General features: G+C 45.7%; 1 protein-coding gene and 1 long non-coding RNA gene across 2 annotated transcripts; one reads left to right on the forward strand and one right to left on the reverse strand.

The window, feature by feature from the left end:
* The first annotated feature begins 23,606 nt into the window (after positions 1-23,606).
* LOC106998280 (large ribosomal subunit protein eL39-like) lies at positions 23,607-23,996 on the forward strand. The gene has a single exon (XM_078002556.1). The coding sequence runs from the start codon at positions 23,658-23,660 to the stop codon at positions 23,811-23,813; it is 156 nt and encodes a 51-aa protein (XP_077858682.1). The 5' UTR covers positions 23,607-23,657; the 3' UTR covers positions 23,814-23,996.
* Positions 23,997-33,451: 9,455 nt separating this feature from the next.
* Positions 33,452-59,689, reverse strand: LOC144341135 (uncharacterized). Its single transcript, XR_013417801.1, has 3 exons — positions 59,541-59,689; positions 37,698-37,968; positions 33,452-34,838 (listed from the first exon to the last, which is right to left on the reverse strand). It is a non-coding gene; the product is annotated as an uncharacterized LOC144341135 (long non-coding RNA).
* Positions 59,690-72,089: the final 12,400 nt, after the last annotated feature.

Genomic DNA, 72,089 nt, shown 5'->3' on the forward strand with positions numbered 1-72,089 from the left:
TAAGCCATTGTTTTTTTAGTATCTCTGTTGCTTGCAACCCAAAGTATCCCAACTGATACAGCACAAAGAAAGTGGAGAAGAAGCCTCAGAGGCAAAATTGGTCTTCTGCACAGAAGTGTCCAGGAGTGGTCTTGACACTCAGAACCAACCAGAATTGCCCTGGAGAGCCCAGCAGAAGGAGCTGTCAGGAAGACAGATGTTGAATGGATTCTGATAGCCACGACTCACCCTGATTTGCGTCACTGCACCCTCTGCCAGGCCTGCTATTTTTGTGGCATTATTAGGAGCCACCTGTGATGACATTACAGCTCCATGCCAGCACCCACTGTCTGTCCTCTTCTGAGTCGAAAGAAATGGCACATCACCAAAACTATCACGGGGCAATCTTGTAAGCACTGGCTTCTCTTCTTGTGAGCATGAGGAAGAAATACCTTCTGTTCTGCTTCTCTGAGCTTGGCCCATTGGCCGTGCAAGAACAACACATGTTGGTCTCTTCAACAGTGATCCACAAGGCAGGGCACAGAGCCTTCGAACTTGCTAGAAATCTAAAATTTTCATTCTCCCAGGCTGCTGGAGGAAGAGCAGGATTTGACTCCCCTGCACATTCGGGCCAGGCTTGGGAGATCGGAGGAAATGGCAGTATTTGGCCAGGAGTTTTGAGACTTCTTCCATGAAGATCCCAACAGACGTGTCCTCTGCTGGGTCTGCATCTGCCTCTGCTACTGGGTGCCCACTCCTGGCATCTGGCTGCCTTTTGCAATGTCCTTGTTTCGTTATATACTTTGCTATGTGATTTTGGACACAATGTTCCTCACCTGCAAGATGGAATTTATGACAGTTTCTATTCCAAAAGGCTGTTACAAAGACTAAATGAGATATTTCAAGTGAAGATTTTAGATACCTGGCACATAGTAAGGGCTCAATAAATATTGCCTGTTATTGTTATGGAGTAATAATAATACAACAGAGTTCCTTATGTGTGCTAGACACTGTACTAAATACTTTACATACATAAACTTTAAAAAAAAATTTCTGCCGGGCGCGGTGGCTCATGCCTGTAATCCCAGCACTTTGGGAGGCCGAGGTGGGCGGATCACGAGGTCAGCAGATGGAGACTATCCTGGCCAACATGGTGAAACCCCGTCTCTACTAAAATTACAAAAAATTAGCCGGGCGTGGTGGCAGGTGCCTGTAGTTCCAGCTACTCGGGAGGCTGAGGCAGGAGAATGGTGTGAGCCCGGGAAGCAGAGCTTACAGTGAGCCGAGATCACGCCACTGCACTTCAGCCTGGGAGACAGTGAGACTCCGTCTCAAAAAAAAAAAAAAATTTTTTTTGAAACAGTCTCGCTCGGTTGCCCAGGCTGGAGTGCAGTTGTGCGATCTTGGCTCGCTGCAACCTCCACCTCCTGGGTTCAAATGATTCTCCCGCCTCAGCCTCCCAAGTAGTTGGGATTATCGGTGTGCGCCACCTTGCCCGGCTAATTTTTGTAGTTTTAATAGAGACGGGGTTTCACCATGTTGGCCAGGCTGGTCTCAAACCCCTGACCTCAAGTAATCCAACTGCCTCGGCTTCCCAAACTGCTGGGATTACAGGTGTGAGCCACTGCGCCTGGCCCATATAAACTCTTTTCATCCTGACAATGACTCCATGAGGACTACTATTACTACCACCACAACCCCCATTTTATAGATAAGAAAACTGCAGCATAGCTAGGGCGTATCTTAGTCCATTTTCTTCTGCTACGACAGAGTACCACAGTGTGAGTAATTTATTGAAAAAAAGGGTTTATTTGGCTCATGGTTCTGGACGCTGAGAAGTCCAAGTTTGAGAAGCCTGTATCTGGTGAGGGCCACCCCATGGTGGAAGGTGAAAGGGGAAAATGGAAGCTAGCACACACCATGCTGGAAAAGGAGCAGGAAGGAGGAGATCCTCCCTCCTTACATGACTGCAGGCATTTTGATTCCCAGCACACCTGGCTCCTTCTCTGCTCAGGCCTTTTAAATGCTGCTGCTTCCGCCTACCTTTTTTCTCTCCCTGACCTGCCTCCACTGTCTCTTGGGCACCTTCTCAACCCTGGCCTGACCCTCTGTTTCTCTCGCACACGGCTCCTGCTCTATTTGCTCTGTTTTCACTCCGGGTTCCGATGGTAGGGGATTCTTTACTCCATGGTCCCTTGTCCTCTGTCCTTCTGCAGGTTAGACTGTAAGCTTCAGGAGGGCAGGGGAAACGCTGGCTTTACTCCTTGCTGTGTTACACCCCGCACGCAGGTGATGCTGGTGCACAATGGACATATAGTAATTTTTTTTTTTTTTTTGAGACGGAGTTTCGCTCTCTCTGTCTCCCAGGCCAGAGTGCAATGGCACAATCTCAGCTCACTGCAGCCTCCGCCTCACAGGTTCAAGCGATCCTCCTGCCTCAGCCTCCTGATTAGCTGGGATTACAGGCACACACCACCACGCTCGGCTAATTTTGTATTTTTAGTAGAGACAGGGTTTTGCCATGTTGGCCAGGCTGGGTCTCAAACTCCTGATCTCAGGTGATCCACCTGCCCTTGACCTCCCAAAGTGCTAGGATTACAGGCATGAGCCATCATACCCGGCCTGCAGTAAATATTGAATGTGTCATTGGGTCTGAATAGAACTAAGAGCAGCATGTCTCCGCTGATCCCTGCAAGAATCAGGCTCTCACTTGTGATAAGAGGCTGCTACGTGTTAGGCACTTGCTGTATACCTGGCCTATTCCAAGCACCTCACTTGCATCTTCTCATTTAACACTCATAACCGCCTAGTGGGGTGTGTGGTCCACTGAGGTTGCTATCACAAAGGACCACAGCCTGGCTGGCTTCCACAAAAGAAATTTATTTTCTCACAGTTCTAGAAGTCCAACCTGAAGGTGTCAACAGGGTGGGTTTCTCCTGAGGCCTCTCTCCTTGGCGTGTAGATGACCCTCTTCTCCCTGCACCCTCACATGGTCTTCCCAATCTATCAGCGTCCTAATGTCCTCTTCTTATAAAGACAACAGTCATACTGGATTAGGGCCCACCCTAATGACCTCTTTTAACTTCCCCTCTTTAAATACAGTCACACCGTGATGTACCAGGAGTTAGGACTTCAACATATGAATTGGGAGTAGGGGCAGGAGATAGAATTCAGCCCGTAACAGGGTGGTAGCTGTTATTGCCCCATTTCAGCTGAGGAAACTGAGGCACAGAGAGACTGGATACCTTACCTAAGTCCACAGCTGACAAAGGGTAGAGTCAGGATTTGAGCCAGAATAGCCTGACTCCAAGGCCAAGGCGGGCAGATCACTTGAGGCCAGGAGTTCAAGACCAGCCTGGCCAACATGGTGAAACCCCGTCTCTACTAAAAATACAAAAATTAACCGGGTGTGGTGGTGTGTCCCTTAATTCCAGCTACTCAGGAGGCTGAGGCACAAGAGTCGCTTGAACCCGGGAGGCGGGGAGAGGGCACCACTGACCTCCAGCCTGGGCAACAGAGCAAGACTCTGTCTCAAAAAAAAAAAAAAAAAAGAAAGCCTGACTCCATAGCCTGAGCACAGAAGCGCTGCCTGGACCCCACGGCAGCCTACAGAGGAAGATCTCAGACCAGCTGAGGACTTCGATTCTCAGAGGTCACACCTCTTGCCCAAGGACATTGATGGGACAGATGGCAGAGCAAGAACTCCAAACCAAGTGTTCTGGCTCCCAGCCCAACCCCAGCCCGACCTCCTTCCATCGAAAAGGGAGCGGCAAAAGCTTCCAGGAAGGGAAAGGGTTTGAGAATAAGAAGCAATTTGACTTTCCCATGACATTACTGGGAGATTAATGAAAAAATGGTTCCCTCTAAGAGCCTCTGACACACGCCTTATAGGCAGGGCACCTGTGGTTCAGAACAACCCCAGACAAAGCTGGAGAAGAAAGCGGCAAGCTCGCCACCCCCCACAAAGATTCTCACTCTCCCCTGAATTCCCCTCTCTGCATCCCTCAGCTCCCTTCCCTTGCAACAACAAAACAGCCTTAATAAGACTCACACTTACCAAGTGACTACTGTGCTAGGCCCTATTCTAAGTGCTGGTTTCTTTGTTTTTGTTTTTGTTTTTGACAGAGGCTTGCTCTGTTGCCCAGGCTGGAATGCAATGGTACAATCTCGGCTCACCACAACTTCTGCCTGCTGGGTTCAAGTGATTCTCCTGCCTCAGCCTCCCGAGTAGCTGGGATTACAGGTGCCTGCCACCACACCTGGCTAATTTTTGTATTTTTAGTAGAGATGGGGTTTCACCATCTTGGCCAGGCTGGTCTTGAACTCCTGGCCTCAAGTGATCTGCCCGCCTTGGCCTCCCAAAGTGCTGAGATTGCAGGCATAAGCCACTGTGCCTGGCCCTAAGTGCTTTTATGTACTGATTTATTTAATCCTCTCAGCAACCTGTGGGCAGAGCATGGCATTATGACCCTTTCTATTTTATATATAAAGAAGTGAATGCACAGAAATTTGCCAGAAGTCACCTGGGAAATACTTGCTGCAGGCTGAATTTGAACTGAGGCAGCCCACCTCCCAACCAACCCGTCATCCGTTCTTCACACTGTGGAGTGGGTGGCTGGTAGGGAGTTCATGGGTTAGCTCTCCTCAGCTACCCCTTCACTTGTTCATTTGCTCATCCACCCAAGGAGAATTTAACACACTTATTTTGCTGACTCTGCCCCAGCCCCACACGGGATTCCCCCATCTAGGGCCTCCAGTCTTGGAAGGCAGGGAGACCCTTAGAAATGACAGGGACCCTATATAATAGGATTGTGTCCAAGAGGCTCCGAGGCAAAGAATAGGGGGATTCACAGCGTAAGACAGTCAAGGTTGGCTTGATAAAGGCAGTGGTGGATATGCAGGGTCTTGAAGGGTAGGTAGGTGTTTCCCAGGCAGATAAAGGGATGTTGCCTTTGGAACACAAGACAGAGCTATGGTGGGTATATGTGGAGATGAGAGTGGGGTGGTGAGGCAGGAGGAGAGCGCAGAGGAGAAGCTGGCTGGCTGGGTGCCATGCTGAGGAAGTGTTTCATCCTAGAGGCCATGGCATTTTAAAGCCCCTTTGGGGCTGGAAACAACATGGTCTTCAAACTCCATAGTGGCTTCCCATCATACATAGTCCAAAACCCAAAGTCCCTACTGTGGCCTAGAAGGCTGTACACGGTGTGGCCTCCCAGCCCAGGCTCCCATCTTTGCTCTCATCTCCCCGCCACTCTGCCCCTCAGTGTCTGCCCTCCAGCTATTCCTATCTTCCTGCTTTTCCTCAAACAGGCCAAACCTATGACCTAGACATTGGACTTGCTGCTCCCTCTGCCTGGAACTCTCTTTAGCGCAGTTTGGCTTAATCGGCTAATTACATTCAGCAGAGCTTTAGCATGGCTCTCAATAAATGCTTACTTGTTAAATGAATGAATGAGGTCTATTTTATGATATTTCGGTTCATTGAAAGTAAATATACAGACAGCTCTCAGCCATCTAACTGGGCTGAATAATGAACCAGGACACACTGTCGCCCTTCGGGCTGGCCTGATGGCCCTGTTAGGTCTGGACTGTCCCTGGGTTGCTAGCAAAGCCTTCTGAGCGGGTCTGGGCTGCAGTCAAAGCAAGGCTGCTTAGCAATTTGGCTCCTCAGCCTGAGGCTGCAGCTAACAACCCTGCTGCCACAAACATATCTCAGCAGCAGAAAAGAAGCCGTGAAATTGCCTGAATTGAGGAGCTGACGGGAAAATAAAAGGGGCCTGTCAAAATCCAACTAAACTAAAAGGCAATTCCTCCTTGCCACTGATGCACTTTTGATGCTTGGAAAAAGGGGAGAGAAAAGTCTCTTCCGCTTCCCGTCCAACCTATACCCTCCTTTCCTCTGTCGTCTCCCTGCACTCATAACAGAGAGGGACAGGGAGTCCTACAAGCTGATGGGTGACCGTGGCCCTAAGGCGAAATGAAATCACTGGCTGCGTTATTAGGGAAACATGTTCTTGACAATTCTGATCAAAATAGCAATAAAGTCTTTGAGGGGAAAGACAAAAAGCACTCTACTTCTCTCCCGGGTAGCAGAGTGTCAAATAAATTGTTTCAATAATTAGGAATTCATTCATGTCCATCCTGTGCTTGCCTCCTGTCTTTGTTCTTGGTTATTTCAGAACAAAACATAACTAAGGTGGGCTCCCAAATTTTGCCCCCTAATTCAGTGCTCAAGTTTATTTCTCATGTTATTAGTCTTTCCTGTCAATGATAACATCAGCTGGTTACAAATAAATCAAGGTCCTTTTCTAGCAGTTACTGCTGAAAGTTAATGTCTCAGGATAGGGCCTATTTCAGTACGTCTTAAACATGGAATGGAACAGCCAAGCCATTTACGCTCAGAATGCTGGTGAAGAAATTAGGGCTTAATGAATCCTGAAACAACCAGCTTCTTCTCTCCTATAGGGGGAAAAGAAAACATGGCTCGCAATTTTAAATGTGAACCAACAACTGGTTTACAAATTGTTATTTAGAGAGAGTGGCAGTGGGGGACTCTGGAAAGCAGATGCCTTCACACCTCAGGAGAGAGACTGTTTTCTTAGGAAAGGCAACAGTCGCCCCTGAGAGATTCTGATGATAAAATTTGGAGCCCATGTTTCCTACAATTCTGTGCATGAGAATGGCAGGTTTTAAATGCCCAGAATGTCCAATTTGCCAGGGGCCTCTTGGGGGTTAGGTAATTGCCTGGCAGCCTCTGCGGGTTCTACTGGCAATGGGCTCAGTAGATTTACTCCTTGAAGATCGCAAGGCAAAGTGATTTCCCAATATTTGCAAATTGGCAAGCTATGAAGGTTCTGAAAAAAGCAGATGGAGGTTGGAGAGCTCGGAGCAGGCGTCGGAAATCTCAGTTCAGAGAATGCGCGGGAGCCAGTTCTCCATCGGAGCGCTAGATGGCGCAAGCAGCTTGCCCTGGCTGAACCGCCTTCTCCCTCCCCATTCTCAGGGCGAGGCTGGCCCGTAAAGTGGCTGTGGAAAACACACACACACACACACACACACACACACACACACACACACACACACACACACACACACACACACACACCCTCACACACACACACCCAGAAAAGGCTTCCCGTTGTTTTAGGAGCACCGAGGGTGAATGTGGAAGGTGATTGGTGACACCTCTAGCTCTGGACGGCAGCACGTGGGCTGGCCGACAGGTTAGGAACCACGCTGTGTGCTGTGTTGCATTGCTCTCCAGGTGCTTTTGCGACGAAGGGCTGGTTTCCTCACTGAGACCTTTTTACCCTGCGTCAGCCTCAGCAGCACAGCCTACTCTCCGTCAGCTACCCGAGAGCTTCCCAAAAGATGGCACTCTGTTTTGGCAGAAACTACTTGTTGTCCCCTAATATCTGCTTTCTGCTACCTTAGTAATAGAACCTCCCTTCGTCTGGGAGCTCTGGGCAGCCAGGGACCACATAGCAGAGGACATCCGGGGATGGAAGTCATCACCACAGGACAGGGAGAGGCACTGAGGGGCTCTGTGGGAGGCTCAGATGGGACACTTGCCCACTTCCCAGCTTTGCGCATCCTTACGTGTGATATGAATGCTGGGCCTGAAGTCAGATATTATCACCCAAACTTGGGCGTCTCTGTGAACAAAGGGACATAAAGAAATAAGTGTATGGAACCTCAGGTTCATATTGTGGTTATTTCATGTTTTCATTCTTGATCAGTACCGGGACTTTCTGATGACAGAGTCTCACTCTGTCACCCAGGCTGAAGTGCAGTGGTGTGATCTCAGCTCACTGCGTCCTCCGCCTTCTGTGTTAAAGTGATTCTTCTGCCTCAGCCTTCCAAGTAGCTGGGATTACAGGCTTGTGCCACCACGCCTGGCTGATTTTTGTATTTTTAGTTGAGACGAGATTTCACCATGTAGGCCAGGCTGGTCTTGAACTCCTGACCTCAGGTGATTCCCTGGTCTTGGCCTCCCAATTAGCTGGGATTACAGGCGTGAGCCACTGCGCCTGGCTTCTGATTGTCTTTTTACTCTTTTTTGACCCTGTTCTGTACTCCAAAGGCAGCTGCTTTAATGTGATTCATACATATCTTTGAATTCATATTATCCATAGAAAAAAATCTGTGATCTTGAGCACACATGCATGCATGCCTGCACACACACACAGACACAAACACAAACACACATATTCAAAAAGTTTGAGTAAGAATGCACTTTTTAAAAAAAGCACCTAATCCAACATTAACGTTGCAAATTAGAAATCCAAAATCTAGGCTGGGTATGGTAGCTCATGTCTGGAATCCCAGCATTTTGAGAGGCTGAGGCGGGAAGATTGCTTGAGACCAAGAGTTTGAGACCAGCCTGGGGAACACAGCAAGACCCCATCTCTACAAAACAAATCAAAACATTAGCCAGGTGTGGTGGCGTGCACCTGTAGTCCCAGCTACTCGGGAGACTGAGGTCAGGGCTGCAGTAAGCAATGATCATACCTCTGTACTCCTCCCTGGAAACATAGCAAGACCCGATCTCTATAAAGTTAAAAAAAAAAAAAAGTTTTCATAAAAAAGAGAAACATCCAAAGTCTAAGAAGGACAGACAAAGAGCTTGAAGTTTCACACTGGGTTGGGACAGCACTTGCCTCCATCCCAGGCATCTTGATTCACAGGTCAGTACATCTTCCACCAGAGCAAGCATAGATTTTTAATTCACACAAATGAGTTATTAGTCTGGATCTAGCAAGAAAATTAGACACCACTCTAGGTCTTTCAAACAGAGGAAATTTAATATAGGGAATTGGTTACACAAGTTGATAGGCAAACTGAGAAGATAAATAGATGAACCACAGATTATCAACCTCAGGAAGCCACCTAGGGCTGGAGGAGCAATAGGAAGGATGATGCTAGTGCTTTATGACTGGGACTCCAATGTAGGGACCGCTGGCAGGATCTGAAACAATGGAGGAGGGGCCATCTGGCAGAAGGCAGAGCCAAGGAAGAGAAGCAGGGTTGTAGGAGCTACCAGAGGAAACAGACACAGAGGAACACCCTGGCTCTCCCGTCTCCCCCTCTCTAATCTTCTACCAGTTTCCCATTCCCTAAACCAACCCACAAGTCAGAGCCACGAGAGCTGGCAATTGTAGTTCCCTGGGATACAAGGAAGAGCAGAGGAAAGGCAGAGATTTATTGAGAACAAACTGGCAGTTTGGCATAGGCAGAATGGTGGTGTGCTGAAGGTCCTGCTGTATCAATGTTCGTGTGTGAGGCCAGGCAGGTGGTTCATACCTGTAATCCCTGCACTTTGGGAGGCCGAGGCAGGCGGATCACCTGAGATTGGGAGTTTAAGACCAGCCTGACCAACATGGAGAAACCAACATGGAGAAACCCCGTCTCTACTAAAAGTATAAAATTAGCTGGGCTCGGTGGCAGGCGCCTGTAATCCTAGCTATTCGGGAGGCTGAGGCAGGAGAATTGCTTGAACCTGGGAGGCAGAAGTTGTGGTGAGACGAGATCGCACCATTGCACTCCAGCCTCGGCAACAAGAGCGAAACTCTGTCTCAAAAATAAATAAATAAATACAAAAATAAAGTAAATGTCCGTGTGTGTGTGTGTGTGTGTGTGTGTGTGTGTGTAAGCATGTGTATACATTTAATACAGAATTGAGGTGAAGCATGTAGGCTGCCCGGTTCAAATCCCAGCTCCTCTGCTATATAAGATGATGAGCAGGTTACTGAATTTTTCCATGCCTCTCTTTGCACATTGGAGATAATGATGTTGTGTACCTCTTGGGATTTGGTGAGAACTGAATGAGTTAAGCTATGTCAAGTATTTGGAATGGGGCTGGGTACAGAGTGGCATTCGATGTCCTCTATTATGTTTTTTAAGATCTGCTCGCGTTACTGTGTATGTGCATCCAGTTTGTGGTTCCTCATTGCTGCACAGAGCCCCATAATGTGTGAGCACCACATTATACTTATCCAAGAAAGCACGAGCCAAGTCACTGATCCTCTGTCCACTTTCATTTGGGATGACCGGAGTGGTAGATACTGAATTCAGACAACAATGTATTTCAGAAACAAAATTAGATGGTGCATGTTGCTGGTGCATGAGTTTACTGAAATCCAAGATGGTGCTTTTGTTTCACTTGACTTGCTTCATTGTTGACGTTTCATAAATGAAGATAACTTGGCTTTTTTCTTCTGAGTACAGTTCCATAAGGATAAGTTCATGTCTCATAATAGTTTTACTAATGGATCACCTTCCCTGATCCTCATAGCTGCTTCGTGAGTTAGATATTGTTATCAACTGAGAGAACTGAGGCTTGGAGGAGTTAAAAAACCTCCCAGTGGCAGAGCCAGGACTCAACCCAAGCCTGTGGCTGGTCTCTCTGCCATACCACCTCCTTAAGACGGTCACAGAGAGCCTGGCCCGTGGAGTGGGAATTCATCTTTCACTATTACCAGGACTGGGGATTGAGTCCATGGGCCTGAAATTTGGGTGAGAAGGGGCAGAATCTGTTGGCAGACAGCCAAAGAGCCACAGGCAGGACCTGAGATGGGGTCAGAGCCCAGAGTGTGAAAGAAGTGACTCCAGGTCTGGAATTACCCAGGGGGATGCTGGGAATCCTTGCCTAAAGGCAGAGTTGGCTGGCAGGAGAGGCAGGCTCAAAGGGCCAAGATCTTGGTGGCAGCACACAGAGTTGGCAGCTCCATATGATTTCAGTGACGGATTACTGTAATGCCCCATTGTGTCATTGTAACTGATTGCATTTTGTAATTGAAAGCTCAGCCAGTGTAGAGTGTGGTTCATTTGGACAATTGCTGTGCACTTTTAAGGATGGATGTGGACCATTTATCTATGCCTTGTTGTCTCAGCAGGACTAGAATCAATGCTAATGAGAACAGACTCATTTTTCTAAAGCACCATTTCTATCATGTTGCTTCTGGGTGAAAAACCTGCCATGACAGCCCATTACCTTCAGGAAAAAGGCCAGTGCCACGTCTGGAATGGCTTTAGTGTCCTCCACACTGGCCTCAGGCTGCCTTTCCTGCTTGGCTTCCCTCTGCCTCCCACACGCACCCTATACCACCAGGCTGATCTACATGCAGGCCTCCGAACCCTCAAACCCTCAACATGCCTTGCACCCTCCCAATTTCATATCTTTGCCTGTGTCATCCCTCCTGTCTAGATCACCCTCCTCCCCAGCTGTGCGAGCACATCAGCCTGCTCAGTGCAGGAGAATGCTCGCCGCAGTCTTTTCTACTATCCCATTAAGAAATCAAATAAAATTATGCATATTTAAGTATGTCCTATCAGGCAAACACAAATAAGTACATTTGTTCTTTTTTTTTTTTTTTTCTTGAGACTGAGTCTCGCTCTGTTGTCCAGGCTGGAGTGCAGTGGTACAATCTCAGCTCACGGCAATCTCTGCCTCCTGGTTTCCAGTGATTCTCCTGCCTCAGCCTCCGAAGTAGCTGGGATTACAGGTGTGTGCCACCATGCCTGGCTAATTTTTGTATTTTTAATAGAGACGTGGTTTCACCGTGTTGCCCAGGCTGGTATTGAACTCCTGACCTCAGGTGATCCACCAGCCTCCCAAAGTGCTGGGATTACAGGCAAGAGCCACCGCACTTAGTCTGCCCAGGATGTTCTTAAACTACTGGCCTCAAGTGATCCGCCTGCCTCGGCCTCCCAAAGTGCTAAGATTACAGGAATGAGCCCCTGTGCCCGGACCGTTCATTCATTTAATTTTATTGTATGTTGGGTGCTGCTAAATTACAACAATTAGGATTTGGGTTGCAAGCAGAAAATAACCTAACAATACAGCATGCAATAGTTTTCTGTGGCTGTCTTGACAAGGTGCCACAAACTTGGTGACTTAAAACAACAGAAATTTATTCCCTCACACTTTCAGAGGCCAGAAGTTTGAAATGAAGGCGTCAGCAGAGTTGGTTCTTTCTGGAGGCTCTGATGGAGAATTGCTTCATGCTCATCTCCTAGATTTGGGGGATTCTTTTTGTTTTTGAGACAGAGTTTCGCTCTTGTTGTCCAGGCTAGAGTGCAATGGTGCGATCTCGGCTCACCACAACCTCTGCCTCCCGGGTTCAAGTGATTCTCCTGCCTCAGCCTCCCGAGTAGCTGGGATTACAGGCATGCACCACCACACCTGGCTAATTTTGTATTTTTAGTAGAGAAGGGGTTTCTCCATGTTGGTCAGGCTGGTCTCGAACTCCTGACCTCGGGTGATCCGCCTGCCTCAGCCTCCCAAAGTGCTGGGATTACAGGCATGAGCCTCCACGCCCCACCAATTCTTGGAATTCTGTGGCTTCTAGGTGAGTCACTTCCATATCCACCTCTGTCTTCACATTACCTTTCCTCTGTGTCTTTCTGCTCTTCTTCCAGACGACAAGTCTCTATAAGAACGCTTGTCATTGGACTCAGGGCCGACTCTAACCCAGGATTATTTTTATCTCCTTTACTTAACTACATTTGCAAAGACTCTTTTTCCAAATAAGGTCACATCTGCAAGCCTCAGGGGAAGGACTTTCTGTTGCGGGGGCGGGGCCGGGGCGGGGGGGGGGGGCGATGAGGGGACACGACACGCCCACCAATCAACCCACTACACAGTGTGTTAAATAAAAAGGGTTTTATTCTTTTCACTTAACAAGGAGTCTGGGGGCCAGCAGCTGCCAGCCCTGGTTTATTCCCCGCCTCCTCTCTGCAGTTATCTTGGGTTTTCCCCATCATGCGAGAAAGCAACCTCAGCTCATCTGGTTATGTGAGCAGGGGGTTGGGGGGGCGGTGACAGCACCAGTCACATCCATCCCTATTGTCACCAGGTCACGAGTTGTCTTAGACCCCACCCAGCAGACATCTCCTTTTCAGGAAGAAAGGCTGCAACAGGGTGGAGGTGGATGAAGTGTCTGTCATGGATGGAGGATACGGTGACCAGCACACAGTCCCACCCTCAGGGAGCTGCGAATCACTGTTTCACTTCACCCCCCCTCCCCCCCCCGCCCCGGGACAGTCCCGCCTTCAGGTTCGTTCAGCTGCAAGACCCAGAACCCACTGGTGGTGGATCCTGAAAGCACCGCCCTCTGGATCCTGAAAGCACCGCCCTCTTTGATGCGGGATCCGATGCCCCAGCTGCTGGGGGAGCTGACCACAGACAGCCTTCAGCTCTCAGAGCCTTTTGGGACAGACTCGGCTGCAGAGTGTGGCCTCGCCCAAGGTCATGCTCTTCCCAGAAAGTTCCACATGCAGTGACTGATCCTTACAGACCTGAACTTTTTGGCCTGACTGGGATGATTTTGAAGGGCCGTTCTGACTCCAGAGCTTCCCATGGTGTCAGTTCAACTGTGCTCTCTACTGGCGCCTCCAACTCCACAACTGATAGGTGGAAGTTTAAACCCCAGAACCTCAACATGAGTCCCTGTTCAGAGATAAGATCTTTAAAGGTTAATTAAGATAACATGAGGTCATTGGGTTGGGCCATAATCCAATATGACAGCTGTCTATAAAAAGAGGAAATTGGCCAGGTGCAGTGGCTCACGCCTGTAATCCCAACACTTTGGGAGGCTGAGGCAGAGGGATCACCTAAGGTTGAGAGTTTGAGACCAGCCTGGCCAACATGGAGAAACCCCGTCTCTACTAAAAATACAAAATTAGCCAGGCGTGGTGGCGCATGCCTGTAATCCCAGCTACTCAGGAGGCTGAGGCAGGAGAATCACTTGTACCCAGGAGATTGTGGTGAGCTGAGATCGTGCCATTGCACTCCAGCCTGGGCAACAAGAGCAAAACTCCGTCTCAAAAAAATAAAAAAAAGAAGAGGAAATTAAGATGCAGACACATGGAGGGAAGACCAGAGGGAGACACAGGGAGAAGACAGTCGCCTAAAGCCACGGAGAGAGGTCTCAGAAGAAACCAGTCCAGCTGGGTGTGGTGACTCACTCCTGTAATCTCAACACTTTGGGAGACTGAGGCAGGCAGATGGATCACTTGAGGTCAGGAGTTCAATACCAGCCTGGCCAACATGGTGAAACCCTGTCTTTACTAAAAATACAAAAATTAGCCAGGCCTGGTGGTGCTCGCCTGTAATCCCAGCTACTCAGGAGGCTGAGGCACAAGAATCGCTTGGACCCAGAAGGCAGAAGTTGCAGTGAGCTGAGATCCCACCACTGCACTCCAGCCTGGGCGACAGAGTGAGACTTTGTCTGAAAAAAAAAAAAAAGAAAGAAAAGAAAAGAAGAAACCAGACCAGTCAACACCTGATCTCAGACTTCCAGCCTCCAAAATTGTGAGGAAATACATTTCTGTGTGAAGCCCCTCAGGCTAGTGCAGCCTGGCAGATTAACACACATGGGTTGGCCAAGGCTGTGGCCCTGGTCGCAGCTCAGCGGCTCTCTCCCCCGACTCCTGCCTCCTTCCCCTCCTTTCCATGGGTGTCTATCCCAAGGGCAGTCTTTGGTCAACATGGAGCAGCCTAATGCTCTCAGAGGCGCCTTCCGGGGGACCCAGACTGTGCCTCCACTCCTGCAGCCTGCTCTAAGGGGAGCCTGTAGGGAGTGCACAGGAGACACTTGGAGACATGCATGGCAGGAACGCACAGGCCCGGGGAAGGACTGCACCTGGGGCTGGAAGCTGGAGAGGAACAGCCTCTCCCTAGCACCTGCCCGTGTGTCTCTGTCCCCTTTCCCCGTGTGTCTGCTTCGTGCTGCAGATTCCCCAGCAAGACCTCCCCTCTCTGTGGCATCCTCATGGTTGGTTCCCTCAACAGAACCAGCCCGCCCCAGCCTGAGTCTATGTGATTTTTCCATTTCCAGGTCACCCCTGACCCTCCTCCTCTGGGATGCTCTGCTGAAATTCTCAGAGCATCTGATTGGCCCCACGGTTGCCCATGTGGTCAGATGGTCACTGGTAGGGTCTCTCCCGGGCCTCCGGGAAGTGAGGGCAGTGGGCACGTCCACCCTCTTTTGAGGTCAATGTCTTCCTGAGGAAGGATTGGAGGCCCGCAAGTCTTGCTTTCTTTTACCACTGACGGGAGATGCTTGTCTTGTGTCGCCTGTGTTGTTATGGCACATTCCTCAATCTGATGAGAGCTCGAAGGCCTCTGAAACCCTGTACTGGGTATTAGACCTCTGCATCCTCGCCTCCTCCCTTACACCCGAGCCGTGGCCTGTGGCCGGGCCTACCTCAGAGCCGGAGCTTAATGAACATTTGTGGATTCAAGGACGGAGGTCAGGATTTCAGGTAAGTTTAATTCAGTTTCTTTCATGATAACAGCCCGTCCCTGGAATTGTGCCAGCCATCTCCAAGAGGTATGAAATGAGGGGCCGGGGAGCAGTTGGAGGCCACAGTCCTATACAATATTAACTTATTTAACAGCTGTTTTGCCTATCATGGTAAAATATACATACCATACAATGTACCATGTTTGTATTTTTAAATGTACAGTTTTGTGGCATTCATTACATTTACATTGCTGGGCAACCATCACCACCATCTAACTCCAAAGTTTTTTTGTCTTCCTCGGCTGAAAGTCTGTACTCATTAAACAATAATTCCTCATTCACCTCTCCCCATAAGCCTCTGGGAACCACCATCCTACTTTCGGTCTCTATGAATTTTTTTGAGACAGAGTTTCGCTCTTGTCACCCAGGCTGGAATACAATGGTGCAATCTCAGCTCACCACCACTTCTGCCTCCTGGGTTCAAGCGATTCTCCAGCCTCAGCCTCCCGAGTAACTGGGATTACAGGCACTCACCACCACGCCCGGCTAATTTTTGTAGTTTTAGTAGAGATGTCACCATGTTGGCCAGGTTAGTCTTGAACTCTTGACCTCAGGTGATCCTCCTGCCTCGGCCTCCCAAAGTACTGGGATTACAGGTGTGAGCCATTGCAACTGGCAGTCTCTATGAATTTGTCTTCTCTAAGTATCTCATATAGAAGAAGTCAGGCAATAATCCTTTCATGACTGTCTTATTTCACTTGGCATAATAGATGCAAGGATCACCTACGTAGACTATGTCAACATTTTCTTCCTTTTTGGGGCTGAATAATTTTCCATTGTATGGATATTCCACATTTTGCTTATCCATTCATCTATCAAGGGACTCTATGGTTATTTCTACCAATAGCTTTTTTAAGAAAAAAAATTAATTTCTCATTCACCATTATACTCAATTCTTTACATAACTTACTCAGTTAATCTTCCCTATAGCTTAGGAGGTGCCATTATCATTATCCTCTTTTAGGATGAGAAAACTGAGATTTGGAAAAATTAAGGAATTTATCTTCTGTTACTCAGCAAGTTAGTTCCAGAGCATGATTCCCCCCAGGGCTGTGTGACACTACACGCTTCCCGCCCCATGGTAAATGGCACCAGGGTAATGCAATCAGCAAAATTCCAAATGAGGAAATTCTACATGGATAATGACCTAGTTTTTTCAAAAAATAAAATAGAAGAAACAAAAGAAAAGAAAAGAAAAGGCAAGGAACCTAGAAATTAAAAGAGGTTTAATAGAAAAATAAACCAAAAGCATGGGCTTGTTTGGATCTTGATTTTAACAAGCTGCAACTTCACTGTGAATTATATCACTTCCAAACAGTGATAATAACTGGGGAAATTTGAACAATGGATATCCAAGTATGATTATTATCATTGTGGTGTATTAATTGAATAGCGGTTTTGTTCTAATGTGAGAGAGAGCGAGGGTGTTAGAAGTACAAACAGAAATATTTAGAGATGAGACTTAAGATTTTGGTGTCTGGGCCAGGTGTGGTGGCTCACGCCTATTCCCAGCAATTTGGGAGGCCGAGGTGGGTGGATCATCTGAGATCAGGAGTTCAAGACCAGCCTGGCCAACATGGTGAAACCCCATCTCTACAAAAAAAAATTAGTCGGACATGGTGCTCATGCTTATAATCCCAGCTACTTGGGAGACTGAGACAGGAGAATCGCTTGAACCCAGGAGACAGAGATTGCAGTGAGCTGAGATCACACCACTACACTCCAGCCTGAGTGACATAGTGAGACTCTGTCTCAAAAAAAAAAAAAAAAAAAAATTGGTGTTTAGAATTTGTTTCAAAATATTTCAGAAGTAGGGGATAGGAAGTGAGGTGTAGGGAGTAGATAGAGATGAAGTAAGAATGACCTATTGGGTCAGGCATGGTTGCTCACACTTGTAATCCCAGCACTTTGAGAGGCTGAGGGAGTGGGTCACCTGAGGTCAGGAATTCAAGACCAGCCTGGCCAAATGGTGAAACCCTGTCTACAAAAAATACAAAAATTAGTCAGGCGTGGTGGCAAGCACCTGTAATCCCTGCTACTCGGGAGGGTGAGGCAGGAGAATCACTTGAACCTGGGAGGCGGAGCTTACAGTGAGCCGAGATCATGCCATTGCACTTCAGCCTCGGCAACAGAGGGAGACTCTGTGTCAAAAAAAAAAAAAAAAAAAAAATTGACTTATTGATAACTGTTGGAACCTAGAGATTAAATGAAACTCAAGAGGCATATCAACCTAATGGAGTGTAATAGGCCTTACTTCAGTCCTGACTCAAATAAATCAAGAGTGAAAAACGATTTATGAAAAAAAAGGAAGATTCTAACTCCACATTTTTGAATATTAAGGAACTATTGTTAATGTTTTCGGTGTGATAGTAAAGGTTAAATTTAAGAAAAAAGAGCAATTATATTTTGCATACATACTGAAATGTTTACAAACAAAATGATATTATCTGAGATTTGCTTCAGAATATTCTCGCAGTAGGGTGTGGGGAGAAGGAGAGATACAGATCAGAGATCAGCTGTGTCAATAATTATTGAAGCTGGGTGATGCTTACCTGGATTCATTTTACTATTGACTGTTCTGATGAATGTGCTTGAAAATTTCTATAATAAAAATCCTAAAAGCAAACGCTTGTGAAGAAATAGCATCACATTTCTCTAAGTGGGGAAACTGAGGCTTTGAGAGGATAAGTAATTTGCTTAAGTTTCCACAGCCTGTTGTGGGCAGCAGTGGAGGACAGAGTCATCAACTTCAACTCAGGAGCCGGGGGTTAGCCACTGGGACTGTTCCCTCCTGGGCACGGCCCATATTTTTCCCCCGTTACTAGCATCTTGGTTTTTCTTAGAGAGAGCACCCTCTCCAGTTCTTACTCTAAGTGGAAGGAAGGCTGACCCCACATCTGGCCCCAGCCCCAGGGGAGGGGCATATTCCGGGCCCCATCAGTCTTATTAGTCTATCCCCTCAATCATGCTGATTGCCTCAGGGATGGACAGGAGGCCTGCATTGATCCAATGAGACACAATTCTTGGAATTTTCCAGAAGTAGAAGCAGCAGTTCCTTTTTCCACTGGAATTGCTAAAGAATAACAGCAATAAGAATAATATGTATCAAAGGCTTACTATAGGTGCTATTATTATCTCCCTTTTTACATATGAGAACACTGAGGTGCAGAGAGGTTAAGAGACCTGGTGACAATCTGGACCTACTGGAGGCCACCACAAAGACAGATCTGCTCAGGGTAAAGTCAACTCCTTCAAGTCAACCATGCTCAAAAGAAAGAGTTGCAAGGAGATCAAGTCCCGATGATGTCATCTGAGTCTCTGGATTCAGCTAGACCTAGGACTTTTCTATTTCTTGAGCCTATAGTGTAAGTGTAAGCCAACTTGAGTTAGGTTTTGGCACTTCGCAACTCAGAGAGGCTTGGCATGAAAAAATATGGAGGACCTTGAATTTTGGGGATAGGGGAATGGAGAAAACAGAAAGGAACCAACAGAACTTGCCTATTGTTAAGACAGGCATTGTGCTAGAGGCTTTCCATACACTATCTCACTTAATCATTACAACAGCATGTTTGATGAGTAATAGTCACATTTTATAGATTAGGAAAATTAGGTCATAAAGGGTTCAGTCCATTGGTTCATTCACCATATATTTTATTCTGGATCAGGTACTCTACTAGATATTGAGCAGTCAAAGATACTAGCAATAATAACAACAGCTAACATTTTATTGAGAACTTACTATGTGCCAAACACCGTTCCAAGCATTTGACATTCATTGTCTTATTTATTCCACTAAACAACCTTGTGAAAGTTGTTATCATCATCCCTATTTTATGCATGAGGAAATTAAGGCACAGAACCATTTAGAAACGTGCTGAAGGGCAGGCGGCTGGGAAGTGGTGAAGACAGAGTGACTTCAGGGGCCAGGACTCTGACATGATACCATGCTGCCAAGCTTCTCTCTGGAAGTTCAAAGTAGCTTGCCTCAGGTCACACAGCAGCAGTCCAGACTGGTTCATCTGACCCAAAGCAAGCTCTTTCCTCAGCATCATGATGCAATTGCACATAACGAAGTTAGATTTCAATTTTGAAAAGGATTGGCAGCCACCAAAAGGTTTTGGGTGTTCCCAAAAAATAATGCCATCTTTCAAAGAAGGGGTGGGTCCTTCATTGTATTTATTCTGACCATGAGACAAAAAGACATCCCCATACACACCTCCCAGAGGCCACACCTTAGTGTGGTTTATACTGTGTGCCACGATGTACAGAAATGGGTTTCATTTCTGTTTTTCAGGAGAAAACTTCCTGTTTGTCCTGGCACAGAACCCCTTGCAGCAGGACACACTGTTGGCCAGCATAGGAACTTGACTCTTGCATGTCTTTTCTTTTGAACTGCCAAGAGCTCTTACTAACCTTATTTGGTAACAGCTCCCTTCTTTTGTTTCAGAACTAACCCTCTTCCATTCCACATGAATCTGTTAGGATCCCCTAACTCTGGCCAGAGGGTAGGTGCCCCTGAGCTGCAGTAATGAGCACATGGATCGGGAATGTCACTCTAGTAAGAGCAATCAGACTCTTCTAGGAGAAGAGTCTGGCACTAGAAGAGAGAAGGTTGCTTTTTGTTGAGAGTGAATGATGTAAACTAGAACCTGTCTGTGATCATAGTCATACCCTCCTCTCCGAAACCCCTAAATCCACAGAGAAGAAGCTCATCTCTTGCAATAGGAATAAGCCTAACATCCCAAGAATAGCACAGCTGAGAAACAGGCACAGAGAGAGAATATTACTGAGTTCCTGTGTCCAGTCATGCTGGAGAACAATTCCATTCCATGAACTCCTAGTTTTTGGAATCAGTAAATATCCCCTTTGTTTAAATTGGCTTGACTTGAGTTTCTGTTGCTTGCAACCAAAAGATTTCTGGCTAAGACTTGCTTCATTACCCAGAGGCTTTATTATCTATTGTTTGTTTTTGTTTTTGTTTTGGGTTTTCTCACTTTCATCTTTCACAAATGGTAATAAGTCAAGAAGATCTAATTGTAAGCTAATACTGGCTGCAGAGTTATTTGTTATGGTAAAAATTTAGAAAAAAACTTAGATGGCTCATAAGGGATCACTCACCTATACAGTAACCTAGTGTCCCTAAGTCTGATGACTTTGTGGATAAAAAGTGACATCTAGTGATGTTAATGGCTTGACTGTGAAACACAGGGGTTCACCTCCACCCAGGGTCCCCATGGTTTTGTCTGGGGTCCCATGGTAATGTCTCACATAAGTTCAAGGACAGGCTCACTTGTATTTTTCAACTCTGGCTTCCTTCTTGAGACATTTCACCACTGCCCGGGGCTGTCTGGGAAAACTGCTCCTCTGTGTGAAGCTGTCCTTTGGGTGGCTTGAGCTCTGGAGTATCAGAGCTGGGCTAAGCCAATGGGGGTGGGAGGACCAGTGAAGGAAATCGCCCTGCAGTGGGCTGTGGCATCTGTGCTTTATCTTTCTCTCTTCAACAAGCTTCTGCATGTTATTTCCTCTGTTAAGAAACCCTGTGATCTGGGAGGAACCAGGCCTGGCCAGTCAAAGTATTTTCTCCCCGTGACAATGAAGACTGGCCAAGAAGTGACATGGGACCCATGCAGGAGGACAGATTCCCAGAACCTGCGGAGAAAGACACTCTCTTCTTTTCACTTTTGTTTCTAAGCTGGAGCTCGTGGACTAAACCTATAATAAGAAACCCAAGAGCTGTTGGTTGGCCTCTACCTTTCACCCTGTGGCCTGAGGCATGAGGAAAGCTGGCTTGCATAGAACAGAGAATAGAGCAGATGGACAGGGAGCAGCAAGGAAGAGACAGAGTCTTGGCAGCCTCCCATCCAGGCCCTGATTCTAGATCATTCCTAAGGTTTTGCTGCATCCCTGACCTTGTGCTTCAGGGAGTCCATACAATTGCTCTCAATATTTGCTAAAACTCACTTCAATTGGCTTTTGCTTTTTTGCAACTCAAAGGGTCCTAACAAATACATGCACTGTTATTTCTTTCTTCACATACCTGTGCATAAAGATTCCTGTGCATAAAACTGTTCCCTTCTCTCTAGTCTCATAAAAGCAACTGCAGCTGGGCGGTATGGCTCACGCCTATAATCCTAGCACTTTGGGAGGCTGAGGCGGGAGGAACACTTGAGGTCAAGAGTTTGAGACCAGCCTGGCCAACATGGTGAAACCCTATCTTTACTAAAAATACAAAAATTAGTCAGGTGTGGTGGTGGGCTCCTGTAATCCCAGCTGCTTAGGAGGCTGAGGCAGAAGAATTGCTTGAGTCTGGGAGGCAGAGTTTGCAGTGAGCCAAGATCTCGCCACTGCACTCCAGTCTGGGCAACAGAGTGAGACTCTGTCTCAAAAACAAAACAAAACAAAACAAAAAAAATAAAGTAACTGCCTTTAAGCAAATGAACATGCAAACCAATCCCTGGGCTACTAGCCCTAAGCCTAGCCCCAGACTTGGCCAAAAAAAAAAGTCCCTTAGACACAACCTATAACTCACAACTTCTACATTGAGTCTAAATGCAATAAATAGCAATTGTGAATGCGAAGTTGCTCAAGATTGTCAGATATGATGAGAAAGGAAGGGCCAGAATTCACATTTATGCCAACCTGTGTAGAAAACTGTTTCACCATTTTGCTGTATTTGTGTATCAACCAATCTTTCAGAGCTTGATCTCAAAGAAGTAATCTGGGACTCATTTATAATCCTTAAAGTAAGGGTCTTAGCTGCAGATTCCAGCACCTCTTTGCTACTTTGGCTGGCCTTTGCTGCCATCAGCCACGCCAGCAAGAGGGGAGGTGTCCTGTACCCCGCACCACCACCCCTCGCAGTTGGAGGGGCACTCAGCACAGATGCAGATCACATAGTCTCAGACACTCACCAGCTAAGCTCCAAGGCCTCTCCAGAACAAGGATGAATGAAGACAACTCCGAATGAGAGGACACAGGCCTGGCGTTCAGCCCAGGAGATAAGCCGGCTCAGAGCATGGAGGAGGGTGGTCACAGTCAGAGAGCAGGGACTCTCTCAGACAGCTGTTTCCTGCTGGGATCTGCTTCAGAGAGGCTGGAGTGCCACCCCACACACCCCTTCCAGGGACTGCTGTCTCGACTGCTGTCTCCAGGCAGTTTTTACCTCATAACCCTTCAGATTCAAGCTCAGGGATTGGAACTATGATTCCTGATTCTATGGACTTGAGATTCCCGAGGCCTGGATCTTGCTGGTGAGATCTCTCTGGCCTTCGCTTCCAAGGACTTCCAGCTCCATGGATTCGTGTGATTGGGTTCTCCTTGGCTCCATAACCTCATGATCTCTGGCTCTCCACACCTCTGCTCGTGCATTATTAAAAGAAGCCTATAGACAACTTTCCCAGTTTGTGGGTGAGAGAAACAGCTGAGAAATATCTTGCCTATGCTGAGGATAAACACAGCCATTCCCTCTCAGTGGAAATCTTTGTTCTAGTTCTCCTTTGATGCCAAGGGAGTAGGCAGGTATTGAGAACTCTGATGAGAGGCCTCCACACTCTTGCCAGTGCTGGTTCTTCACTTGCTGACAGGCTTGCGATTCCCTCTGCTGTAGAGACCAACCCTGGATTTAGCCTGCTGTTCTCTCCCACATCAGGCCTCCTGGTCCTACAGATGGGCACATCGTGGATCATGGTCTTCAGCCTCAGCAGGACCTCCATGCTCCCTGGGGCCCTTTTCAGCACTAGTGCCCCTGATTTCCCACGGTCCTTTAAAAAGTGCCTCCCCTTAGGCCATGATGTGACCCCACTTTCTTTATCCCAGAAAGAATAGTCATCAGAGAAGATGTCCGCAGTCCCGCTGCACCCCCAAGCCTCCTCGTTTCCCCTCCATCCCAGAGATCTATCTAAGGAGCCCCTCTTCCTGTCTAAGGCACATATGCTCTGCCTCCTCAGGAAAGTCTCCCTCCTATACCACCAATGTTAGTTAGCCTTCTGCACAGAAACAAAGCCAATAGGATGGATGGATAGGTAGATGATAGATATATAGGTAGGTAGATAGATAGATAGATAGATAGATAGATAGATAGATAAGAGATGATAGATAGATATATACATAGATAAGAAATAGATAAAACAGATAGATACAAAAGACATATAGATTTATAGATTGCATAGAAGATAGAAAGATGAGAGATAGATAGACAGATAGATAAATGGATAGATAAGAAAGATGATTGATGGATAGATAGATTAGATAGATGGACGAATGGATAGATTGATAAGAAAGATAGATGATATCAAAACAGATAAGAAAGATGATAGATTACTCTTTTCCTTTCTCCGCCATCGTGGTGTGTTCTTGCCTCTGCTTCTCGCCATGTCTTCTCACAAGACTTTCAGGATTAAGCAATTCCTGGCCAAGAAACAAAAGCAAAATCGTCCCATTCCCCAGTGGATTTGGATGAAAACTGGAAATAAAATCAGGTACAACTCCAAAAGGAGACATTGGAGAAGAACCAAGCTAGGTCTGTAAGGAATTGCACATGAGATGGCACACATATTTGTGCTGTCTGAAGGTCACGATCACATTACCATATCAAACTGAAAATGTCACCACTATCTGGAGAGTTGGACGTGTTTTCCTCTCTGAATCTATTATGAATGTGTTGGTTGGCTGGGTTCAGTAATAAATATGTGAGGCCTTTCATTTCAAAAAAAAAAAAGAAAGATGATAGATCAGATCTATGGATAGATGATAGGTAGGTAGATGAATGGGTAGATAGATGGGTGGATGGATGAATGGATAGATAGATAGATAGATAGATAGATAGATAGATAGATAGATACACAGATTTTAAGGAATTGGCTTATGTGATTGTGGGGCTGGCATGTCTAAATTCTGCAGGGCAGCTCAGCAGTCTGGAAACCCTGGGAAGACTTGATGTTGTAGCTCAAGTCTGAAGGCAGTCTGGAGACAGAATATCCTCTTGCTTGAAGGACCTTAGTCTTTTCCTCTTAAGGCTTCAGCTAATTGGAGGAGGCCCACTGATGTGATAGACAATCATCTGCTTTACTCGAAATCTACTGTTTCAAATGCTCATCTCACCTTTAAAATACTGTCACAGCAATGTCCAGACTGGTGTTTGCCCAAATAGCTGGGCACTATGGCCAAGCGAAGTTGACACATGAAAGTAACCAATTACAGCAGTTATAATTGTGGTTAAGAGCTTTTATATGTTTACTAAGTGTTAGTGTTTGTGCTAAATTAATCACATACAGTTTCTTATTTAATCCTCTTGATGCCCCATGAGGTAGATCCCATTGCTGTCCCCACTTTACAGATGGGAATGTTAAGTTACACAGTGAAGGGCAGAGCTCCTCTTCAAACCAAGTCTAGCTGACTCAGAAGATTATATTCTTAATCACTAATCTGTGCCACCTTCCAGCTGCTTTCCCTATTCTGGCTTTTTATTATCTGATTATAAACATATTAAAATCTCTCTGATTCAACAAAACAGAGCTTCCCATGATCTGTTTCCTCTCTTTCCTGGGGAACCATCTTTGCAAGAGTGGCATCCTCTTGGTGGCTCCAGTTCTTAGTCTTCAACTCACAGCATCCTGGTATCCACCTTCACCAGAACAAGAAAACAATGTCGACCTGGGTCACAAATAATGTTCATGGATATGGTTCTTTTATCCTGGCATTTATTGTAACATAGAAGCAATTGTCCATTGTGTTAAAAAATCAGAAAAGTACTTCTGGTCAAGACAGCATTTGTGTAAATACACATTTGTGTCACCCATTCTGCCATAAATATGTAGTAGCTATAGATAATATTTTTTTAATGGAGCATGTAAAAAGGGTATAACTGAGCTCACAAATGAGATAGTCAGTTTTGCAGACCAGAAACAGAAGAGAAACATACAGCAGTTTGTGGGCAAGACTTTGGCTTCTGGGTGTAGCTAAGCTAATCTGGCTCCAAGGAAACAGGAACTGAATATGCTGTAGGTGAGACAGGGTTCAGGACTGAAACTAAGACTGGTATATTCTCCACTTAGGACAAGAGATTGCTAAAAGCGCCTACAAACAACTACTTGAGGTTTTAGCTTATGTGAAGCTGAGGGACTAGGTGGACAGTGATCAAGACAGAACAAGAAGCAGGACCTGAACCAAGCCACTTGTTCACTAAGGCACCCACATTGCCAATAGGCAAGAGCTACCATAATCAATATAAGGTTCAATTAGCAGGCAGGCTGATAGAGGAAACTCAAAACTCCTAGATAAGAAAAGAAGAATAGACAGAAAAAGAGGAAAAGAGAGAAGACAGTAAAGGATAAAGCTTTAAGTAAACCTGAAAACTAAAAGTCCAAAAGATAAAAAGAAATCTATCTCCAAGGGATAAGAGCTAATCAATATTGATAGATTTTTTTGCTTCAAGTGAAACTAAAATAGTAAAACAATCTGAAAAAGAATTGAAAAATAAATGTGTTCCAGGTATTTAAAATAGAAAGTGAAGGAATAAGATGTGAAATAAATAAGAGTATAAAATGTGACACAAAAATAGACAGTAACGAACTTTCTTTTTTTTTTTTTTGAGAAGGAGTCTCGCTCTGTCACCCAGGCTGGAGTGCAGTGGCATGATCTTGGCTCACTGCAAGCTGCGCCTCCCAGGTTCACACCATTCTTCTGCCTCAGCCTCCCAAGTCACTAGGACTACAGGCGCCCACCACTACACCTGGCTAATTTTTTTTTTTTTTTTTTGTATTTTTAGTAGAGATGGGGTTTCACCATATTAGCCAAGAAATGAACTTTTAAAAAAATGAATATGGCCAGGTGTGGTGGCTTATGCCTCTAATCCTAGCACTTTGGGAGGCTGAGTCGGGTGGATCACCTGAGGTCAGTAGTTGGAGACCAGCCTGACCAACATGGAGAAACCCCATCTCTACTAATAATACAAAATTAGCCGGTGTGGAGGTGCATGCCTGTAATCCCAGCTACTCGGGAGGCTGAGGCAGGACAGTCGCTTGCACCCGGGAGGCAGAGGCTTGTGACTCCAGCCTGGGCAACAAGAGCGAAACTCCATCTAAAAAAAAAAAAAAAAGAATATGGAAAAGAAACAATTATTAATCTTGGAAATATAAAATACAGTTCCTGAAGTTTTAAAAAGTCTAATAGATTGGATAAAATTTCAGACTTGGTACAGTCATAAAAATAATTGAATTGAAAGATGATACCAGAGAGTTCACCCAAAAATATGGCACAGAGAGCCAAAGTTTAAAATTATGTAAGAACAATTGAGAAAGATGGAGAATAATTGGAGAGGCTACAACTTACAGCACATGGAAGTTACAGAGAAAGAGAGTAAATAAAAAAATAATAAAAGAATGATGGTTAAGAACTTTCCAGAATGGTAGAAAGACCAAACTCTCAGGCTGAAAGTGTATTTTGAGCGAATAAAGAAAATCTTAAAGGCAATCAGAGAGAAGAATTAGATTATCTAACAATGAACCACAGTTAGACTGAAGGTAATTTTCTCATGAGCCACAATGAAGTCAGAGATAGTAATGACAACAGCTAACACTTGAATGGTACTATGTCCCAGGCATAATGCAAAGTACTTCATGCATATTAACTAATTTAATCTTCACAACAATTCTGTGAGATGGGATTCTTATTATCCCCTTTTTACAGTTGAGGAAACTGAGCCAAAAGGAAGTTTAATGGTTCTTGTCCAAGGTCTCGCATCTATTAAGTAGAGAAGCTGGGACTCAAACTGAGCTGATCTGACTCCAAATGCTCACAGTTACTGCTCTGTAATGCTTCTCACTGTAGACAAATATGTTCAAGGTAATGACGGAAAATAAATGACAACCTAAGATTTTATTTCCAGCTACATTAAGAAATGTTTTGGTGCATAAAAATTAGAAGACATATATTACCCACAGACATTCATTTAACAAATTATTAATGTATATATTTCCACAAGAAGAAAAATTAACTAAAAGGGAAGGCATAGGAGTCAAGAAACAATGAGGACTTGATCATCCATTTGGTAAACTTAATTATGAAGTCTAAAAATTAGTTTCTTTCTTTCTCTCTCTCTCTCTCTCTCTTTTTCTCTTTCTTTCTTTCTTTCTTTCTTTTTCTCTCTCTTTCTTTCTTTCTTTCTTTCTTTCTTTCTTTCTTTCTTTCTTTCTTTCTTTCTTTTTCTTTCTTTCTTTTCTTTCTTTCTTTCTCTTTCTTTCTTCTTGAATCTGACTCTGTCACCCAGGCTGGAGTGCTGTGGCATTATCTCAGCTCACTGCCACCTCTACCTCCTGGGTTCAAGGGATTCTCCTGTCTCAGCCTCTCGAGTAGCTGGGATTACAGGCATGTGCCACCACAACTGGCTAATTTTTGTATCTTTAGTAGAGACGGGGTTTCACCATGTTGGCCAGCCTGGTCTCAGACTCCTGGCCTCAAGTGATCTGCCCACCTGAGCCTTCCAAAATGCTGGGATTACAGGCATGAGCCACCACGCCTGGCCAAAAATTATTAATTTTTAAAGAAGAGATAAAACTTAGTTGACAGTAACAACATAAGTAAGATGATAATTACAATGTGTTTATATTTCTTTTCATGATTTAAATGAGCACAGAAGTATGGAATGACTTCAGATTTATTTTGTGTGAATTATAAAGGTAACAATAAGGAATAGAAATAAAGCCTACAGCTTTCATACTGACAGAGAGGGAAAAGAGTAAATATAGAAAACTTTATCAATGCAGCAGAATAAATGGAAGGAAAAAAGGAAGCAAAGAAAAGGAATGGCAAATAGAAAGTGCAAAATAAAATGGTAGAAATTGTTTCAAGCACATCAGTAATTACAATAAATGTAAATGGAATAAATTCATTGATAAAGAGGTAGGGATTATCAGATTAAAGTTTTTAAAATTCTGGGGCATATTGTCAAAGCCACATAGCAAAATTATAGTAAAGGTAGAGAAGAAGATAAACAATATCATATAAATAATAACAAGAATAATGCTGAGATTATACTACTTAAGTCAGACAAAATAGAGTTTAATGTAAAAAAAAAGTAATAGCAACAAAGGGGTGGTATAGAACATTAAAAGAAATGATTTTCTAAAAATGTATAGTAGTAACTTATATGACCTTACCAATGTAACCTCAAAATATAGAAAGCAAAACTGACTAAATTACTAGAAAAAATGGGAAAAAATTGTTATAATGGAAAATTTTAACTGATCTTTTAAAAATGTTATATAAAATTGACAAAAATATTTAGAATTTAAATTTAAACAAAAACATTAAACACTTTAAAATCTATATAAAATGCTGTATCCATTAAATAAAGAATACACATTATTTTCAGATACATGTGGAACACTTAAAAAGTGATCATATGTTAGATCACAATATTTTCAAAGAGATAAAATAATAATGTCCACATTCTCTGTTCCCATGGCAATTAAATTGAATGTCAAACTTCCAAAAGTTTGGAAACTAAAAAATGCACTCTAAACAACAGATGGGTTAGAAAGGAAATCATAATGAAACAGAAAATATTTTGAACTGAAGAGCATTCGAATGATTACATATCAAAAAAGTATAGAGCTAAAGTGATACTTTGAGGTAAGTATAACCCCCACTACCCGCCATATACACACACTCCACCTACCCAGTTCCCTTCCCTGGAAATTGCTTATGTTTCCAGTTTCTTTTGTATTCATCCACAGATATTCAAACCGTATGTAAGCATATATGTATAGGCTTAGTAATGTGCAAAACAATGTGTGTAGTATGCTACCACTGGTATAAAAATGTTATAAGAAACATGTACAAGTTTCAGTTAATACATTTTGAAGATTTTCTTTTTTATGACTGCATTATAGTAATTGTGCAACCTGTGAATGACTTGCATTAAAATCAGAAACAAGACAAGGATGCCCACTCGCAGGCAACTATTCAGTACTGGAGTATCTGTCTAAGGCAAAGCTGGAAAATAAATAAGCAGCATAATAATTGGAAGAGAAGAGGTGGGACTTTTTATATGCAGGCAATACAATTATCTGTGTAGAAATCCCTCCTCCCAAACCCCAAGAATATCCACTGTCAAATTATTCAAATGAATACGTGAGTTAAACAAAATTGCTGGCTGCAAAATCAACATTTTAAAAATGGTTAAGTTTTTATATGCTCTAAATTCAGAATTTTAATTGAAAAATATCTAATCATAGCGTTAGGTGTCACATCCTCCAATCATCCTGAAAAACAAGAAAAGAACATGGCTCCTGCAAGCTAAAGCTTGAAAAATCCCAATAAAGGTGTTCTCTCTCTCTCTTTTTTTTTTTTAAAAAAAAAATCAGATTGCTTCATATTTGTCTGTGTCTGAGCCAGCGATTGTGGTGCAGAAAGAGATGAGATCTGTGATTAATAGTCGTTGGTAAAACAGATGAATGAGGCAAGGAAGGGAAAATTATCTCCAAATAGGTGGGGATCTACACATCTGTCTCCCCAGTAAACAGCTCATTAAGGGCAAAGACAATGTTGAATTGTCTCTTCAGCACCTAGGCTTAGCACTGTGTCTTACATGTGATAAAGTCTCAATAAGTAATCAGTGAATGAGTGAGTGCATGTAAGCCAGGACCAACAAGCCTGGATCAGCCTCTCCTTTTGCAAGACTACCCAGAACCCCCACAGCTGGGGATAGAGACTCTTCACCAAGCCCCAGCTGAGTGAGTGGGAAATGAGGGAAATAGCTTTTGGTTGAGATTGATGGGATCACTTAGAGGACAAATGTGACTACCATCCAAGGCACTGATGCAGGACCCTTGAAAGGAAGTGCTCACATTGAACTTGACTGTGCCCAACATGGTTAGTGGTTTCCAGGAGTGTAGGGTCTTCCGTGCATTGGGAAATGAGGACAGCCTCTCATTTTGTCCAGAATTTTATGGGACTGGTTCCCTTTTATTTCGTGACCTAAGAGAAGTAAGTGATCCTGTCTTATTTTCTTTTTTTGAGACACAGTCTTGGTCTGTCACCCAAGCTAGACCATAGTGGCATGATCATATCTCACTGCAGTCTCCAATTCCTGGGCTCAAGAGATCCTCCAACCTCAGCCTCCTGAGTAGCTGGGACTAGGTAAGATCCACTATATCTAGCTAATTTAAATATATGTGTGTGTGTATGTGTGCGGGTGTGTTTGTGTGTATGTATATGTACGTGTGTATTAATATGTATATGTATATGTATATATACACACACATATATGTATTTGTAGAGATGGGATTAACATAGTTAATGTTGCCCAGGCTGGTCTCAAACTCTGACCTCAAGTGATCCTCCCACCTCAGCTTTCCAAAGTTCTGGGATTACAGGCATGAGCCACCACGCCCAAATGATCTTGCCTTTTAAGTACAGACAGAACCTTCAATGCTACTCTCTTCAGCCTCAATACCACCGCTAGTTAAACACAAAATGAGACAGTGAGAGGAAATTGACATTTGAATATACCCAGAGATTGATCGAAATCTTTCAGGAGCAAGGACTCCTTCTGTGTCTTTGCCCAAGCCATGCCTTTTGCTGTAACACCACATTGTCTCCTCCCAAGGCCCAAGTTCTGTTTGCCCTTTGAGGCTCAACTCATATCACACTTCCCTGGGGAAGCCTTCCATGACTATTCTCCTTAGAGGGCATTTCTCTGGACACTGAACTCCTGTAGCACCATCACCAATATCTAATTCTCTTTTCTGTGCCAGATTTTCTCCTCTTGGAGACTTTTCTTCCTCCCAACACTTTGGAAATCTGATGGATTGTCAATCAAGGGGAACTGTCTTCCCATCATCTGAGGAGCCGTAAAACTCAGGCTGGTCAACCTGAGTACGCCATTCACCTGGACACAGTGATGGGTCCAAGAGTGGGCAAAGGAACAAAATGGACTCTGGGCAAAGGAGGCTTTCTCTCCTTCTGAAGGACCATGGCTGGAGCCGATGAGCATCAGGTTTTCTGCAACAAGGAAAAAGTGTCAAGAAGTGAGGGCACACCGAGGAAAGCGAAACTGAGAGATGGGCAGAGAATATCCTGATTATATCACAAGAGTGCCCTGGATTGAGCTGTGCCTGAAGCCAGACTACTCTACTACTTGAGCCACCTCCTTTCCCTTTGTCTTGAAGTGCTCTGAACTTGAGTTCCCTCAAACCAAGAGTCTTGACCAATTAATTCTCCCTCTTATTATTAGGACCATTTATTTGGCACATAAAATTATTGCAACCCAGTGAAGCTGGTTCAATGTCTCACTTTTTTACAGAAAGACTTGACTAAACTCTGCTGTATATCAGGGCCATCAGGCCAGACTCTTGGTTTCTTTCTGTATCAGCCCTTGTTTCTTCATTTTGTAAAAAATTGTTTTTCAACCTTTCTTTTTGCACTTTTTTCTCTCCATATGGTCTATCATGCTTTGGTGTCAAAATAATTTAGAGGCACATCAAATTGCTTACGATAGCTTATGCAGAATTTCCACTGCTCTCTGGCTCAGTCTGAGCCTCCCCCTCTGGGGGGTGTGTGTGTGTGTGTGTGTGTGTGTGTGTATGCTGTCTCCTTCCCTCACTCACTGCTCCATTTAGGAAACAGGTGTGCACAACCTCACAACCCCATTCTCCAAATGCCTCCTTCTCAGGTCAACACCTCACTTGAAGATAGCCTTTGCAGAATCAGGTGCTTGGTTGAGAAAGGATCCCTCCCCTAAGGCCTCCGGGGGCCCCCAGATTTAGGACGCCCCTGGGTGTTCTCTGGTGCAGTCTGTCATCTGTGTTCAAGGAGCCAGAGAGCAGGGATCTGGCTAATTCTCCTGTCACCATCTCAGGCTCTACCTTAACTTAATCACCCTTTTATCATGTACTTGCTCTAGAGCCCACAATGGCTCCCTAGTGTTACCCACATCTAAACCAACCTTGTGCCAGAACCTGCCCTGCTTAGGCTAACTTCCTTCCCGCACATTCTCTCTCCATCCCCCAGATTGGTGGGCTGACCCTCTCCCTGCTTCAGAAAAAAATATCCAGCTCATTCTCCCCTCAAGGCTTTTGCTGTTTGTGTTCTTCCTGTCTGGAATACCCTTCTCTCTTCTTTCTCCTGCCTCCAAATCTTACACAGCCCACTTCAAGTCCCTCCTGTTCCGTGCAGCCTTCTCTGATTTTTCTAGTTCATGATTTGCATCTTTTCTGAATTGCTCCACAGTTAGGGCCATACAGCTTGTTATTTAGCTGTTGCACACTTTGGTATTCGAATCTATCTTGCCCCCTTACTGAAATATGTGTTTCTTGAATTTAAGGACCATTTCTTAAGCATGTTTTATTCCCCTCACTCCATCTCAGCATCAAGCATGGAAACAGTTGCTCGCACATGGTAGATCATTGGTGGCATAGGCATCGTCCTGAGAATTTGTTTTAGAAATACAGATTCCCTGGGTTATCCCCTGGAGAGTCTGACTTTTAATAGGTTTGGGGTAAGATGCTTGGATCTGGGCTTTTAAAAGCCCCATGAGGTAAGGCATTGCTGAAGCGAGTTTGGAAAACAGCTTGGGTGACTATATTGTCAAACCTCAAATCAAGATACTCATCTGACAAGCTCAAGTATTTTTATGAGAAAAAGCCACAGGATATTTTAAATGTGTAGAGACTTGGAAATCCCAGGCTATGTGGTTCTCCTGCACTTGGTGATGGGGTTCCATTTTGGAGGTCATATGGTGTGATGGCTAAGAGCATGGGCTTGGAGTCTGACAAGGGTTTGAGTCCTGGTTCCCTCCGTGGGACTTTGAACAATATAACCTCTCTGAACCTTCGCTTCCTCCTCTCTTAAATAGAAGTAAAAATAGAAGCCACTTTCCAGGATTAGTGTGAGAATTAAACAAGGTCCCATATGTAAAGCACTCAGCTCCATGCCTGGCACAGAATACATATTTGTAACAAGTACTAGTAGGTGTTAAATTATTGAAGCTGGAAAATCTGCCAGCTTGTAGGAAGTTTTCGATCCAGGAAACTCTATGTTGGTGAGGCACACTCTCCTTTGCTTTTGAGAGGGAGCACTTGGGAAGACCTCTTAGTCCTAATGCAAGTGCTTACCCACCACTGGGGAGGAGGAGCCCAACGACATGAAGCAGCTGAAACGCAGACTGATAAGTTAAGTGCTCTATTTATTATGCAAATTGGGAGTGCTCCCAGCACTATCTCCTTGCTGAGTTAGAGAACGTTTTCCTTCCTCAATCTGTATTTACACAGCACCACAACTGGAAATCATTGTTTCTTGAAGTATGTGTGCCCTTTCCCTTTCTTTGCCCACAGGAGATTGAGGGGACATCCGTAGCAGAGGGACAGAGAGCCTGGACTTTTCACTCCTAATGTCAGAGGAAAGACTATGACCAGGACCTGAACTGGGCCAGGATGGTGTGACCACCAGATGATGTCATTTAAGACCAGCAAACCCAGGCTTTAGAAATGCATTAGCTGTGTCTTATAGGAGGCAGGGGGACAAGCCCAGCAGGTGGAATGGGGCTTTGCATGCAAGCAATAGATCAGTGGATCAATGAATCAACGGGCCAGTGAATCGCTTGCCAAATGGGTTTCTCCTACAGGCCATGAATACTCCCATGGGTCAAGAAAAGAACAGGGTCTTAGTTTGGGCAGAGGAAAGCTTTCCTCCCCTCTTCGGGACCAACAGGCACTTGGATCTGTACTATGAGGGGACAAGAAGCTGGGAAAATGTCATTCTGAGGGAGGTTCATGGCCTCTGATACCATTTTGGGGACACGGGTTCAATCGTTCTGTGTCACATGGCGTTCTGCCAGGGAGGTGGGAACTCTCCGCTCAAGCAGTAGGTGAAAAGCCCTCTCTTGTTTAAGCTTCAGTTTCCATAATTTTTGACAGGATCTCACGGGAAGAATTTAGTGGCAGAAATAACTCAGCAGAGATCATCCCTTCCTGGGGTGGGAGTCTTAGTGGCAGTTAACATCAGAAAAGCTAATGGGGTAACCCAAGAAATCTTCCTGGAGGAGGAGATGTTGGCTGAATCATCAATCGGCTCATATCACTGGGCCAAATACTTGTCATTGGCTTTGGGGGGTCAACGTAGGCCCCACAGCCCCCCTAATCATCCTCAGAATTGGCACTCCCCAATGCCTCACAGGGATGATTTCAGGGTTCAGAAATTGTGACTCCCAACCCCCTTGGGTAAACTTCCCTTCCATCATGCAGGGCCATCTCCCTGGTCTTGGCTTGCCCTGTGACCACACCACATTATCCTTCCACATGCCCTGACACACGCTTCGAAATGCCAGAGTTCTCATGAGTCCGGCCTGCCAGGAGCGAGGTTTGCCAAAGCCATGTCCCAGCCAAGCGGGTGGCCTGCAGAGTGAGCCATAGGACTGCACTCAGTCCAGTTCCAAGCTGGAAGGTGAGGGCAGCCTCCCAACTATTTCTTCCAACCTCAGAAACGATTTAGTGCTGGCAGTTCACACGAGGTCCCCCTGACATCTCCAGTCAGGAATGTAACTTGCTGTGGATTCTGAGGCAAAGAGGCAAAGAGAAGACCATTAGGAAGGAGGGAAGTCATTAGCAGACGGGATGACCAGCATGCACGAGGGACCCATCTGCCTTTTCCCCGAGGTGCCCAAGAGCTTGTGTGTGGGTCAACTTGAGCCTTCCAGGATTCTTTGACCACTTGAGACCCAGAAGATCAAAGGTCTGGTAGCCACAACCCTCTTTGAATCCATAAATCCTTGCCTCTCACAAATAAAGGGAAGAAAAGGTGTCAGGAGGCAAAGTTGTAGCTAGCAGTTTTGCCAACATGCATGGATTGCAAACATTATTTAGTAAAAGGGTTCAAGGATGGAACAGAGGAGGAGTCAGGAACTCCATTCTTGACCACCTCAAAGCACCCTTGACCTCAGGGGAACTCCTGCTGCCGACTCCCTGCCCTTGACCTTCAGTCCTGCTCCATACATTTTTGTATCCTCTAACATGCCTCTGATGTGGTCTGGTTGACAATTTCTGCTGGCTGCTGCCCCCCAAACCAGGGCTGGCTTGGCTCAATACACAGAGGGCACTCTGGGTTCTAGAACATGTATTGGCTTGATACATAGTCATCCCACTGGTGGGTAGAGGGTACTCGAGCAGTGCTTCTCAAACTTTCATGTGCCTAGATTTATCTGGGGCTCCTGTTGAAGTGCAGATTCTGATTGAGTAATTTTGGGCGAGCCCAAGATTCTGCCCTTCTAGGAAAGCCACAGTTGAGGTTAATACTTCCAGTCCATGACTACACTTGGAAAAAGAAAGTGCTAGAAGGCTTAGCAGCTACTGCTGTGAGATCAGGGCTTGCAATTCTTGTACAGAGGTCCAAATAGCACACTCATAAAAAGACCAGCTGACTCCCTGCCCTCATAGCTGCAGCCACTTAACCCCCACTAGCAGGCCCAACTCCTCCCCAAACTCAGGTACCCAACATCTTGAGAGATACAAAGGAGCTATGGGGGTCGCTATTTCCCTCTATCCACTTCACCCTCCTCTTCTCAGTGTTAGATTCTCCTTTGCAACCTCCCAGCTTCCTAGGTTGACCAACCTCTCTGCTTCACCCTCCAGTGCCAGGCCACAACCTGCCTGCTCTTGCTATGGAATGAATGTGCATTCCCCCAAAGTCATATATTGAAGCTCTAATCCCCAGTGACTATGATGATGCTAAAAGGTGGGGTATTTGTGAGGTAATTAGGTTTAGATGAAGTCACAAGGGTGGAACCCCTGTTCTGAAATTAGTGCCCTTATAAGAAAAGAAGGAGACCTTTTCTCTCTGACATGTGAGGACACAGCAAGAAGGTGGCCATCTGCAAGCCAGAAAGAGTCCTTACCAGAACATTGAATCAGCTGGCACCTTGATCTTGGACTTCCCAGCCTCCAGAATTCTGAGAAACTAATGTTTGTTGTTTAAGCCACACAGTCTATGGTATTCTGTTATAGCAGGCTGAGCTGACTAGGATACTTGGAGTGTAGGATACTTGGAGTGTATCCTAGTCACTCCATACTTGGACCAGGCGGTCCCTTCATGGGCAGCACTAATGAATGAACACAGAGTTCTCCTCATTCCTCTAAGACCACCAGTGCCTCCTTTTCTGGGCCCCAGCTGGAAAGAGCAATCTCTGCCTTTTCCATGCTGCTACTATTACTTGGAACATATAACCATAATGTTAGTCACAGTGTGATTGTGATTCTGCATCTACATAATTGTCACTTCTTCTATCCTTGAGGGAGGACATAATAATGCAGAGCTGAGCACATAATGTATATTCATCGAATCAATGATGCTGTTATTCGTGGTCCCTCTTCCTTGGGAGGCCCCTCCCTCATATCCTTGGAGACAGTCACTATGTCTATCCCGTAGGGGACTTTTCTAGTTTAATAGCTCCGGTTTCTCCAACCCCAACCAACTTCTCTATTTAGAAGTATCTAAGATGCTAATTCTCAAGCTTGGCTGCTTGTTAAAATTAACAGGGGAGTTTTAAAAATACTGGGTCTAACCCTTAGAGATTCTGATTTATTTGGTTTGGAGTGTGACCTGGCCATCGGGATTTTTTTTAAGAAACCCAATGCTGCTAATGTGCAGCTGGGTTTTAGAGCCACTTGGAGTCAGGAATTTTAGGTTCCCACCCAGCACTTTAGTCTCCAGACAGCACTGCTGTCCGGCCTGTTCTAATTGTAGGTCCCCCAGTGCAAGTGAACAAGCTCTTACCTTGATCTTGACACTAGTTCTTTCTATGAAGAGAGGGCACAGGGCTACACTAGTAAGGGACCAGAGGCTGGCATGAGACAGATCCATCATTTAAATAGGCATGACTCGAAGCAATTGTCTGCACTTCTCTAAGCCTTCATTTCTTAACCAATAAAACGGGATCATGTGTAGTCAATTTCTACTGGATAACAGATCACCCCAAAACCTAGAGGCTGCATTAGTCCATTTTCATGCTGCTGATAAAGACATACCCAAGACTGGGCACTTTACAAAAGAAAGAGATTTAATTGGACTTACACTTCCACGTCACTGGGGAAGCCTCACAATCATGGTGGAAGGCAAGGAAGAGCAAGTCATGTCTTACATGGATGGCAGCAGGCAAAGAGAGCTTGTACAGGAAAACTCCCCCTTATGATAACCATCAGCTCTCATGAGACTTATTTGCTATCATAAGAACAGCACAGGAAAGACCTGCCCCCATGATTCAATTACCTCTCACCAGGTGCCTCCCACAACACGTGGGAATTCAAGATGAGATTTGGGTGGGGACACAGCCAAACCATATCAGTGGCTAAAAGCACAAACATTTATTCTTTCACACAATTCTGTGGGATGGATGGGCAGTTCTGGTCTGGATGGACTCACCTGGAGCTAGATGGTCTAGGAGGGCCTCCTGCAGATGTCTGGTTATTGGCTTGACATCAGCTGGGGTGACACAGATGGCTTGGCTGGTATCTGTGTCTCTCATCATCAGGCAGGCCATCTCAAGTTTGTTCACATTGTGGTCACCAGGTTCTGAGGGAGTGAGTCTCAAGATACTTTTCAAGCCTGTTTGCTAATGTCCCATTGGCCAAAGCTAGCATAGGGACCAAGGGGAAACTTCCCTTTCACTCTCCTGAGGTCTGCTGAAAATCAACTGACAAAAAAGGCAGATTAATAGGAGAAAAAACATACAAAATTTATTTTATGTACATAGCATGACGGAATTGCCAGAGAATATTACTCAGTATCTCCATGTGGTCCAGATGCTTATATAACTTTCTCCATAGCAAAGAGGGGAGATGGGAAATGTTGATAATTCTTTTGAGGAGCAGTAAATGATTATTAGGGAGAATGAATGGACCCAGGAGACTGAAATTCAATTGTAAATTATTCTCTTTGGAATCTGAGCAAACCTGAGAGACAGATATTATCTTATAAAAAGGTCTAACAAGTTGTGGTTACATTACTCAGTCTTTGTTTCTGGGATAGACAATGAGATTTCAGGGATGGCACAGGAAGCAATTGTTCCAATTGGTGGGTCAAGTCTTCAGGCAGCTAAGGGAAAAGGTTCTTCCAGCATCTGCTGGTCTCCAATGGCCTTGAATTTGAAATATTCATCGTACCAGGGTGCCATATTTTGGGGTAAAATTTCTCTCGGCGTCTTCATTTATCAAGGCCAGCCCAGAGCCATGTTTGTTGCAGATGTTTCCCTGCAAGTCATGCCATTAATTCATTGATTCCTCCTAGAGATTGATTCATTCATTCATGTATCCGTCATAGCGATGCTGAGTGTCTGCTACATGCCAGGCATTGTACCAGGTGCTATGAATTTCGAAAAAAGTGAAAATAGACCCTTACTCCCAGGAGTTTTATCATCCACTGGGAGGGGCAGGTAGGTAAATAGAACCCAGAAGTCAACTTGAACTTCAGATAGGTATTTGCATGTGTTTTCTCTGCTTTCGCCTGTTTCAACTTGTACACAGAAATCCTTCTCTTTAGAGTTCCGCATCAGACAAATGTGTTTGTAAGCAATACAGACTTTATGGGCAGCTTCACAGGGGAAACAAAAAACGGATAATATGGTACCCATCATATCAATGGGCCATCAGCTCAAACAACCCGTCAGATGTTTCTGTTCTTCCAAAGTTAAGGTGTCCGAACTCTCCCTTGGAGGAGCCCCATCTTCAATAGTTCCCTCTCTCCCCTTTCCAGAACCTCCTTCAGAAGTACACCCCTCTCCTCTCTGTTATGCAAAGCAAAGCAGCTCTCTCCTGGCTCCCCCACATCAAAATATTTCTTCTCCAATTTACAAAATTAGATCCACCCTGCTTAGAAGTCAGCGTTGGAACCATCTTGTGCTGTTCAACCAGGCACTTTGGGATCTTATCTCTTGCCTCCTGTCATCCAGAACAATTTCTCAAATTGTTTATTCCAGCGTTCTCCCCAAGAAGATGTTTCTGAGTAAACATTTTCTTCATCTTCTTCCATATACATCTATGTCTAAAATCAAGCATGTTGAATTTTGTGTAACAGGAAAGAGTAATTTTTTTTTTTTTTTGAGACAGGGTCTTAATCTGTTGCGCAGGCTGGAATGCAGTGACAAAAATGAACTCTGGTCGTCCTCACTGCTTATTATATGCCAATTATAATGCCTTAGCAAGCAAAAGACACTCCCACGAGTGTCATGACAGTTTACAAATGCCATGGCAACATCAGGAAGTTACCCTATATGGTCTAAAAAGGAGATGAACACTCAGTTCCAGGACTTGCCCACTCCTTTCCCAGAAAACTCATGAATAATCCACCCCTTGTTTAGTATATGATGAAGAAATAATCATAAGTATACTCAATCAAGCAGCCCACACCACTGCTCTGCCTATGGAGTGGCCATTATTTGTTTGCTTTCTTAATAAATGTGCTTTCACTTTACTCTATGGATTCGCCCCAAATTCTTTCTTTCTTTCTTTTTTTTTTTTTTTTTTTTTTGAGATGAAGTGTTGCTCTGTCATCCAGGCTGGAGTGCAGTGTCATGATCTCGGCTCATTGCAACCTCCACCTCCCAGGTTCAAGCAATTCTCCCTGCCTTAGCCTCCCAAGTAGCTGGGATTACAGGCACCCACTGCCGCTCCTGGCTAATGTTTGTATTTTTAGTAGAGACAGGGTTTAGTCATGTTGGCCAGGCTGGTCTCGAACTCCTGGACTGAAGTTATCCACCCACCTTGGCCTCCCAAAGTGCTGGGATTACAGGCATGAGCCACTGCGCCCAGCCCCCAAATCTGTTCAAGAACCCTCTGTTGGGGTCTAGATTGGGACCTCTTCTGGTAACATTACCATAAGTGCCTTTTCTAGTTAGCTAACAGAAGGAGAAAACAGACCAAGTCTTCACCTATTCACGGCACATAGAACAAGAAAGAAAACACAGTGGCCCTACGGTTTCCATTGTTTCCCCCAAATGTCTATATGTCATTTGTTACCTTGGTTTTGTTTGGCAGGGATGTGTTGTTGTTGCCTTTCACATGCTTTGGATCTAGACTAATCTTGGCACTCAGATGTCCCTTTGTCCTCACAGAATAGGATGCCTGGAATCAGAACAAGCCATGGAGTGCAAAGAAATTCCTCAGTCATGACTGCATTATTTTGTTCTTCATATCAAAAGCAAGCTAGGTGAGAGAATTCATTCATCTTTTATCCCACCGTAAGGGATAGAGGCAATTTTTCTCCCAGGATTCAGGACTAAAGTAGATGATCTTCCGGACTTCTCTGTGACATTTAACTGAAATTGCAATTCACCAAAAACAAACAAATGAAAACAAACAAACAAACAAAATCTTCCTTTTGAGAAGATCATCCCCAAAAGTAAAAAAAAAGAGTAGTAGTCCACTTGGAAGATGCAAAAAATGTAAGTACACATGTCATTTGAAGTGTGTATGGACTCTTTCAGTTGCAAGGTAGAGCAACTCAACTACAAGTGGCTTAAACAAAACGGGAGTTTTATTTGTATTCTAGAAAAGTCCAAGATAGATCAGTCTTCAGTCATGGCTGGATCCAGGCGCTCAGATGATGTCATGTGAGTTCTTATCCCTCTTCCTCACTCAGCTCTGGTTCAACATGACCACCAGCGGCCCCAGACTTACATTCGGCCGGCTAGACACATCCCTGGGGGAACGTGTGCTTCTTTCCCAGAAGTCTTTTGAAAAGTTCCAGGCTTGCCGGGTGCGGTGGCTCACGCCTGTAATCCCAGCACTTTGGGAGGCTGAGACGGGCAGATCACGAGGTCAGGAGATCAAGACCATCCTGGCTAACACGGTGAAACCCCCTCTCTACTAAAAATACAAAAATTAGCCAGGCGTGGTGGCGGGCGCCTGTAGTCCCAGCTACATGGGAGGCTGAGGCAGGAGAATGGCGTGAACCTGGGAGGCGGAGCTTGCAGTGAGTGGAGATCGCGCCACTGCACTCCAGCCTGGGTGACAGAGCGAGACTTCGTCTCAAAAAAAAAAAAAAAAAAAAGAAAAGTCCAGGCTTGCATCTCAATAGCCCAAATTGGATTTAGTTTCCATCCCTACACCAATAAGGGTGCCTCCAATTGGCCAGGCCTTGATCACACACTCCTGAAGCAGGGTGGGGTAAGGCAGACTCCAACCAAACTACACGGACTTAAAAAAAAAAAAAAAAAAAAGGATGCTATTACCAGAAAGGAAAATGGTTTGGCAACAGCAAAGGATGCCTGTTACAGTGGAATGCCTATGTAATGGTGAAATAAATAAGAGAGAGAAAAGAAAGGCAGCAGCTGGTAGGATGCTGGCAGAGGGCAATGAACAGGTCTGTCCTAAGTGAACTCAGGTCGGCAGGCTTGGTTCTCAAACCAGCTGCCTTGATTAATGGTAAAAACAATAACATTTCAAGACCTGAAACACATCTCCTTAAATTTCATTGAAGTGTCCAGTAAGTGCTGATGTTTATGGATGTTACCATCACCCAGGGTTGCTGTTGCCCCTGGACAGCCCGGTAAGCAGGCAGCTATCTATCAGGACTAAAGGAAAGAGGTTCGAAAGCCAATGTGGAGAAGTCGAGAACTTGGCTTGTGTAGTGCATCATAAAGGAAGGAGGGAAGAGGGAGAAACCTTGGCAATTTGTTTTTAATATTTTTGCTTGTTTTGGATGCCACAAAAGCCTCATGTATTGGCTCTTGACTAATAAAAACAGAGGGGAAGCCAGGCTGGAAACCTGGCTGTGTTTCTGTGCACAATTAGGTTTGTTTGTTTAGGTCTCTTTTTATTTGTTTTCAGATGACTCAGATATGAATACTGCAGGCCTTTCAGAGTGAAGTGTTCATATGTGTATTTTAGGTCTAGGGCTTCGCCAAGTGCAGAAAGACTTGGCTCCCTGAGGTTATTTTCCTATCCAGGGGTTTTTCAAACTTTCAAGTGGAGCTGAAGAATGCTGTTGCAAGCCAGGTTCTTTTTCTTAGCAGACCCCAGCTTGGGGTTGTAGGGGGGACAGGGATTGCAAAAATACAAACACAAAAATCCCCAAACAGTGCACAAGGGCACCCATTGTGCTGATCCCGGCACTGCCTCTCCCTGATGGCTTTACCATCTGCATACTTCCGTCCTCTCTGGAAACCTCTTCACGAGTCTGCCTCCCTTTCACCAGACAACCAAGTCCAGAGGTATACTCTCCCTTCCTCTCCCTCTGGATCTGTCTACAAACTGTTCTGCTTTCAAGATTCTCCTTTTTCATTGCCACAGTTTGGAGTCTGAAGCCTCCTATAAAACGTAGAGGTATTTACAATCTAGGTAGCTGCCAAGCACCTGGCTGAGCTCCTACCCCTAAGGGTGGTGTCTCCTGCAGGTTTGCTTCTAGCCAGTTGACCCAGCGTCCAGGGCCTTGGGAGGGGTCTAGGGAGAGGTTGAGCAGTAGTCTTTCCCCCAAGATGATCAGGATGCAAACCAGGCAATGAGGAAGACCACTCTGGTCTCCCCTCTTGGAGATGAGACTTCTTTCCAGTATCCCTGCCTCTGCATTGATGAATCAGAGAATAGGGACAGCCGAAAGTGGTCCCAGCTGTTTTCAAATACTCAGGATCTATATAGGCACCAGAAGCAGGTTTCCTAAGCTCCCTGGAAGCTGGTCACAGCCTAAGAGTCTCTAACAACCTCCCTTGCTCACTGCCTATGTGAAATGGAAGACACTGACCAATGCATTCGCCAGAGAAGCACTTTCCTACGTTAGTCACTCCAGCGAAACGTCTGGTAGCCAAGATCACATTTTTCAATGCTCCTCTCCCTCTGAATTTGCCCCTCAACTCTTCTGCTTTTAAGACTCTCCTTTGTCAGTGTGCCAGCATAGAGGCTGAAACATCTGAAACTTTTAGGAGAAAGATTTATTCTGTCAAAATTCACGTATTTCAGGAATGTCCCTTTTTTTCCCCCAAAACCAGTGTCTTCCAGAACTGTATCCTGGGGTCAAAGAAAAGATTGGTCCAATCTTGCACCTTCCACACCTACACTGCTGTGTCAGCACAGGTGGTGACTGGAATAATGGCCCTGTGTCTCAGCAGACACTGAGATGAGGATTTGAGTGCAAACAGTTTAGTTGAGCGGTGAGCCCAGGAAGCAACTCGGTGGGGAGGTGACCCTGGGTGACTGGACCTCAGTCCTGCTGGGACCCTCTAAGAGGAGGAACAGTGGAATAATGCCCCTGATTGTCCCACTGAGGGACAAGGAAGCTGGCTCTTGATAGCTGAGGGTTGCTCTTGGCATCTTAACTCCTGGGCACTTCCAAGTACACTTCCAGTCAGGGAACATCTTCAGGCAGAGAGAAATGTAGAACTTTCCAGAGGCCACTTCCAGGGCAGGCTGAGGGGATTTGGGAAGGGCACCAGCCATGTCTATAGTGTCTTCTATACCCTAAGATGACATAAGGAAAGGACTAATCATCAGAAAAAGACTATAGTGTCCTTACTCCACGGTGCCCACTGAGGCAGGGAAGTGGACTGATAGGAATACTTATTAGCACTAGCTGAAATGACAGGGCTAGAAAGCAAAAGGTTTGAGTTCAACTCTCAGTATTTTTGTCTATTTATTTATTTAGCAAATATTCCTGGGCTGCTTGCGAGTAGGTGGCAGGTGGGGATGGTGACGGTTAAAGCTGGCAGGGAGCAAAGGTCAGATCATAGGATCTAGAAGGCCATACTATGTTGCATAGCCAGGACAACAAGGAATTCTTTTGATTATTATTCAATTAATATTTATTTCATTGTTTCTTGAATCGCCTGTTTTCTTTTCAGGTTCAACTTATTTCTGAAGACCCCCCCCCTTTTAGAAGCTTTTCACTGATGTCTGTGAGGGGTAAACTCTCTCAGTCAAGAATGGATCCATTTTTAAGACTATTTATTTATTTATTTATTTACCTATTTATTTATTTATTTATTCAGAGACAAGGTCTCACTCTGTCGCCCAGGCTGAAGTGCAGTGGCACAGTCACGGCTCACTTCAGCCTCCACCTCCCTGGCTCAAGCAATCCTCCCACCTTAGCCTCCTGAGTAGCTGGGACCACAGTCACCCGCCACCATGCCTGGCTAGTTTTTAAAATTTTTTGTAGAGACAAGGCCTCCCTGTGTTGCCCAGGCTGGTCTCAAACTCCTGCACTCTAGCAATCCGCCTGCCTTGGCCTCCCAAAGTGCTGGGATTACAGGCGTGAACCACTACACCTGGCCTGGATCCATTTTTCTTGGGGCCTGAAGCTAATGACATTTTGGATCCTCTTTAGGAAAAATAATACAAATTATGAATATAAAATTAAGGATGAAAATATTGACAATGAGAAAAAAATCACTACAAATTATTAAGTTTGAAATGCTGACAAATAAAACAAACATGAAAAAAGTCCAGAAAAAAATACTATTTTTTATTAATTAACTAGACTTTTTCCAACTTCTCATATTGGTGCCATTGGAGTGACAATGGGCATTTTGGAGATTTGACTAGCGAGAAGATGAGATGGTCTACATTAACTTTGGATTTCATGAGACACATTAGGTGATCTGCAGTCCTTTTCATGTATAGCTCAGTTATTCAGTTATTGCTGGGTGTACAGATGTTGGAATGGCTTCCCGAAATACTCCTACCTTCCACAGGCTGACCCGCCTGGCACACAGCATCAGAGATTGGATGGAGATGCAAATAATTCTACAATGTCTGGCACCAAAAAATAAGTGGATAGTGAAGAAACAAGATTTAAGATGTATGGAATCACAAGGTAGTCTGTAGAAAACTCTTCCACTTATCAGATATGTAAAACTGTAAGTAGAGGACTCATTCCTATTTAACGCCTAGTCAAATGAAAGATTTTTTCCCACCAGAAATATATTTGAGAATGTGGTGCATACGATTATAAACACACCATAAATTTGCAGCTCATATGTGAAAGAAATTCATAAAGGTCCTCCCAAAGTCAACAACAATTCTAAACATTTATATGCTAGTACCAAAAATGGGTTGTAAAGTTGAAATTTTTTTTTTGCTTTCCGTAACTTAAAAACAAAGTCTGATCTGCCATGTTAGAAAGAAGACGGAATTATCTTTCCATTCTCTCTATAGAAAATATTACAAAATCATCATATTAAGAGATAATTAAAGGATACATAACTAAAAATGAAAACAGTCTAAATGAAATATAGTATCCTTGATTGGATCCTAAAATTCAGCATGTTCGGCACAATTTCTCTTGTGAGAGAGCAGAGACACATAAACAGAAATCATTGGTTAGAACTTCTGGGGAAGCTTATGAAAGGAGCCAAGCCAAGACTGAAGGACACACAATCTTGCCCTTTACCCCTCCTCCTTCCTGCTGCTAGGAATGTCATTGTGATAGAGCTGCAGCAGTCATCCTGCAGCCGTGAGGTGACATTAAAGGTAGAAGCCAATGTTAGAAATGGTGGAACAGAAAGACGAAAGGATCCGAGGTCATTGGTGGTACGGTGGTAGCCACCATACCAACCCTGAATGGCCTGTTCCAGACACGTTCAGAGAATGAATTAACTGTCTCTTTTAAGCAACCGTTAATTGGGATTGCTGTTACATGTAACTGAATCTAGTCCTAACTGATAAATCACCTGACCCCATCCTGGGGATCCAGGGACAATTTCTTGCATATCATGAAAGATAATTAGGAAATAGGTCAGGTAAAGGGTAGTAGGAGCATTAGAGGCTCCAGAGTACAGGTTTTATTTAAAGAGCAGCAGACAGCCACTGATGGGGTTTAAGGAGAATTTCAGTATTGGATTTTAGTATTAGGAAACAACAAATATAACTATCTCATTGGTAGCTATACTGAAGACAGGGAAAGAATGAACACAGGAAAACTAGGACAAGAGGTGATGTGACTATTTATGCCAGGAATAAGATCCTGAAATAATGCTGCATAACAGTGCTGAACGCCAAGTGCTGTGCCGTCAGCAAGACCCAGAGGCCTATCCGGGCTTTGTCACTCATCAGCCATATGACCCTGAGCAAGTGACTTGACTTCTCTATGCCTCTGTTCCTTCCTATTTCCATGATATTTCTAAAAGAATTAAATGAGGCCATGTGTGCACAATGCTTAGGACAGTACATGTAAGGACTCACTAAATTATTGCTGTTGTTATTGTTGCTGGGCCTGTGGCAGTGAAAGACAGGTTCTAAGCAATAAGATGAAATCAAGAGAATGCTAAGACCAGTTGGATGGGGAGAGGGGTGGATGAGACAGAAAGGAGGTAGAAATGTCACTCGAATTTCTGTAGAAGAAACAATTTGGGGAGAAAGATAATGAGTTCAGTTTTGGACCTGTGGAGCTGGCGGTGTCTCTGGGCCATCTGCATGGAGATGATGGTTGTTCACCTGCACTGACAGATGCAGAGGGAGTGGGGATCTGAGCTGGAGATGGACTGGAGAGTCCTGTGGGTGGATGAGATCACAGGCCTAAGGTGAGTGTGGAGAATGAAAAGAAGATGACAAAGAGAGAGTCCTGTGGGTGGATGAGATCACAGGCCTAAGGTGAGTGTGGAGAATGAAAAGAAGATGACAAAGAGAGAGCCCTGTGGGTGGTAGGGATGGACCAGAAGGAGCCAGCAAGGAACCAGAGGACGACAGGACAGAAAGTTCTAAGAAAAGCCTTGGGAGTGCCCCCAGGAACTTCAAAGGAGAGAGAAATTAAAGAAGTGTTAATTGCACTAAATGGAGGCCTATGGCTCACGCCTATAATCCCAACCCTTTGGGAGGCTGAGGCAGGAGGGTCACTTGAGCTCAGGATTTTGGGACCAGCCTGGGCAACATGGTGAATGATGAATCTCCATATCTACAAAAAAACAAAAACAAAAACAAAAAACCTGGGCATGGTGCTGCTCACCTGCAGTCCCAGCTACTCAGGAGATTGAGGTGGGAGGATGGCTTGAGCCCAGGAGGGAGACAGAGGTTGCAGTGAGCCAAGATCGCACCACTGCCCTCCAGCCTGGGCAACAGAGAGAAACCCTGTCAAAAAAAAAAGGCACTAAATGCTGCAGAACCGGCCAAAAAAATCTGTGATATGAACATTGGGCTGAAGGGCAAAGAGGTCATTGGGGACCTTGGCCCCTGCCGGCTGGAGGTTATGATGGGGCTGGAAGGCAGAGTCTGGTTGGGGGCAGGGGGCAGGGGGTGGGGGTGGGGGGAAGCAATTAGAACTAGGGATCAGGAAGAAAGCTTGTGTGAAGGTGGAAGAGAGTTCCGCAGTAGCCAGAGCTAATGAGAGGAAAACGAAAGGAAAGTAAGACGGAAGGAAATGGAAGGCAAGAAACCTAGGAAGACAAGCGCAGGCTTGATGTTCATGACAGGACCCAAGCTGTCCCCGGTCCCGACCATGTGCCCAGAGTGTAGAACATCGCCCCCTGTGGTTCGGGAAAGCCCGGCTGCCCAGTAGGGATAGGCGGAAAATTGGTGGGGAAAGTCTCCAACCTGAGCTTGTGTGGAGAGAGCGCAGAGAATTCAATGAGGCCAGAAGAAAAGAGAATCATGGCTCCCATTTACTGAGCACTCAACATAGCCAGGCACCCGGTGCCAAGACGTGGCAACCTACAAAGTCCCACCTATTTCACCAGTGAGCACCTGAGGCTCCATGAGGTTAAGGAACCAGACAGCGCCGGCGGAACCGGGGCCTTCAACCCTCTCTGAGCCCACAGAGGTAACCCTTAGTCACCAAGCGCTGCAGTGTAAGGGGCAAAGACGGTAGAACTGGCCGGAGAAGACGAGGGAGATGTGGCCCAAAGAGAGGGGATGGGCCTGGGTGATTTCACATAGTAAGGGGACCGGCCTGGGTGATTTCACATAGACAGGGGACGAGCCTGGGTGATTCTCCGTAGAGAAGGGATGGGACTGGGTGATTTTACATAGACAAAGGATGGGTCTGGGTGATTTTACATAGAGGGGGGACGGGCCTGGGTGATTTTACATAGGGAGGGGACGGGCCTGGGTGATTTTACATAGGGAGGGGACGGGCCTGGGTGATTTTACATAGGGAGGGGACGGGCCTGGGTGATTTTACATACGGAGGGGATGGGCCTGGGTGATTTTACATAGAGAGGGGACGGGCCTGGGTGATTTTACATAGAGAGGGGATGGGTCTGGGTGATTTTACATAGAGAGGGGATGGGTCTGGGTGATTTTACATAGAGAGGGGATGGACCCAGGCAATTTTACATAGAGAAATGATGGACCTGGGTGATTTTACATAGAGAAGGGACGGGCCTGGGTGATTTTACATAGAGAAGGGACGGGCCTGGGTGATTTTACATAGAGAGGGGATTGGCCTGGTGATTTTACATAGAGAGGGGACGGGCCTGGGTGATTTTACATAGAGAGGGGACGGGCCTGGGTGATTTTACATAGAGAAGGGATGGGCCTGGGTGATTTTACATAGAGAAGGGATGGGCCTGGTGATTTTACATGCGGATGCAGAGGAGGGACAGCGTCTCGGGGGGCGGAGTCCGACCTCGGGGGATTCACCCTGAGGGCTACAGGCGAGGCAGCTACGGGCACGCAGGACTTGCCGGACGCCTCCCAGGAGGGGGCAGCAGCGCCATGCGCAAAGCCGGCCCGCTCCGCTCCGCTCCCAGCCTCAGGGCTGCGAGACCGGAATCGCAGCTTCCCCGGCAAGGGGCGTCCCAGGGGACCTCCGCCGGGCCAGGGAAACCGGGCCTCCGGGCCTGGGTGAACGCGTCTTCCAGATCATCCCGTCAGGCCGCTGCTCCCCCGGAGGCCTCAGGCGCTTGGGACAGCCTCCTAGCCTACTCGTGAATCTCTCCTCCATCCCGGCCAGCCCCCACCCACCCCTGGTGGAACGGAGACCCCACGTCTTGCTCAGGACCCTCGCCACAAGCCCTCCCTACTATGCCGCAGTGAGCCCTGCCAGGGAGGCAGAGCTGCAGAGCACACCCTGCCACCGCAGTAGGGGTCCTCCCCAGGCTGGCCCTGCTGTCCCAAGGACTCAGTCACCAGGCTGTACAAATATATCTCCTACCGCACATAGGATGCGAAGGGAAAACCGAGGATCACTATTTTGCTTAGAACTAATCTGGTCTGTCTCTTCTGAGCCTCACCCACTAGTTAGTGGGATGGGAGGATAAATGAGATGTCCAATCCAGTTAAACTTTGAGCTGATATTTTAAACCCTACAGATACTGCTGGGTCTTTAGGGAAAGCGCTCAGTATCTCTGAGAGCTGCTGCTTGCTCTGTCTCTCACTGCAGAGGCAGGGATATGGGGAGCGAGGGGACTTTCCCCGCCGTGGCAACAGAGCAGTGAGTTCCTTGGTCCCATGAAGGTCCCTGGATGTGTGCCAGCTGCTGCCTGGTGGTCTTTGGGGAGATGTCCTTTTGTGGCCTGGGTCATGCTGGACCTCCTGGCCTCCAGTACTGAATGTGTGGCCCATTCTTCCAGCCCGGGCAGTGCCCCGGGTGGGCTGCAGCCCCAGAGGTCTCCCCGTATCCCCCAATGGCTCTCCAGTCTGTTCGTGGGGAGGTCTAGCCCTTGGGGGTGACCAGGCGGTCACCTTGTCTCATGCTGGTTCCCGACTCAGCATCTGTGCCCCGTGGGACTGAAGGGAGCTCTGGGAAGCCTCCAGGCTGACCACACAGAGCTCCTTTCCGGGGCTGCAGTCTGGGTTCTTAGGGGGCAGCTTGTGAGTGGCTTCCTTTCAGAGTCCTGAAGGGTGACACTCACGTCTCTAACACTGTCCGTCTGCGGGCCCAGAGATGGGAAAGCCAGGTCTTCCTTCCACTCTGTTGATGGCTTGGCTATTCTCAGCCAGTCCACTTCTTTCTCTTTTTAAAAGATTCCCAGGTACAGAAAGAGCACGATGGGCTTTCCCTTGACTTCTTTCTCTCCACGTTTCCTCCTTCTAGACTCCCCTGAGCCCTCAGTGACTAGCGTTGGTTACTGAGCCGTGTATTTTGGAAATCCCTAGCTCAGTGCTTTAGGATTCGCCTTGAAATACCAAGGGAAGAGGAAGAAGAATCTGAAAAATCCCTTCTCAGAATAATGGTCTGGTCTCTCATGCAGGAACTTTCTGCATAACCTTATTTTGAATGACCAAAGCTCAGCATTGCCTGGGTGTCTCTTGGGATTCCTCCTGTAACCGAGTTGAATCTGCCCACATAGTTCCCCTCTCCCCATCTCATCACGCCTCCTCCCCCTACAGCCAGATATCAAGGGAGAACCAGGGAGAGTGGGAACCGGAAGAGAAAGCATGTTACTGCCTTAAAATGGGATTCCCCTTCCCTTCTCTTGCAGTCTAAAGAACTCTCCTCTCATCGGATCCAAATCACTTAGCTTTTCTTCTTTCTCTTATTGTTCTGTTAAAGCTCCAGGTATCCGTCTCTGCTCTCATCACTCCCCAGCACACCCCAGTCCACCCTACAGTATCGTCTCTAGTCCTGTACCTTCAGGTAAGGACCACATTTTGTCTGATTCCCCGGATTCACAGCCCATGCTTTCACACCGCCATGCCATTACCCCGACCGTACTCCCGCCTGAATTTTCTATCATCCAGTCCTTTTCCAAGGCTCATCTCAGTATCACTTCCTATGAGAATCTTTCTCGAGTTTACTGAGTCAGATGAGACTTCTCCCTCCTCTAAGGCCTGCACCACTCTGAATCTCTCACATCCTGCCTTGTATTTAGATATGTGTGTATTTATCGCCCAGCTAGTCTGGGATCACTCACTCAGCTACATATCTTCTGTATGATTGTGGATTAAATTAAATTAAATATGAGGCTGGACGTGGTGGCTCAGGCCTGTAATCCTGGAACTTTGAGAGGCCGAGGTGGGTGGATCACCTGAGGTCAGGAGTTTGAGACCAGCCTGGCTAACATGGTGAAACCCTGCCTCTACTAAAAAAATATACAAAAAATTAGCTGAGCGTGGTGACAGGCACCTGTAATCCCACTACTCGGGAGGCTGAGGCAGGAGAATCGCTTGAACCTGGGAAGCGGAGGTTGCAGTGAGCCGAGATGGCGCCACTATACTCCAGCCTAGGCTACAGAGTGAGACTCCACCTCAAAAAATAATAATAATAATAATTAAATCAAATATGATTATCAACAGGAATAGCCCTATATCCAGTTTTCAAGTAGATCCAAACCCCAGAGCACATCACTTTACACAAATTATTGAATTTCTTTGGCCTCAGTTTCCTCCTTCGTTAAATAAATGAGCTGGTTTCCATAATGTCTTAGGTCATCTCTGTTTCTGACACTCTATATAATTTCATCCACTCTCTTCTGTGGTCTGTGTGTGTGTGTGTGTGTATGTGTGTAAGGAGGGAGGGCTAACTAACTGGAGAGGGAAAGATGGAGTTGTGGAATTGACACAAGCTTTAGATCAGGACAAACTTGAGTCTAAATCCAGGCTCAGGTACCCACCTGCGAGGTGACCTTGCACACTCTTACCTGCTCTGAGTTAAATGGAAAATAGGATTGTTCACCCACTCAGTAAGCATTTACTCAGTCCTACTAAGTACACACATCGCGTTGGTTATCAGGGGATATTGAGTAAATAAGATATTGTCCCCTCTCTGTAGGAGGCCAGAGTTCCTCACATAGAGATAAATCTATACACAAGTAAGTGTCATACCGTGCAGAAGTACTAGATGGGAGAATGTTCCTGATACAGTGGGGCCCAAAGCAGGGAGAGACTAAATGGATAAACAGATTATAGGGACTGATCTCACTGGGAATGTGACAGGGAAGGTTTCCCAGGAGAAGGGAGACCAGGAGGGAATACTCCTGGAACTTGTAGGTGGACGGGGAGAAGCAAACCATGCCAGGTCCGTTCCTGTCATCGTGAGTCTTCTCTGACCCACCTTGGTGAGGCCTAGGAATCTTGGATCCTGAACACATTTCCAGAGAGGTGGTCACAGCTGACATCAGTCCCGTGGCTTGGCCTCTGAATCTGTTGATTCCACTCTCAAACCTCAGTTCCTTTCCTCGTTGCAGATGAGTCGCCTCCAGTGCCCGAAGCAGCCTCCTCACCCTCTGTGTATCAAGAGTGACCTGGGCCCCAGCTAATCTCTTGGGGGAAGAGCAGTGCCTGATATAAGGCAATTATTACCATAAGAAATGACCCCTCCCCTAACTGCCCCCTTTACTGGATCCAGGGGAGAAGTTTTCTGCACAGAACCCACAAGAGTTTCTGCCAAGGGACCATCTGAAAAACAACTCTAGCCAGAGGAAGCTGTTCAAACACCATCCATTTTGACACTTGGCCGGATTAGCAAGCACCTCTTCCCTCAGAGAGTGGGCAAATTTCCAGAATTAGTCTGCCGGCAGAAAGGGAGGTTGAGCAAACAGGCATATTGTTTTTTCATAGCTGTCTTTCTTGTTAATGTTTGGTCAGCCAGCCGTGCATTTTTGGAGTGTTACATAGGCTTACGTTCAGCATTCATCAGAGAACAATTAGGATGAGTGTGGGGGAGGCCACAGGGTCAGGGATAACAGATGGGCCTCCACTTAAGCAGGTTAGAAGTTCAGTTGCTCAGGAGGAAGAAGACCCATCTTTGGCTGGGGAGCACAGGGTTGGGTAGAAAGGGGAAGAATGGAAATATGGCAGAGGGCCTCTCTTTTCTGAAATATCCCTTAGGGATAAGTCCCTATATCTTAAGCAGTTGTTTTAGTTTTCCCTGAAGAAGCATCAGCAGCCCTGGCTGAATCAAGGAGCCAGAGGCCTGGTGCCATTCTAAAATAGCAGCATTGCTATGCTTTCCAACTGAGAGATTATTCCTTGGTGAGCCAGAGAGCTTTGGAACATCATTTGGAAGCAAAACCACATTTTTTTTCAAAAAAAATTTTTTTTAAAGGAAACTTTACATGCAGTGAAGTCAAGGCTTAACTCTTGAGAGGAAGCAGTACAGGGACAGTCATTGGGTCTTTGCTGATGGAACCCTTGCTCTGAGTGGAAGGTGAGTTTTTCTTTGGTGAAAGGTCAGTTGAGGTGCCTTTGAGAGGGGAGGGGCAGAGGGCACTATTTTTTACAAGGGTTGGTTAGAAAGAGGAAAGTACATACTGGTAGTTGGTAGAAAAGTACAAAAAGTAGAAAGAGAATTCTGAGTTAGCCTTTGCAGCATAACAAACTGCCTCTAAGCTATGTGGCTGAAAACAACCATTTCATTTGCTCAGGGTTCTGTGGGTCAGTGATTGGGTTTGGGTTCAGCGAGGTGGTTCTTCTGCTCATCTCACCTGGGGGTCATTCTTCTGGCTGCAGTCATTTGACAGCTCAAAATGGGGTTGGATAGTCTAAGATGGCCTTACTTCTCTAGCAACAAATGCTGGCTGTTAGCTGGGCCATGTGTCTCTAGAGACCAGCCTTGGCTTCTTCACATGGTGTCTGGGTTCTAAAAGCAGCAAGAGAGAGGAAAAGGCTGACCTCACAATGGTTTTTCTTCTTCTTCTTATTATTATTATTATACTTTCAGTTCTAGGGTACATGTGCATAATGTGCAGGTTTGTTACATATGTATACTTGTGCCATGTTGGTGTGCTGCACCCATCAACTCGTCAGCACCCATCAACTCGTCATTTGTCATTTACATCAGGTATAACTCCCAGTGCAATCCCTTCCCCCTCTCCCCTCCCCATGATAGGCCCCGATGTGTGATGTTCCCCAAGTCTTGTCTCCTGTCCTGCACCCTCAGGTAAGGGCCACACTTTGTCCCATTCCCCTGATAAACAGAGCATGGGACATTTACTGTCCTATTAGCAAAAGCAAGTCATACAAGCTCTAAGTCAGCATGGGTGGGGACTGAACAAAAGTATGGATACAGGAGGGAGCCCTGGCTCCATTAGAAGCCATCACTGAAACTGCCAACCCACGAGGGAAGTAAATCTTAAATGGACTCGGATGCCCTAAGCTTAGTGGGATGCAAACCATGAGAATCAGAGTTATGAGCTCAAGCTGAGGAGAAAAGACCAGAGAATCATTTTGTTGAGTTTTGGAACAAGCCAGCTCTGTCCTGGGGATGCTGGGGTAGGGAGACACTGGGATTAGTAAGACTTGAATAACTCTAGTGAGAATCATTTTTAACATCTCATAAAATTTGTAACAGTGTCCTCTTCCTCCATATTTACATTTATATCCAAATAGATATGACCTGAGACTCCTCAGGCCTCCCCAGAATATAGGAAAGATGGTAGTATGGCCATAGAGTCTAAACAGAAAAACAGACACCATTTCCAGGTTTTAGAACAGAAAGAATGGTTTTTGCTGGTGATGGAAGGGGACAGTGCAACAGCCCAGAGATGAGCAAAGGCAGGAGGTCACTACTCCTCTGAGATTGGAGAGGCAAAGAGAAGACATCAACTAATAGAGTCCAGAGACCAGGGGGTGACATGGTACAAACTACAATCATAATGGACCTGTCTGATAGGAGCTGGAGCCGTGGAGAAGACAGAGCCACTGAGGGAGAAGCCACCCAAGACTGAGAGGGAGTGAGAGCAGAAGCCTGGCTTCTTCCTTCCTTCCAACTCCTCATCTCCTGCCAGTACCTTTTATGGGCTACACCTGGCCAGAAGCCACTACTCTCGGAGCCTCTGAAACACAGCTTCAAGGATAGCCCCCTATAACAGTAGGAGCAATTCAAGGAATGGATCTGGGGCGGAGAGGCCCAGGACCAGCCCATGGAGCACATTCACAGTAATAATCCAAATATTACCCCTGCTTGATCAAGTAAGACTCTTTGTTCCCCACGCAGTCCCACTGTATTTCTTATGAGCACAAGAAAAACTTTGAGGTTGATGTCCAAAAGCCATTGAGAAGGGGCATCTCCTACCCTGAGAATGCTGCTCTGCCCAGGCTGCTGTCCTCTGCCACCCTGAGGCTGAAAACACTGGTGTGCCAATGTGGTACTGAACACTCCCACATCCTCCTTGAGACTGAACCTCACTAGCCCACTCAGAAGTGGAGAGGTGCCTTTTCCACTCTGCCATTCTCGTTATAACAGTCCTTTATAAAAATAATTCATATAGCCCCTCCTCAGACACTATCTTTGAGACCAGGTCAAGGAGCACTGTAGAAGGCTGACTCCCCATTCCCCCATCTGGTAGCATCTGACCAAACAATTCCCACATCCTCCTTCCACCAGCACACCTCCCTTGCAAATCCACTCCTGGATATTCACTTTCCCTTTACCAAACACATCATACATGGATAAATCCCTGATGGGTTCGAGCTGGGACCACACGCTCAAACACACACGCATGCATGCATACATATGTACACACAAGTATGTGCTCGCATCGTTACTACCACAGCCTCTGCAAGAGTGCACAAGAAATGATAAAAATGATCACTGATTAACACCTCCAAGGTGTCACATAGCTTCTACTTAATTCCTTTACTCCTGAAGAAAACCCTACAAGGAGGCCTGATTCTCATTTACAGGTGAGAAAATTGAGGTGCTTATTTCTGTGACTGGCTCTAGCTTACACAGTAAAGAAGCAATAAGATCAAGATGTTAAGTCAAGTCTATATAATACCAAAATCCATATCCTTCCCCTACACATTGTCTTTCAACCTATATGAACAGCATTTTATTCTCGTCTTGGCACTATTTCTTATTGTCCTAGTAAGACTGAATAAACTGTTATTTCTAAGACGTCTTGTATCTTTGAGTACCAAAGAGTACCGTCTCCTGGTGAGTGGCCCCTAGATTTCAGTTTAGGGACTACCTAAAAATAATCATAAGCAGTATGTTGTTTCATGCTTCCATATTGTTTTCCAAAGACTGCTGTTGTTATTACAAGAGGGGCATACTGGAGGATAGCCCCTGGAGGTGATATTGCCTGGGATCTGGAGGTGATTGAGCATTGCTGTTGAGAACACAAACTTTGGCACTGAGAACAGCCTTGGGAAAGGAATTTTCCATGTGCGCACAAAGCTGCATTGTAGCTGGGAGTGTGGGTAATGGCCAGCACACGACTCACAGCCAAGCCAGGCCAACCCTGTAGAATCTTAGCAGCAGCATGGATTTGGAGAGGAGGGAGAGGTTGGGGAAGGCAGAGAGATTAGCCATTGCAATGAATGGTCCCTGTGAGAGGTGATGGGTGGCGATTCTCTAGTTCTGGGTCAAGGCTTCCTGTACTTGAAGGGAAAATGTGAGTAGCAGAGCTGTGGAAAATGAGGAATGCTGTTTCTAGGAAATGAATGTCCTCCTGGCTCTCCCAGTCACTGTCCTTTAAGTCTGATGAGGCTGCCCCATGTTCTCAGACAACCAGGTCTGCTCTCAATAGCTGGGCCTTCAGCTACCTTGTTCACCACTTTATCCCTGGTGTCTGTGCATAGTAGGTGCTCAATAAACATTTGCTGAATGAATCAACAAACCAAACAGATCAATTTAAGAATCTATTATAAATTTCACCTGCACAAAGTCTTTCTTCTAATGACCATGTTAATACGGTGCAAGGCTGAAAACTTCAATGTACTTTATTTAGAAAATATTTTATAATATTAAGAAAACAATATTATAGAATGATTAGGAATTGAAGGAGAAATAAATACTCATAATCACCCCTTTCCAGAGCAGCTATTATTACACCATGTTTCCCTCGAATATTTGGTCAAATGCTTGTATAATTTTACATGCTTCCATTTATATGTGCATTTCATTATGTTTCTTCTGTGTGTGTGTGTTTCACTGCAGTACATTACACCATAAGTATCTCCATGTCGCAACCTAGTCTACATAAACATTTTACATTACCTCATTGCATAGCCTTAAAGTGAGGCCTTCACAAATTCAACTCCTACATCATCTCTGTTTCTCTTCCAAGGACTCTTACCAGTTTTGGAACATGCAGAAATTTCTGCCATCTTTTAAACAAAACTCTCTCTTACCATACATTTCCTTCTGCTTCCATTCATGGCAGAACTTCTCTCAGCTATTGTCTATCTCCCATTTATGGTCTTCCCCGTTCTTCTCCTCCCCTTCTCTCTTGAACTTATTCTATGCAGGCTTTTGTCCTCACCACTCCACAAATTGCTCTTGTCAAGGTCCCCAATGATTTTAATGATGCTAAACCCAATAGTTGATTTTCAGATGTCATCTTACGTGACCTGTCAATAGCATTTAACATCATCCCTTACTCCCTCCTTCTTGAATCCCATTCTTCTCTTGAGTTCCAAGAAAACTCATCTGGTTTCTTCTCATATCCTTGACTGCTCCCTCTCAATCTCCTCAAACTCCAGATGTTGGCATGTTCCAGAGTTGAGTCCACAGAGCTCATCTTTCCTCTGTCCATACTCACTCCTTTGAAATATCATCCATGCTCCTGCTATCTGTGTGCCACCAGAGACTTCCCATTCTCTATCTGCACCTAGACTTTTCTTCTGAACTGTGGACTCTTATGCCAACTGTCCACTCAACATGACAACCTGGATCACTAATAGGCATCACAACCTTCATGTGTCCAAAAATGAAACACCAGGCTGGACATGGTGGCATGTACCTGTAATCCCAACACTTTGGGAGGGCAAGGCAGAAGGATCACTTGAGACCAGGAGTTTGAGACCAGCCTGGACATCATAGCAAGACCCTATCTCTACAAAAAACATATATATAGCCAGATGTGGTGGTACATGCCTGTAGTCCTAGCTACTTGGGAGGCTGAGGTGGGAGGGTCACTTGAGCCCAGAAGGTCGAGGCTGCAGTGAGCCATGACTGCATCACTGCACTCCAGCCTGGGTGACAGAATGAGACCCTGTCTCTAAAAAAGTTTTTAAAATAATGAAAAATAAAAAGAAAGAAACTCCGGACTCTTCACTCCAACCTTCTCTCATAGTCTTCTCCAGTTCAGGAAGTGGAAATTCTATCTTTTCCAGTTGCCCAGACAAAAGCTCTTGTGATGTTGATTCTTCTCTTTCTTTCCCACAGATTTGTTGATCTACTAACGAATCCAATGGCTCTTTCTAAAAATACATGTAAAATCCAACCATTTCTCATCCCCTCCACTGGTTAAAGCCACCATCCTATCCCACCTGAATTGCTTCAAGAGCATCCCAATGTCATCTAGCTTTGTCCCCCATAGTTTATTCTCAATGTAGCAGCCAGAGTGGGTGCCTATTAACCTACATCACATTTTGTCATTTCTCTGTGCAAAAGGCTCCAGCAGCATACCATCATACAAGGAATGAAGCCACTGTTACTCACAGAAGGAAACCACTGTCCCCACCATGGCCTGCAAGGCCTCCACATCCAGCACCCCACACCTAGATCTCATAGACCTCACTTACTGCTCCCCTCCTGGGTCTCTCCACCGCACTCAAACATTCTGCTTTGACCACAGGACCTTGACACTTGCTGATTTCTCTGCTTGGAATGTTCTTTCCAAAGATATGTGAACTTTAGAGTCTTTTGGGTATTTGTTCAAATGTGAGGCCTTCCCTGACTATTCCAGTGAAAACTGCAACCAAGTCCCTGGTTTCGTACTCTCCTGGTTTGCCTTGTGTGTCTCCATATGAGCTACTGCATAATTTACTTTTTTTTTTTTTCCACTGCTTTCTACCCAATGCCTAGAACAGTGTCTGACATGCAATGTTTGTTGAATGAATTGATCTGAGATCTGGCATCTGAGAGTTGAAAGTCTTGCCCACGAGACATGAGAAGGCAGAGCACAATGAGAGGATCGTGGGCTGCCCCCTGTGCCTTGCCTGTTCATTCACTGAACAGCAATCCAGCTGTCTCCATCTGTTCACAGGACATGCCTGTGAGCGCCACACGGGGGAAGAATGTTTGACATCCCTGAACTCAGCAGCAGAGGGCCTGAAGCATGGTCATTACTTATTAAATATTTAAGTTCATTAACACACAAGAAAAGGGCTCCTGAAAATGGTCTGGAAGCACTCAGGACCGGCTTTATCTCTTTTCCAGTTTTGCCTTGGGCCAGCTGTGTGCTAAATTTATTCACTTATTTACTCAACCAGTCAATAAATGCAGCTTTGTAAATCACATGATTGTTATTATTGTAAACAGTGTTTCTGAAAAAGCAAGTGGAAAGGGCAATTCCTCTAATGCTTTTTCCCTAAGAGTTTTTGTTCCAAGTAGAAACTTCAGTGCCCCATCCAATCAGCACGAATCCCAAATGCACTGTCTGGCCAAGCGCATCGAGTTTTTAGCTCACCACCCCCTCCAGAAATTTGGAGAACATTTCCCTGAAGAAATCCCTACCTCATTCCTTAAGTGCATTGGTGGCCGCTCACAGCCCAGGACAGATGTGTGGTCATTCACAGTTAAGTGGGTGCAGGCCGGTTAGCGGACAGACAACATGAAGTATGCACAGATGAGCCAACAAGCCAACTGTGGAAACCCCAGAGTGGTGCAATGGCTGTGTCTGCCCCAGTCACTTGCTTTTTTTCTTCATTTCCTAGCACTTCCTCATAGCCTCATTAACCGTCTGATTCGCATTATAATCTGTGCTTTGTACAGCAAACAGCAAGCGATAGACTGAGAAACTCATCCTGCCCATCAGTGAGTGGTGTTGCCCTTCATGGTTGTATTAGTCTGTTCTCACACTGCTAATAAAGACATACCTCAGACTGGATTTCAATGAATTCACAGTTCCACATGGCTGGGGAGGCCTCACAATCATGGCAGAAGATGAAGGAAGAGCAAAGGTACGTCTTACATGGCAGTAGGCAAGACAAAATGAGAGCCCAGTGAAAGGGGAAACCCCTTATAAAACCATCAAATCTCCTGAGACTAATTCACTACCATGAGATCAGTATGGGGAAAACTGCCCCCATGATTCAATTATCTCCCACAGGGCACCTCCCACAACAAGTGGGAATTATGGGAGCTACAATTCAAGATGAGATTTGGGCAGGGACACAGCCAAACCATATCAGTGGTCATCCACTTCTTGTCACCTTTTCAGTTGTTGACCCCTGAGTGTGGCTGAGTGTAGATACTTTAAGGGAAGTTCAGTAGCAGGAGATAGTTTAGCCACTGCTTTCTACTCAGATTGAGAGCAGCTGACTCCATCATTCAAGTGTCCGTCTTGGGAAAGAATTGATTCCAGAGGCAAACGAAACCTGCCATCTTCATACCATTCATTCCTCACAGCAGAGAAACCCATTCCAAGCGTGCTTTTGGTCTGTGTCTATTTGGTTCTTTGGGGCTTACTTTGAATTGTATTTTGCAGGTATGCAGTACCTGTGATTGTTTAAGCAAAAAGGGTTGTGTAAGTAAAAAAGATGAAACTGTGGATACATGCGCCAAAGTGGATGCTCTCAAATGCATTAAGCTAGGTAAGCGGTCCTCAATCAGGAGTGATTCTGCCCCCCAGGGGGCATTTTGCCATGCCTGAAGACATTTGTGGTTGTGACAGCTAGGGAGAGAGGTGTTACTGGAATCTAGTGGGTGGATACCAGAGATGCTGCTAAACATTCTGTAGTGCACGGGACAGGCCGGCACAGCAAAGAATGATCTGGTCCACAATGTCAACAGTGCCAGCGTGAGAAACCCTGTGCCAAATGAAAGAAGCAGACTCCATTCATATGACATTCTGGAAAAGGCAAAACCATAGGGATAGAAAATCCAACAGTAATTGCCAGGAGTTGGGGATTAAGTCCAAAGAGGTATAGGGGAATTTGGGGGATGATGGAAATGTCCTCTATCTTGATGGTGATGATGTTTACATACAGAACTATAAACTTAAAAGGGTGAATTTGACCATATGGAAATTAAACTTATACTTGAAACAGCAAACAAAAACCCAGCTCTATCTGAACCAAAGAAATTCTGGAGAAGGTAGAGAGAAAAAGTAGGCACCAAAGGAAAAAAAGTGGGTGGGGGAAGAGAGGCTGAAGTGTAAAGAAGAATAAGGGCTGGGTTCAGTGGCTCTCACCTATAATCCCAGCACTTTTGGGAGGCCAAGGTGGGTGGATCTCTTCAGCCCAGGAGTTCAAGACCAACCTGGGCAACATGAAGAAACCCCATCTCTACCAAAAAAACCTTTTTCCTTAAATTAACCAGGTGTGATGGTGTGCACGTGTGGTCTCAGCTACTCAAAAGGCTGAGGTGGGAGGATCGCTTGAGCCCAGGAGGTTGAGGCTGCAGTGAGCCGTGATCTCACCACCACACTCCAGTGGGGGCAACAGAGTAAGACCCTGTCTCAAAAAAAAAAGAAAAAAGAAAAAAGAAAAAAGAAAGAAAGAAAAGAAAAGAAAAACATAGAAAGACAGATTTTTTGTTTTTCAAAACTAAATTAACTGATTGCCCCTCAGCAAATGATACCTCATCAAAAGCTACTTTGTTGTTGTTACCCAACACTTTTATAAAACAGCATCAATGAGGTATACTTACCATGCAATGAACTGCACAACTTTAAAATGTTCCATTTGGTCAATTTTGACCTATGCATATACCTGTTAAACAAATATAACAATCATAATAAGCATATCCAACATTCTCAAAAGCTTCTCCTTGTCTTTTTGCAACCCTTCCCTCTCATTCCTCCCCTAAAAACAGTAGTACTGATCACATCAGGTTGTTGTGAGAATTTAAATAAGATTCAAGCATAGAGAGAGCCATGTTATATATACACTTTGCTTTCTGTCTGTAGGTGGGGGAAGCGATTGTCTAGTGAAAAAGACCTGAATTCCATGCCCAGATCACTGCCTATTCTTGGTACAGGGCTGGAGTGGAGTTGAGAATTGTGTAAGTGTCGCAAGCAAAGAGAATGTGCTCAATAAATGCTTATTGAATGAATAAATGAATGAATGCACCAGATGTATATGCTCAAAAATCTGACTTAGAGACAAGAACAACACAAGCGAAATAAATTGATGCAAGTAAGAGGCATTATATAATCACGTGGCACTAAATACATGTACCTATTATTAAATAGGTCTCAAATTGATTGTGTTTTCTTTCCCGCAAAACACATTCTTCTTCATGAAGATCCTTATTTGTGGCTGGTGTCCACTTAGCCACCCAAACCAAACCACCCATCCTCAATTTCCCATTCGCCCTCAACTGATCTGGCTCAAATCAATAGGCACACAGTCCTGTTTGTTTGGCTTCATCTCTTGTTTTTGTTTGTTTGTTTGTTTTCTGTTTTTGTTTTGTTTTGTTTTTTTTAGATAGGGTCTCCTTTTGTCACCCAGGCTGGAGTATAGTGGTGCAATCTGGATTCACTGCAGCTTCCACCTCTCCAGCTCAAGTGTTGCTCCCACCTCAGCCTCCTGAGTAACTGGGACCACAGGTGCACACCACCACACCTGGCTAGGTTTTGTCTTTTTTTTAGAAACAGGGTTTTGCCATGTTTCCCAGACTGCTCTCGAACTCCTGGACTAAAGTGATCCTCCTGCCTCAGCCTCCCAAAGTGTTGGGATTACAGGCGTGAGCCACCATGCCCAGCTTTTGACTTCATCTCTTGATGCTTCTGTGTCCTCTTCATCTCCACGGCAGTTCCAGCTCCCATCACATCTCACAGCACTGAAGTTGGCCTCCACCTCCGGTCTTTCTACTCTACAGACTGAGTCTTTCCTGAAAAATCTGGTCCTTCCCCACTTCTCCAGTAATTCTTTATTACCTCCCTCCAAGGTAAAGCCCCATCTCCCCAAGTACAAAATATTTTATTACCTGGACTAAATCTACCTTGTCAGTCTCTCACCCACACTTGAAGTCTTAGCCAGGCCTATGAATTCGCCTTTTCCTCAATATACCACAATCGTTCCTCTCCCCACATCTTTTCTCTTGTTAATTTAAAAAAATTGTAATAAAATATACATCTCATAAAATGTATCATTTTAACCATTTTTATGTAGACAGCTCAGTGATATTAAGTACCTTCACATTGTTGTGCAACCATTCCCACCATCTGTCTCCAGAACGTTTTCATCTTCCCCAACTGAAAACTTATGCCAATCAAACACAAGCATTCTCCCTTCTCTCAAGCCCCTGGCAACCATTCTACTTTCTGTCTCTTATGAATTTTACGACTCCAGATAATCCATATAAGTGGAAGCATACACTATTTGGTTTTTTGTGTCTGGTTTATTTCACAGGAGGTCTTTGAGATTCATCCATATTTAACATGTGTCCGATTGCATTCACTTTTATGGCTGAATAATATTCCATTGTAGGCGTGGCCCACATTTTGTTTATCCATTCAGCCATCGATGGAAAGTTGGGTTGCTTCCATCTTTTCACCCTTGTGAATAATCCTGCTATGAACATTGGTGTACAGGTCCTGTTCAAGTCTCTGCTTTCTTTCCCCCAGAACCTTTTAAAAAAATATTGTGTGTTCCTTCTGGCTAGAGAGTCAGCACGGAGGCATCTTCCACCCTTCTTTCTGAAGAACTCCTACTCATTCATCAAGACTCATCTTGGTCTGGGGTGGTGGTTCACGCCTGAAATCCCAGCACTTTGGGAGGTCGAGACAGGTGGATCACCTGAGGTCAGGCATTCGAGACGAGTTTGACCAACATGGTGAAACCCCATCTCTATTAACAATACAAAAAGCCGGGTGTGGTGGTGCACACCTGTAATCCCAGCTACTCAAGAAACTGAGGCAGGAGAATCGCTTGAACCTGGGAGGTAGAGGTTGCAGTGAGCCGAGATTGCACCACTGCACTCCAGCCTGGGTGACAGACTGAGACTCTGTCTCAAACAAAACAAAACAAAACAAAACAAACAACAAAAATACCCACCTCATCTCAAAAGTCCATTTTCTAATTTAATCAAAGAGAGGTAGCCTTGACTTCCTCTGCATCCTAACACCACAGACTATGTCCTCTTATAGTCCTTATTTCATTGAATCACAATCACTTGTGCCATTGCCTTCCTCCCTTACTAAACTGCACTTTAGTGAAAAGGGAGCTTACCTTGTAATCTTTCTCCTCCAGATATCATGCCTAGGCTACGGTCAGGACTTCATAAATATTTGAGAAGAAATAATTTAAGGACTGCCTCTGGGTTCTTCAGTCCCAACTTCTCTAGGGACTCAAGGAATATTATCAACTAATGTTGATTTTTATTGTTTGTTGGCTCCAGGATAAAGATACAGCACAGATTTCTGACCTTGGAAGTATTCTTTGGCTGCCACAGGGTCTTATTTCACTGGAGGTCCTGAGGAGATGAATTACCATGGTTAGACCCTCTGAAATGCAGCTTCTTTGAATCCTGTTACTCATCTACCTACTTAGCCCTGGTGGGAAGGCTCGAGCCAGCTGAGCTTTCATTTACGCCTTCAGCCAGGTGGACTCGAACCTTTCTAATCATGCCAAAGTGGAGGACCAGGGGAGCAGAGTGAACATGAGTTGAAATGAGCTCTCAGCTTCAGAATTAAAAAGCATTTTCTCATCCTTTCTAAGGACCATGCTGCTAAAGGTACAGACTTTAATAGTTATAAGAAAGCCATGGGAGGCCGGGAGCGGTGGCTTATGCCTGTAATCCCAGCACTTTGGGAGGCCAAGGTGGGCGGATCATGGATCATGAGGTCAGGAGATCGAGACCATCCTGTGAATGATGAAACCCCGTCTCTACTAAAAATAAAAAAAATTAGCTGGGCGTGGTGGCAGGCGCCTGTAGTCCCAGCTACAGGACTACAGGCTGAGGCGGGAGAATGGCGTGAACCCCTGAGGTGGAGCTTGCAGTGAGCCGAGATTGCATCACTGTACTCCAGACTGGGCGACAGAGCGAGACTCCATCTCAAAAAAGAAAAAAAAAAAAAAAAGAAAAAAGAAAGCAAGCAAGCAATAGGAAACCTAAAATATAGGTCTTGGCTCCCCATCCACTCCCTTCTTTCCCATTTTCTTGGCCCTGCTCCTTGCCTGCCAGCTCCATCTTTCTTTCCTGAGTATCCTAGTATGTGGCCTGGCCTTCCTCTTGCCTATGATCCCAACTCACACAAAGGAGAAAGCATCTCTCACCTGCCTTGCATGATGATGTGTTCAGCACACCACAGTGTGTGGTTTTCAGTCGTTTATCCTTTTGTTCTTTGACCTCACCTCTTGTGCTCCATGCTGGAGGATTCCAGATATCTGCTTACGTTTGAGAGGTGGGAGCAGGAAGGTTATGCTCCACCCCACAACGAGGGAAGCATACACATGCAGGCATGTGCACGTGCACACTTTGAAAAAGGTTCAGTCACTTCCTAATAAAGTTCAGGTGCAATTTCCCATCCCTATTTGAGTTCAGAATGTGTTGAGGAGTTTAGTGTAGACTCCCAGTATAACTGAACTCGTCCTCAGATCATATTAACCTCTAAAATATTGGGACTAACCCCACAGTCACCTTTCAGCCTACAAAGCGCACCTGAGAAGCTCTTCTTGTGTCCTGAGCTTCTAGCTTCCTCTTGCTGCCCTCCCCAACCCACTCCACAAGGGGCTCGCCCTTTGGCTGTTGGTCACTATCTGCTTCATCAGACTCACAACTGGATGGGTCAGAAGGAGGAGGAATAAAATGCTAAGATGGAAGTTTGTTCTGAGATTGGAATGTCTTCAAAACATTCTAGGTATGGCTCCAGGTATAAAAGACAAAGCCACTAGTAGAGTTTCAGCACCCAAGCATGCCACAGATTTTTTTTTTTTTTTTTGAGTTCTGTAACAACAATGTTCAATTCCCTTAGCCCTGGAGGTGGCAACTCCAGGAAGTCAGGGAGGTGAAGCAAGAAGGGAAGAAAAGTCCATTCTCTTCATGAGGAAGACAGAGTGCAGGGAGACTGGACTGAGACAAGGAGACCATCTAGGAGGCAGCCGTCAAAACTGTGAGGCTCTGAACTAAGGCAGGGGCTCTAGGCGTCGGGTCTAGATAACTGGGTGATTGGCTAAGAAAGACTAGAAAACATTTTAGGAAAAAATAATGACCAGTTTCCAGTTTGCGCTATGTTAAGTTTGGGCTGGCACCATCAGATCTTACTTATCTTCTGCCTGGGCATGTCTCTGCTCTTGTCCCCTGTGATCTGTTTTCCACATTGTAGACTGATCAAGTCTAATTGGGTTTCTCAGTCCTCTAGGCTATAGCCCAAAGTCCTCAATGTGGCCTTCGGTACCTTGCATGCATTGCTCCTGCCAACCCTCCAGCTTATTTGTTTATAGTCCATCTTTCCTATAGGAAGCTCCATGAGACCAGGAAGGATGTCTTTCTTATTCTTGGATTCATTTGCAATGCCCAGCACATAATTGGTTCTAGAGAGAAATGGGGAAGAGAGAGACTGAGAGAGAGAGAGAGAAAGTAAAGAATGAATAATGTCCAACTGGAGACTCTGGCAGATAATTTGAGCTATAAATTTGGGGCCATTAACATTAAAAATGTCTGTGAAGACATGGAAGTAAATGAATTTGCATATTGTCAGAAAAGATGAAACTCTGGGGAACAGTGACATTCTAGGTGGCCACATGAGTGAGGAAGGATAAGCAACCTGAAATGAGGCTGCCTGAGAACAAGCTGCTAAAGACACAGGCGGGGAACTGGCCAAGAGCACAAGAGCACAGGGCAATAGGAAGGAGTGTCAAACGCTACCAAGATACGCAGTGTGGGAAGGACTGACAGGAGGCCACATTTACAGTCCACACGGGATAGAAGAACAAGGCCAATGACACAAAAGAAAATGATCAAACAACTGCAGAGCATGGGACACTCCACAAGACAATCAAGATGATCTCTTTATTTATGTATTTGAGATAGGGTCTCACCCTGTCAGTCAGACTGGAGTACAGTGGTATGATCATAGTTCACTGCAACCTCAAACTCCTGGACTCAAATGATCCTCCCAAGAAGCTAGGACTACAGGTGCACACCACCACATGTGGCTAAATTTTTAAATACTTTATAGAAATGAGGTCTCTGTTTGCTGACCAGACTGGTCTTGAACTCCTGGCTTCAGGCGATCTTCCTGTCTTGGCCTCCCAAAGTGCTGGGAATCCAAGTGTGAGCCACTGCACCTAGCCAGGATTTTTAAAAAAATCATTGTTATTTTTACAAAGAAGCTAAAAAGAGTCAATCACAAAAATATTTTTGATTGGATCCTGGTTCATAAAAAAATTAAACTCTAAAATTAGCTGCATGCACATCTGCAGAAAGAACCTTACAAAGGAGGGGAAGAGTCAATGCAAAGGTTCCAAAAGGGGACACTGCCCAGCCTGTTCAAAGAAAGGCAAGGAGGCCAGTGTGACCAGAGGAGGGTGAGCAAGTTGGGGGAGGGTAAAATTCATAGGGTCTTGGATGCAATTGGTAAAGACTTTGAACTTGACTCCATTTTCGGCATATTCAGTTTGAAATATCTATGTAACATCTAAGTGGAGAAGTTGAGCAGACAGCTGGGTATGCAAGTCTGAAATTCAAGGGAGGCCAGGTGTGGTGGCTCACATCTGTAAAGCCAGCACTTTGGAAGGCTAAGGTGGGCAGATGGCTTGAGCCCAGGAGTTTGAGACCGGCCTGGGCAATATAATGAGACCCCATTTCTACAAAAAAATTTAAAATTTAACTGGGTGTGGTGGTGCACGCCTGGAATCCCAGCTATTTGGGAGGTTGAGGTGGGAGGATTGCTTGAGCCCAGGAGTTTGAGGCTGCAGTGAACCTCATGCCAGTGCACTCCAGCCTGGGTGACAGAGTGAGACCCTGTCTCAAAAAAAAAAAAAAAAAAAAAATCAAGGGAGAAGCTATGACAGGAGATAAAAATTTTGGAGTCATCAGCAAATTCGATGATTTCAAAGCCATAAAACTCGATGAGATCATGGAGGGAATGAGGATAAGGAAGAGAAAAGGGCCAAGGAGTGACCACCGGGCCTTCCAAGGCAAGAGGTCAGGAGAAAAGGAGGGATCAGCCAAGGTGGCTCTGAAGGACTGGCCAGTGTGGGGGAAGGGAACCCACAGAAAGCGGTGCCCTGGAAGCTGAGTGTGGACGTGGGAGGCAATCATGTGGGTTCCCTGCTGGCTCAAAAAGGAGGCCCAAGGCCTAGGTTCATCCACACAGAGGCACAGCTGACCTTGACCTCGGCAGGGCAGTTTTGGTGGAGGGAAGTAGCGAAGGACTGCCAGGCTGAGGCCTGGGAGAGACTAGGAAGAGAGCCATTGGAAACAGTGCGTAGAGCAGAGTTGGGGGGGGGGCATGTCACAGACAAAGGGGCAGGGGGTCAAGAGAAGTTTGGGGCTTTTTGATTTCTTTTTTCTTTTTTTGCTTTAAGATTGGAAAAGAGAGGGCCAGTCCATAATGTTGATGGGACTGAACGAGCCAATGAAGGAGCACATGAGGGAGTGAGTGACTGAGAGCAGATACAGGGTCAAGTGAGGGTTCCGCCATCTGAGAGAGGTCTGAGCAGGAGTCCCAGCACGTGGGAGATCGCCCTGGAGAGTGGATTCACAGAGACGGTGGGGGTGCCATCCGAAGTCCCTGCCTTGAGGGGCCCGTTGTGTCCTACCCGCCTGTTGAATCTGGCTGTCCCCACAGCTACGTTGCCTGGGGCCCAACTAGGGCAGAGATACAAATACGCCAGGCCATGGCCCCACAAAGTCTGGCCTCAAGGCTGCAGCCCATTTGGAAAACGTTTTAATTTCATTTGCGTGTTTTTTCAATTTGATTATTAAGTGCCGTTTACACATGGACGGGGAAAGCCTGTTTTCGTTCGCTGATTCCCCTTCCTCCCTGGCCTGCGTGCCTCCCTGGTGAGTAATGGGGAGGCTGCTTTTCTGGAACACAAGGGAAAAGTTCCAGCAAATTGCAAAAGCATGTTCCTTCCTTGAAAAATCCTTTCACACTTGTTTTTTACTCCGTTTGTAAAGTTCATGAAAAGCCTCCATAAAAGTGCTTTAAAAGGCCTTAACTTTCTTTGTTCTCCACATTCAACTTTCTTTTTCTCTCTTAAGGGGGTATATAATTTCAAGGGATAACAAACAAAACATCAAACCTAGGGAGCGAGTGGCGAGATGAAGGAAATGCAGCACACTTTAGAAATGTCGGAGGATCACAGGTTGGAGGTACCAGCGAGGGGGAAATTTCCACATGTGTTTTCAGAAGATGACAGTCCGGCACTCCCCCACTGGCCCCATCATCGCTCAGATTTGTTTCTGAAGTTATTAACATTTCACGCAAGGCTAGGGCAGCTGGGCAGACAGAAAGACTGAAATAATAAAGGCTCAGGAAGAGCAACGCATCCTTTTAGGTACATTTCAGCAGCCTGAACTATCAGGGGTGCAGGAGATGGGACCGTAGGAAATGGTGCTGCCAAGAATTCGCAAAGAAGGTTTCCCTCCTCAAGGCCAGAGTGGGGCGTCATCTGAGCAGAGAAATACAGAAGGTTCTTAGAGAGGATGGAGGCCATATAAGGAGTTTCCCTCTGCAGAGAGAGAGTCCACTCCGGTTTGAGTTTGATGAGACAGCTTTCTGAATATGGGCAGTGGGAGGAAGGAGCTGAGAGGATGGGGTTCCCACCAGCCTCGAGGGATGGTCCTGGAGCGCCTCATGGGGCTGGCCAGGGAAAGTGCTACGGGGTTCTGTGGGCAGTGCTTGGGGACTGGGTAGCGTGCCTTAGCCAGCTATTGATCTAATTCCGGTCATTGTGACCTGCCTGTCCTGGTGTCTGAGTCCATCTAGGGCTGCATGTCTGGTGTATCTGTCCCGAGCCCTCTGGGCTCCAACGTTGGCAAAGTAACACTGGCGGACTCGCCTCTCCATTCCCATTTCTCTCTGCAGCACCTGCTTCCCTCCTGCATGCCCCTCCTCATCTTCCTCTGTCACCCCCAGGGAAGGACTTCCAAGAAGGGACTGAGAAGAGGCAGAGAACTCTATTTTGACAAAGGCCTGAGAGGGAGAAATGCTGTTTGTTTGCTTGGTGGGTTCAAGATATGGAGGATGGGCAAGAAGCAGGAGGAACGGAGCCATCTTCAGCTCCTGAAATCCTGGGAGGGACACTATGGTTCCAAAGGCCACCGTGCCTCCCTAACCCAATAATGAGCTCTGGATGGACAGGGGCCCAGCCTTCATCAGTGCTGTGGGCCCTGGGTTCTGGGATATTGCAATTAGGGTGGTGCTTTCCCCAGCAATGGCCACATGATCGGCAAATAGATCCTTACATCTCTTTGAGCGCCGGACCCCTTCTCTGCCGCAGAGAAAGAACCAGCAGTGCACCCCGCACACACCCTCTTCCTTAGGTACTGGGCTGACCATAGGACTTGCTGTGCCTACCGCTGAGGAAGCTGCCCCGTGGCTCCTCCGCCCTGCCTGGGTGTCCTCTTCTTCCCCCAGCTGGTCCAGTTGCCTCCTCTCTGTTCCGCCTTTTCCTCCCCGCCTTTCTTTCCCTTCCTCTTTCTATCCCTCTGATCCTCTCTGATCCTTGGATTGCCTGGCAGAAGGCCAGGGGGTAACCCGGAGTTCGCCTCAGCAGCCTCAAGCTCAGAAGCAGTTTCATGCTAAGCCATGGCTACCCCAAAGGCCTCTCACCTCATTTACATCCAGGGCTTTTCCTCAGCCACACCCTCGTGGGTGCTCCAGAGAGGGCGTGACCATCACCATGTCTTTCTTTGTGCCAGCCCTAAGTATAACCCCACCCAAGACAACCTGCTTCTTCCAACACCTGATCTTCTATAGTTACTTCCACTTTGCACGTGGAGAAACTGAGGCTGAGAGAGATGAATTTACCTGCTCTCTGGAGCGTCCACTGCCATCACTGTACTCAAGTAAGGAATCACTTGTTAAACGCATCTAATCCCATCTTCTTCGGAAGAACAATGTGGTCTACAGGGTTGCGTCAGGGTTGTTCATCATCAGGGTTGTGAACCTGCAGTTCTCTGACCTGGCTACCTGCATCCACTCCCTGAGACACCAGCTTCCTCATGCTTCCACTGCTCCTGCCCCACCCCAGTTTAGCAAAAGCCTGGCCATGCTTCCGATCTTTCCCTATTCCGGGCTCTACCAGAATCTACTGAGAGTGAGCGAGATTGACATAGCTCCCGGCTCCTTGAGTTTTCCTCTTCAATCACTTGAATACATAATGCATTTTTATGTGCTTGCAATGGCACGGCTTCAGCTTTGCAAAATCAAGACTGTCAGCCCCTTTACAGTGAATCTGCTCCCTCGATTAACTTGAGGGTAAGGAGAACATAATAAAGAAGTTTCATTAAATGCAAAGAAGATCATCACTTTTAACTGTCCCTGTGGAAAAGCCCACGCCAGATCTCTGATTCTTCTCCTGAACTAACTGGTTCTTTGCTGGGAGATGAGTGAAAGCAGCGTTTGTTCAGGCAACCGGGAGGAGCTGTTCCCCACTCCTCCCCCAACCCCCGCCCCTTGGCCCCTGGAAGGCTCTTTTTAGGGCATGCTGGTTTTTATGGCTGTTTCGTATCGGGGCTGATAGGCTTGACTGAACGGTTGCCACACAGCCAGCACACGCTGCACAACACGGCTAGGAGGGAGTGTTTATGGGGCTAGCTGCTAATGATTTCCATTTATGGAACACGTGTGCAGCAGCTGAGTGGGGCCGGCTAAGATAGGACATCAATAAAGGCCTGGCTGCACACACAGGATCTCCTGGGCAGCTGCAGTGATGGTTCCAGTGCAAGCTTCTGGGGGATCTTGAGGCTCCCCAGAATTCAGGCCCTTCAGTGCAGATCATGCCCTAAAAAGACAGCTCTGTTGGGAAAGCTGTGGCCAGGATGACTGCACAAGGCCAATAAGAAAAAGGATTGCTGTGATAAGAATTAAAACTCACATTCACTGGGTGCTCAACTCATACCCCATGCCAGACATTGTGGGAAGCTAGCACATGCGTATTGTTT

The sequence above is a fragment of the Macaca mulatta genome, chromosome 5 (genome assembly GCF_049350105.2).
Source record: "Macaca mulatta isolate MMU2019108-1 chromosome 5, T2T-MMU8v2.0, whole genome shotgun sequence".
Taxonomy (NCBI): domain Eukaryota; kingdom Metazoa; phylum Chordata; class Mammalia; order Primates; family Cercopithecidae; genus Macaca; species Macaca mulatta.

Excerpts from the sequence above, each read along its gene's own strand:
- LOC106998280 (XM_078002556.1), top strand. The coding sequence starts at position 23,658 with ATGTCTTCTCACAAGACTTTCAGGATTAAGCAATTCCTGGCCAAGAAA.